Genomic DNA, 72089 nt, shown 5'->3' on the forward strand with positions numbered 1-72089 from the left:
AAAACCAACAATTCATTTGAAACCGTAGATAGCGCTCTTGTTTCGCTTACTATATCATGAAGAAAAAAAACAAAAATGGGAGAAATGGAGTTCCCCCGAGCTAAGCCCTGTATTGGACTATATAGCCCCACTAGGGTTACAGGAAGGAGCTACCCCTCCCGGCACGGCAGCCCGGGCGAGGCTCGAACTTGCAATCCCCCGATTACAAGTCCAGCGAGCTACCACTGTACTACCGCGCCCCCCTATATATCATGAAGAGAAAGAAAATATTTAATATCAATAATATACCTGATCCGGTCCTCGATTATTAGTTCGGTTAAAGAAAAGTATTATATTCTATCTCAGTCGTTACCTTTAAATCGATATTTAAAGTGAGTTTCCTTAATACAAAAATTTACTGAAACACTGGATACAGCCTAACCATTCCTCATTGATATGAATGTAGTGTCATTTCTTTTTCTAAATTTTCTGTTATACGTCAGTTGACACCTACAGTATTAGACTTCCTCTAAGCAAAATCATATCGGTTGGCTCTAACCTGAATAAAGAGTTTAAAAGCGTTTGTCAAGTTACTACCTCTGTCTAAGTTTTGTTTTTGGCTTGATTTGTTTGGTCGTGTGTCTTTCTGGCTGTTTAGTAGCTTGCAACAATAAGAAAAGAAACTAGATGAAAATACACCAAGGTTACAATAATAAATACGAACCGTAAGAGGAGCAGGTGATTGAATTTTTTGCTAAGAAGGTCAAAGGTCACAGTTGAAGTCATCAGAAATATGGCAAAGAGGGTGCTGACTAAGCGAAGGTGTGTGCTTTCCGAAGGGCACTGTATTTAATACAGTAGTTTAACTTCAAGGACTGATTTTTGATTAGCATAATCGTGTGTTGACAGTCTGCATATGATGACTACGTGTGTTCTTATCTGGTAAAGTCTAAAGGAAGCTCAGTTACACACATTTCCTTTAGTCATTCTTGATAATAAACTAGCATTCCTAATATTCGATGTGAACTTATTAGTCAATATGTTTATACTAAGAAAATGAATAGGCGTAAGCCAAAAAATATTGACTACAGTGAAAAATAAAAACAAAAACAGTCAAGGAACACGAGGAGAACTAATTTCAAGTCAGCACACTCTAGGCATACGGGATGCAGATTAATGTGGATTAAAACAGACAAGGCAGAGTGTGGAAACTACAAATTATTTTCAGATTCTTCCCATTTTCAGTTTCTTCCTCGTCTTCCATTCAGACCACAGTTGTTCATCATGAGTTTCCATAGTGTTTATGCTCCATGTAAATATATATTACATAGGTTCCTATATAATCACCTGAATGTATATACTTATTCTGGACTATTGAAAGTATCTGTAGATATTTTTTATTTCTTTAGGAAAAATTTAATTACAAAACCGAGGATCGATTTCACCGACCGACTCAGCCTTTGAACAAAAGCTTTACGATAGACCTGGTTCACTGAGCAGTAAGAAGATACCTGAATAAAAGATCGAACCTTACTGGTATACGTTAAAAAAAAAAAAAAAAAAAAAAGGGAGAGGGAGGGTGCTTTCGACCGTTGCATGTTATCTTCGTGTTGTCTTCTAATGTTCCACTGCATATCTGTATTTCTGTATCTGTATTTCATACTAGGCTACCTATGACCTCCAATCCTTCAGACGCCGCGTATCCAGGCAGCTCGAAATGAACGATATTTTTTATTTGGTTCTTTGTTATCTTGTACGTATTTCTTCTTGGAGAGAACAGTCTTGCTCGTTTCTAGCCCTTGATTCCTTCCTTCTTACATTAAAAAAGTATCTTAGTCAAGACTATCCACTTTTGTGGCAGTTCATTATTTTACCTTCTCAGTTTTATGTCCCTTTTCAACTGTGTTTTCTTTTTCTTTTTTTCATTACATTTTCAGTTTCGTTTTTGTTTTTCTCCCCGATATTGAGTGTGTCATCATGTCATGGTTTCTTCTTGTGCACAGCTTCGCCCATTCCATCTAGTCGTGCAAAATATAAAGATTTCCGTGTCGCATTTTCCCTTTTCCAGCTATCTTTTCTAATTTCACGTCTCCCTCCTACTTTCTTTGTCACGGTCTGTGGGATCTTGATTATTTTATTATACTACTTTTTATTAATCTTTCCCATTGATCATTCTCGGTTCTAATTTTAGCTATTTTTGTTGGTTGTATTTTTCTGTTTTCCTTACTGTGTTACACTCTTCCTGCATCTCTTCATTATTCCCTGTCTCTCCCCTCCCTCCATATTACCTTGGGCATCACCATTTCATAGAATACTTTCTCATTTGATACTTTCCCTCTGATTTCCCAAATGATAGACAGGAGAGATGTACTGTGATACAGGAGGGGTACATAGGAAAGCAGGAGGGAGAGACACGAAGGCAGGATCAATAGGCTGGGAAGCACAAGGAATAGAAAGGAAGTCAGGAGGGACAAACAAGGAAAGAGGGATAGACAGAGAGAAGGAAGGACAAGCAGGGCAGCAGGAGGGATACCAGACGGAGATTTAAAAAAAAAAAGAAAAAAAAAGAGACGAAGAGATATTTATAGTTTTTATTCTTTCACTACGACAGGTCTCCCAAAGCTGAATAATGTGATATGATGGTAGTATTGTCATAATGATTCAAATAGTAATCTTGCATCTGGAAAGCATTGCCAAAACTCAGTCAATACACTTCACAACCAGAGGTCTTCAATCCATAATGTGTAATTACATGTTCTGCATTGTATTATTGCTAGTACCAGGTGGTTTTGGTATTCTCAATAAACGTAAAGTATAATTTCCTGCCTGACAAAAAATAAACAATTTAACTTTTTATTCTACCGTTCGACGAACGAATTTATTCCATTTGTACGTACTTTCAGCAGCCAAGGAGTTAAGCTATAATATATGGCGACAGCAAGACAACGGAACAAACAAGATCGTACAGAAACACTAAGTATACCTTATGGCAAGAAAACAGTGCTATTTGTAATACATGAGTGTGTAATCATATGAATGTGTGTAAATAAAAGGAATAAAGGTGAAATAATCAAGTATCTTGGACATACTGTACACTTCCCACAAAACTGAAAAAGGGGTTATTAGCTATCAGTCTGTACGATACCGGACTATGGTCCTCATTAGCATGGGCAGTGTAACAACATTATTATGTTTTACAGTCCGAGAACATAACAGGCTTTAAAGTATTCTCCTGTTTTCTTGAATGTCATCGGTGGCTGCAAAATAACATCAATTCTGTCAAAATGGTGGTAAAACGTAAAGTTAAGTTGACTAACAATGTACAGCCATAATTACATGTAATCACATCACCATGATGATAACATTTTTATTTTTTTTACTTGGCACCACCGGAAAGTGATGATATTCACTGTCTTGGAGACATCTCGTAAGGACGGGGAACATAATAATATGCTACCATTAACCTCTTGACCGCCATCATTACTCTTTCATACTGTATATTTCCGTCACCTCCATGCGATTAAACTCAGATTTGGGAAGATACATTGTCGTGAAGATATTAAATGTTCTAGGGACTTTGTACTGCACATTTAGGCCATTGAATTCCAAGATATCATCAAAAATTTCCATAAAAAATGTACCAACCCTATGACTAATCAATAATCTAATTTACTTATTTTACTGGCAGTGGTTGTTTTAAGGCATATGTTGGGACAAGAACGATCAGTATAATTCCTGAGTGACTCTTCGGTAGAATTCTTCCGTTTGAATGGCAAACCAGCTTACAGCTTAGTCGATTAGGACTATAGTTTGATGCCAGCCAGCCAGAGAATCAGACCTCCAACAGGCTGAGGGACCATTTGAAAATTTTGTTCGTTTGCACTTCATCAGCAGATCTGATACACTTCACTTCACATAAGTTTAGACTAGACGCTCTCACACGCTAAACACCTCATACTACTGAAAACAGATATCTATATCATGTGTGCATTAAAACTAGGGAGTCGGTGAACGATGCTCACAGTGTGCTTGCTTTTTCATAGCAAAATAACCGAATTTTCATCAGGCCAGATTTTATTCATGGAAATGAAGTTGACACTGACTCGGCATCATCACTTTCCAATGTGTTTTCACTGTTACTGGTAAATGATTAAGGCAGTGACTAGCGCTGAAGAATACTGCTAATGTCTAAATGTCAGAGGGTCTGCTTCAACACGCCCGTCTACACACACGGCCAGAAAAACAATATTACATGCGTGTATCTGAAGCAAAGCATACTGTTCGTACTAATTCTGAAAGCACAGTATTTGGCGCAGCACATATATGTTTTCTATTCTCTCTCATGAAAGAAAGTAAGACAGATGGGTATATTGTTGAGATACTGGTGGAAAAATTCCAAGAAAATGTAGGCTACTTTATATTCAGTAGCTAATAATAAACTCATGTAAAAAGTTTTCCTCTTGGCGAGAGGTTTAGGTATGTAAATGAAACAAAAGCATTCGGCGGCCGAATGCCAATCTCCTCCAAAACATGTCGTTGTCTAAGGTACAAGCCACTTATAAAAATAAAGAACATTCTCAAAACTCTGTTGAGTTCAGTTACCGCGTTTCCCTAAAAGCCAATTCATATTAAAAGAAGTAAATGGAAGCTGGCATTCGGTCGTCTTTGATCAAATCCTCACCAAAATAATAGGCTTCTGCACATCCACATAGTTCCAATTTCTTGAAGGTTTGGTAAAAATTCGTCAACAACTTTTCGAGATATTTTGGCAACACACACACACATACACACACACACACACACACACACACACACACACACACACACACACACACACACACACACATGAAAAAAACACTATATCACCTCTCCTTCCTAAAAACGGGCGGTAATAAATGTGAATGATTGGTACTGAAATGTGACCAGTTGAATCAGTGGAAGTCGGTGAGTTGATGGAAATGACTCAGAATGATATCAGGATGATAAATCCTGATATAATACATATATTACCTCGACTGGAAAAGGAACACCAACGCAACACAACACCACCTGTACCAGGAAGGAAACGAAGGCACATGGGGATATTCTTTAATGCTTCTAAGTTCTAGGTGGTACCCATCCTGAACCTTATGAGTTTTTTAATACCACATCATACATAAGCAACTATGCTGAGATTTTTGCGTAACTACTACAAACACCCGATAGTATATGCAATTTATTATTCTTACTTTGCATCTGTTTCTGGCAGTGCAGGGAGTCATGGTGAAGGCCACTATAGTCTTTCCTAAATATCGAGATCGTTTGGGCTCTGTCCCTCACAGGAATTCCCCTACCCGCAACATTGCCAGACTTTCTACTGGGCAAATTATCGGATTAGAGACAAAGTTCAAGGGACAATCCTTACTTCCAGCTCACTACGTCTCTCTCTCTCTCTCTCTCTCTCTCTCTCTCTCTCTCTCTCTCTCTCTGCATGTAAAATCAACATTTCATGTAGATTTACTTCTATAAAAAGTCTATATGGTTTTATGAATGATTAGAATTTGAGGAAAGCCTCCTGTCTCTGTCTGTCTGTCTGTCTGTCTGTCTCTGTCTGTCTGTCTGTCTGTCTGTCTGTCTCTCTGTCTCTCTCTCTCTCTCTCTCTCTCTCTCTCTCTCTCTCTCTCTCTCTCTCTCTCTCTCTCCATACAAAATCAACATTTTATGTAGATGTATTTCTACAAAAAAGTCTAGACGGTTTTATGAATTATTAGAATTTGAGGAAAAGCCTCCTGACTCTGTCTGTCTGTCTGTCTCTCTCTCTCTCTTTGTTGGTGACGAGAATACAGGCAAGCTTGACTGAAGGAAGAGCAAATTCGTCTGACTGTTACTTCACACACGTTGGTGGCCTTTGTTGTTCGAGCAACAGCTTTTGAGGGATCTGTTTGCCTTCTCTTCTATAAAATACTTATTTACACTGTAGTTCTTTTTCTCGACTGTGGAGCAGACGAGGGCGAGTTGTATGGGTATGAGCTTCCATCTTTGATGGCGGTCAGAGAGGAAGTGACCTGCAGATTGACACCAGACCCACCCTCACTGACTCACCTACAAACGTGACAACGTTGGAGAGCAACGTTGCCAAGTGTTGAGGTATTTATAAAAAGTCATTGTTATTATTAAAAATAATAGGCATTTTCTTACACTATATAGCCTTATTAGAGAATTATATATATATATATATATATATATATATATATATATATATATATATATATATATATATATATATATATATATATATATATATATATATATATATATATATATAATGTAAATAAATTTCATTTACAAGTAGTAAATAGAAGACATGAGACAGAGAGGTGTGTGTGGCACAGATTCGGCAGCGTCGCGGGTAGGGGAATTCCCATGAGGGTCAACGCCCAAATGATCTCGGTATTTTAGAAAGACTATAGGTATGTTGGTGAAAGCGATGCATTTGACAGTCCATGGAAGGAGAGGAACCAGTATCCAGATTATACTTACATTCGTTATCCGGTGTGTGTGTGTGTGTGTGTGTGTGTGTGTGTGTGTGTGTGTGTGTGTGTGTGTGTGTGTGTGAAAAAATGCATTTCACAGACCATTTAAGAGTAGTGTCCAGTATGCTTATGATTATATTGTACAAAGCAAGTCAATGAGAGAGAGAGAGAGAGAGAGAGAGAGAGAGAGATGGAGGGTGCACTAATATGTTTGAATGGCAGTTCAGAGGTTACATATATTTTGAACTAAGTGAACAAGAAGGAAAAATAGGACAATAAATCAGTATGCGTACATCAGATGTATCTGCGAAAGGAAAAAATATCATCAGTGTGATATTCTTTAAAGTATCCATTGATTTCAGCAAAATAATAAATGCTTAGCATACTAGATTACAGGAAAATATGTACAAGAGCCTAAGATAGCCAGTGAATGGAGAATTTCCTGTGGAAAGAATGAGACTGAAATGGGGTGCGTTCATCATTAGATCAATATAGCTGAGACGGTAACTGAAAAATAATGATTGTGAAGCTATTAACCGTACAAAAAGAGTTCCTTCCAAACCCCTTCATGAGGCCCCCTCACCCTCACACAGCCACCCTCCCAGCCCTGTCTGCCAGCCCACAACCCTTACACAGCCACCCTCCCAGTCCTATCTGGGACCCCACCCAGCCCTCACACAGCCACCCTCCCAGCCTCGTCTATTGCACCCCGACTTCTCACACCTCCCCCCTTTCCCACATCTCCCCTTCAGAGCTTCGTCTGTAAATCTACTTTAGGTTCAAAGTTCCTTCTTTGAGATTACCCGTGTGTGAACCCCTGTAGTCCAGTAATAGCAGGTTGTGTAGTGAAAATGTTATTACCCTTTTATCAGATACTGGCATTTACGATGGCTTGTAACCGGGTGTTTGAGCATCAATTGTGTGCGTGGCCCTCCTTCATCTCGGGGCTGCTGATTAGGACGCATTGAGGAAATTAGTACACAATTATTTCTAAACTGTTTCATATATTTAGTTACCCTCCCCTGGCAAAATTAATTCTCTCTCACTCTCTCTCTCTTATACAGATATATATATATATATATATATATATATATATATATATATATATATATATATATATATATATATATATATCTATTGCCAGACGCCTCAATCCCGTTTGGGGTGGCCACAAACAAATCGCCTCCAAGTCGCCCTGTCCCCCGCCATTTCACTGCCCTGCTCCCAACTCACACCCCCTTCTCTCATATACCTCTCCACCCCATCCCTCCATCTCATCCTCGGCCTCCCCCTCCCTCTTCCCCCCTCCACCTCACTCACATACACTCTCTTCGTCAGTCTTTCACTCTCCATCCTCTCCACATGGCCAAACCACCTCAGTGTGTTCCTCATAACGCTTCCTATCACATCCACATCCACACCACAACTCTCCTTTATATCCTCATTCGTCAGCCTGTCTCTCCACGTGACTCCACAGGCTCCTCTTAAATAACTCATTTCCACTGCTCTCACTCTTGACTTGTGTCCTTCCAACAATGTCCAAGCTTCACTTCACGTTAGAGTTGGTATCACAATACTGTCATGTAGTAACTTTTTCACTTCCATGCTCACTTCCCTGTTTCTTATTACTGCTTTCAAGGAACCAGCAACCTTTCTTCCCTGCTGTACCCTTTCAAGCACTTCACCCTCCAAACCTCCATCCTTACTCATCACACTACCAAAATACTTAAACGTACTCACATTTTCCAATTCCTCACCATCCAACCTCGCTGTACATTCACTAACTTCACCTCTCTCAAAGACCATCACTTTACTCTTCCCTACATTCACCTTTAGGTTCCGTTTCTTACACACTCTCTCAAACTCATCCACCAAGCCTTGCAGCTCCCCTTCGTCTTCACTCAACAACACAGTATCATATATATATATAAATATATATATATATATATATATATATATATATATATATATATATATATATATATATATATATATATATATATATATATATATATATATATATATATATATATATTTACATACATAGACATAGATAGACAGATACACACATGTATATGACTGTTCATAGGAACATTACTTTCGTGCTGCATTGCCTCTCGTCGTGAATGCATTGACTCCTATCCTTCGCAGTTTCCAGCAATACAGGTGCTATTTGAGCGCTTAGGAAATACTGGACAATCTAATCAGTACACCAAAAATTATTCGTTTTATACATTTATCAATCATATTCTCACGGTATCTTCCATAGAAGCTATTAGAGGTTTTATTAGGTCTCACAAAACCGTGAAGTCAGTTGGTGTGAGTTTTATGATGATAATAAAATGGTGAATGAGGAATGGGGATGATCGATGGCCGAGGAAGCGTCATGGAGGTCGAATGGAAGGAGGATTTGACGAGAACATTAACACTGCACCAGACCGGCCACACACACACACACACACACACACACACACACACACACACACACACACACACACACACACACACACACACACACACACACACACACAGAAACCGCCAAACCCACATACTCTCACATACGCACTGACCTACTCGGTGTTATTTAAACGTTAAAAGGCAAACAGCAACAGACCTAATGGTCCTGTTTAAGCTTTTTGTTAAGGAAGACACTGTCTGTGATATATAATTCTATGAGGCGAAGATAAGGATAACAGAGCAGGGACTCTCCCACCCACCAAACACTCCAGCCGAAACCAGACAGAAAAAGTGAGGAGGACCACCATGCAACACAGAAAAACCGCCATGGAATTTTCATAGGAAAGATGGGAAAGAATGAAAAATATATACGTACTCTATTTAAATCTGCAAATTAAAAGTAATATTATAGTATCTGGGAACGATATTGCTCAACCGTACTCACCATTGTCGAAAGAGAGGGAAATCTCTTCGTTATTTTTTTTTTATTATTATTATTCAGTCACGAATACATTAAACCGAAAGGAAGAAACTTATCCAAGCTACTCTTTGATGTAATTACTCTATTGCAGTCTACAACATTCCTAGGCAATTTTTCCCATATGTTGACGATACTATTGTAAAAAGAGCTTTGCTTCAATTGACTGGACACGCTTGTCTCTAATTTATAACCAAATTCGATCGTCGTTGTGAAGTAATTATCATATCTGTGCAGCTGAGAATCCGACTAAACCACTACACAATCATGTACAATGTATGGTGTGTGGTCTCTTGCTTATGTGCACTTGCTCATGTACACAGCGTATAATAATACCTGATTAAAATCGTTTTGCCTTCCATTGTTTTGTTTGCATAATATGTTGTTGGGGTTCTTTAATATATTTTATAAAATCAAGATAATATTCAGTACTTAAAATACTATTTTTTTTCGATTTCATTAATACCTCATAAACCATGGTAAAAAAAAAATGAGAAAAGTAATTGCATCAGCTGGGAATTAATGAATTCTAAAACGAAGTATTTCTGTTTACAGTACTGTAGTTGCCGTCATCCTAGACTTGTATCCTTCCTAAATCTCTCTCGCATCAATAACTACAAAGCAAAAAAATATGATATTCTGTATATGAAAGTACCAGTTCAGCGACTTTCATACCATGCACTCCATCTATGTACCATTTTTCATTTCCCGAAGTTACGATATCAGACACAATATGGTGATACTGGTAAACGCCTGATGCCGCCAAAAGAGTGTGATTGAGGAAGTTGGCCGACATTCTGAAAGCAGACGAGAAGCCAGAATGACTACCCATCCCTGGACTGAATGAGTAAGAAAGTTAATTATTTTTAGATCTTTAAACTTATAGCTTTCATGTTTAGAAAGTAGAAGTGAGAAAGAGGAGGAATAGGAAAACAAATAGCTCAGAACAAACAGAGGGTATATGTATGGTTACAGGCTATTACAGTTTCAACAGACTTCCTAGGAAATCGGAGCCAAAATCAACAGGGATGGAGAAAGAACCGTCGCTGATGTGAGTAGCATCAGTAGCATCATCATTCTAACCCTATTCTTACGGTTTTGAGATGGTAGACTTCACAAGCATGAAGAAACATAACAAGGATGACAATCACTAGAATACACAGTGATAATAATTACTCATTACATCACGCATCACTTCCATATGCGAAATTCGACGTTCCACCTTTAAGGGGAAAACATCTGCAGAAACACGCTTCGTCCAAGTGTCTCTCACAACATTTCATCAGAAGAGCTTTCCCGTCGACGGCCGAAAAAAAAAAAAAAAAAAAAAAAACAGCCTTTATCATATGACACGCCTTACATAATTATATAATCCATCCACATCTGACTTTCTTCAGAAATTTTCCTTCCTAACATTAATTCCACGAACGTTCCAGTTCAAGGTGGTTTTCATTCTTCTTTACCAGTTTCTTTTATCTTAACTATAGTTGCATTATTATTATTGCACAAATGATGTTCTGTATATCCATCTAACTCTCTTCCTTCCTCTTGTTCATTAGTTATGGTTCCCCTGTATACTACCTATTAGCATTTTTATGGATTCTCTTTCCAGTTGCCTCATTTTATCATCATTCATTCTATTTTTCCTTTTTTTTTTTTTTTCCTGCAACCTTCCCCTAATTTCCTCTTTCATTTTTTGGCTCGATTCTTCAGTTTCACCTTTATTTTCATCCCTTTCATATCCATAGCTTTCCCATTCCTACCCTCTCCTTTCTCCTGGACGTGTATCACAGCATGAGTTGCAAAAGCAGCGCCTCAGCTACTGCTTTTGTTACTTTCCAAATTCTTTTCCTCCTCTCCCTACTCTCTTCTCGCTACTTTTCATACGACATTGTCGGCCATTTTCTTATCCTGTCCCTCGCCTCCACCTCACATCAAAGGCAACGCTTCCCTCACCAACATTCACTTCACTCCTTCATACCAAACTTAAATAATTGTTCAGCACAGCATGGGATGGCCTGACCCTTCTCTAAGCCAGTGTCTATGTATAGTTGTGCCTCTGACCTTTGTTCTTTGCTCATTTTCATCGTCTGTTGTCTGAATGGACTTCTCCCACTCACCCTCGGGTATCTTGCTGGAAATAATTGTGTGAACACTGCAAGATTCTTTTTTTTTTTTAGGGACTGATGAACTGAATTCCGTGGGGATGGAGCTGTGTGTGTGTGTGTGTGTGTGTGAGAGAGAGAGAGAGAGAGAGAGAGAGAGAGAGAGAGAGAGAGAGAGAGAGAGAGAGAGAGAGACTGTTGTGACAGGAATATAAGCTACTGTGAATACGTGTGCATGATACCATAATTGTCGGTATAAATGTGAACACAGCCAGTAACACCTACTTGCGTTAATGTTAACGAGATACTTCTTCATTTATAGCTTGTAGGACACACACACACACACACACACACACACACACACACACACACACACACACACACACACACACACACAAGTAATGGATGCAATACCCATTAATAACGACGTAAATCGAAAAGTCATTTAAATCCTATTGTCAGTTCATGCACGCATATATATGCAATGATCTTGTGTCCATTTGTTTGAAAGGAATAATTTAACACGTATAGTGTTCATAACTTGATGCCAGTTGAGTTAGATATGCGTGTTACCTCCACGCTGAGAAGGGCGATGCTGGGATGGAATCAACCAGATCCGTGGTGAACCACGAATCACTTCAGCATTTCCATCCACGGTTTTCACATGTTATACAACCATATTCGAGCAAAGGCCAATCGCTGCACCAGTAAGAGCATTACCTGCCTCTCGCAATATCCGAAAGTTGGTCTCGGTTCAAATTCTAAATAGCTTACAGGTCACAAATATATATATATATATATATATATATATATATATATATATATATATATATATATATATATATATATATATATATTTTCTGTAGGTGGTGATGGTGTGTGTTTGGAGGTAAGGTGTGTTGTGGTTGGCACAGCACATATTATTTTTTGAGTCGTGGCAGCGGGACATGGGTGAATCTGGTCAGGAATACCACGTGATGAGTTTTGATTGACATGTGCATTAGGAAGGACACTTAAACACCTAAATGAAATATTTCAAGCAATTTACTTCACATACATTCACAACATTATATTTCGAAGGTAACATGTAAAGGTGTATGGTACGTAGAAGGACTACTGGGCCTTGGGAAAAGGGTGTGAAGCCTATGCCCAGAGTCGGATACACAAAAAAACGATGGAATGTATACAACTTTTTTTTTTTTTTTAAACAAACGAACAAACGCAACTATCGATGATTTCCTTCTTCTCCCTTTCCCCTTACTGCAACTGTGGTTATTGTGCAATCATGATAATATTCGTTTTATTTAGGTATGAACCTGACGAGTGCTGAAACTTCACCCAAATTGTTTCAGCTTCACTCACATTAAATACAACTGTATTAATGGGTAGTAATTTATCCACCCTTAAATCAAGGATAGGTTATCATCTGTCAGGAGGTACCGGGTGACGTCTTCTCTCCTCTCACTTCCACTTTTACTCTTCATGTACAGACTATTTTCCCTTTTTATATATTTACGATGTTTAAGAAGCTCACTGGTCATTATGTTTTCGCCCTCTTTATGTTGTTTACCGGATATCTATCATCTAATATTATGTAGTTTGAGCACCGTGGGCAACACGGAAAGACAGTCAACACTTTCCTGGGCCAGCCTTGTGAAACTTCCTACCCCATTCCCGAGCCAGGGGTGAGTTTCCAACGAAATGAAGCTGTGTTGCCTGTGTTCACCAAATTGTTGTGCCACGAAATTGAGCCATGAAAATCACTCCAACAAATGATGCACCGCCACTTCATTGGTCCGAAATCGGTTGACCAACAAATGATGCATCAGTGCGTCATCGGGCCAAAACAGGATTAAAATAATCCCACAGTTCTCTGGATGAACAATCACGGCTACACCGTCAAACAGGAAAAAAGAATAAAAAGTCGTCAGCTAATATGACGTCCTGTGTCAGTTAATTTTTTTTTTTTTTTTAATGATGGATCAGATGACAAGGATGGCTGTTACATTAATTTACTTGTTGCGGCAATAATGGAAGCAATGTTATGGTATCCTGGTGTTGATTGTTTTCCAGCTGGTTGTAGCGCTAGAGAATTGTTGGTTAAACTGATAGTCCAGCAATTCTAAGGAAATCAAATAATATTTTAATTAATAACGAACCAAGGCTATACCAGTCCCCGTGCTTGTCTCGCGGCTGAGAAATTTCTTCGAGCAGTCTTGTAGTACAAGTAATATTTCGGTTTGGTGGAGATGATGGTGTACATCCAAAGACAGCGATGTTCTCCTAATGCACTGATGATTTACAGGTGCCAGTGGACGAGAGCTTATATACTGGTTTAATTGAGCTCTAGTAATGGATCCGAAAGCACCCTTTAAAAGAAGAAATCTGATACTGTGATATCCAGGTAACTGTGTTCGTGAACGTTTCTTTTTTTCATTTTTTTTCACTTTCACTTTACACTGTTTATGCAAAAATGGCTAAGAGAATATAATGTCCAGCAAAAGAAGACTGCTGTGCCCCAGATCTATCAATCTATCTACTGCCAGACGCCTTAATCCAGTAAAGGGTAACCACAAACAAATAGCCTCCATGTCGCCCTCTCCCCCGCCATTTCATTGCCCTGCTCCCAACTCACCCCCTCATCTCTCATATACCTCTCCACTCCATCCCTTCATCTCATCCTTGGCCTCCCCCTCCCTCTCCCCTCCTCCACCTCACTGACATACACTCTCCTCCTCAGTCTCTCACTCTCCATCCTTTCCACATGGCCATACCACCTCATTGTGTTTCACCTAACGCTTACTATCACATCCACATCCACATCACAACGCTCCTTCACTTCCTCATACGTCAGTCTGTCTCTCCATGTGACTCCACTGGCTACTCTCAAATAACTCGTTTCCACTACACTCACTCTTGACTTCTGTCCCTCCAACAGGGTCCAAGCTTCACTTCCATACGTTAGAGTAGGCATCACAAACGTGTGCTAAACCCTGGTCATGCACTCCTCAATACAAAATCCTTCCAACAACCTCTATCCCTTGTCAATTTTCTTGTCTCGTCAACCTGCATATCTTGTGTTCCCACACTTTCATCTATCAAATTTATCCACCTACTACTTAGCCTACTACGCCTCCTTCCACGCACAAATTCAGTCACATAATTTTTTTACTGCCTTATTTACACCCAGTCGTACTGAGACGAGTAAATTATCTAAAGAAATATGTGAGTTACCGAGATATGTATTTACGTATATTAACCTAAGGCATCAAGAGGATAGGAAGGGCGAGTGTCATTGTTAAGTTTCTCTCTCTCTCTCTCTCTCTCTCTCTCTCTCTCTCTCTCTCAGGATCAGTGATGAGCGAAAGTAATGGTGAAAGGAGAGACTAATGGCGGGTGAAAAGTTGGAAGAAAGATCATCGATGGGATTATGACAAAGTTTCAGCTAACAGAATGGTGCGGGATGATGTGGATTTTCTTTTTTTACTTGAGTGAAAGTAAAAAAAAATCATCAGTGTACACCTTAACAGCCTATGGTATTCTTCACACATACACACACACACACACACACACACACACACACACACAGTGTCCAAGGTTCCACACAACTCTTTTTAAGAATTGCATTATATGTAATGGTCCTCTTATATGGAATGCACTACCAGTAAATATTAAGATCTTGTTTCTTACTAATAACATATCTATGTTTAAGTAGATGGGACATCATTTAATTACTGTACAGAATTTATAGGTCTTTGCCATTCATTTCTACAGCTGATCCCAAGTAAATTAAATTTAATGGATCATTATTGAAATAAAGTGCTATTACTGTAAAGCAAGATACTAAGGTTACCTTTACTACATATTATATATATATATATATATATATATATAAATATATATATATATATATATATATATATATATATATATATATATATATATATATATATATATAGTAAAAGTCCATTTATCCGAACACTGATAATCCGAAAATCCCAATAATCCAACTTTCTGAAGAAGGGTGACAAAAACTTCAATAGTAAAAAAAATCTATCTATCTATCTATTGCCAGACGCCTCAATCCCGTTTGGGGTGGCCACAAACAAATCGCCTCCAAGTCGCCCTGGCCGCCGCCATTTCACTCCCTGCTCCCAACTCACACCCCTCTCTCATATACCTCTCCACCCCATCTCTCCATCTCATCCTCGGCCTCCCCCTCCCTCTTTCCCCCTCCACCTCACTCACATACACTCTCTTCGTCAGTCTTTGACCCTCCATCCTCTCCACATGGCCAAACCACCTCAGTGTGTTCCTCATAACGCTTCCTATCACATCCACATCAACACCACAACGCTCCTTTATATCCTCATTTGTCAGCCTGTCTCTCCATGTGACTCCACAGGCTCCTCTTAAATAACTCATTTCCTCGGCTCTCACTCTTGACTTGTGTCCTTCCAACAACGTCCAAGCTTCACTTCCGTACGTTAGAATTGGTATCACAATACTGTCATGTAGTAACTTTTTCACTTCCATGCTCACTTCCCTGTTTCTTATCACTGCTTTCAAAGAACCAGCAACCTTTCTTCCCTGCTGTACCGTTTCAAGCACTTCACCCTCCAAACCTCCATCCTTACTCATCACACTACCCAAGTACTTAAACGTACTCACATTTTCCAATTCCTCACCATCCAACCTCGCTGTACATTCACTGACTTCACCTCTCTCAAATTAAAAATTCAAACTGGGCGCCAAATGCGCCGAAGTGCCGAGCGGTGTGGTCATGGAAGTTTCATGGAAGGAAGCTTCTGCGTACTTTGATAAACTGGTGCATTTCGTTGAGCAAAATAATCATTACAATGGGGCTGAGGTGATCAATTTCCATGTCTTGTGAAACGAGTTCTACAAGAAACATGCGCAGGCTGTCAGGCAGGCTGATATCCGTGACTGGCTGAAGTGCATGAGCAACAGGCAGGTAAATCCACTGATCGTTTCGGGACAATTCGCCGTCAAGTCAATTCGCCGTCACAACAATAACAAGACAATTCGCCGTCAGGACAATTGGCACCGTGAACGATTCCCCGTTATTCTATAAATATACATATTATTGATTAATTGATACTTTAAAAACTAATTTTCAGGGGGACGTATCAAAGTCTATGATCATTCAATAGCGTAGGCTTTGGATTTCATTTATTAAGTTGCACTTTTAGACAATAATTAACGTTTCTACCTCGCTCTAGTTGACTTTGAGTCTAGCCTTACCCATAGCTGTCTTCATAATTTCCATTGGTACTACAACATCCTGGGTATATTTTAATACGATATTGAAGAGATACAAGTATTCAAAAACTAGTGTACTTGCTATATAGAATGATATGCAAATAAATGACGGGGAGTCGTCCTGATGGGAAATCCTCCATATTTTGACGGCGAATTGTCTGATGGCGAATTGTGCTTTTACAATACGAGCACATTATTATTACCCCTGGACTTACTCTCTCTAATTGGATTCACCTGCCTACAACTGCCGTTTTCAACACTACGCATTACTGGTGAGTTAAACAACCCATAACATCTCTTAATTTACCAATTACAGTTCGTGTCTTCAGTAATACATTGTTAAGTAAAACATTTATGTACTACGTAATGTAAATATGTGCCATATTGTATTATGAATGAATGAAAAGTGATCCATTCGGTAAAAATTTCACTTTAAACATGAAATTAAGTGTCATAGAGGGTCGCATCCAAAAATCCGAAAAATATGATAATCCGAATGATTTTCGGTCCACTGTCATTTGGATTAATGGACTTTAAGTGTATATATATATATATATATATATATATATATATATATATATATGTGTGTGTGTGTGTGTGTGTGTGTGTAAATTTGTCTGTCAGGGAGCTTTTGCTCGACAGACCGTGCCTGTACTTTATATTAACATTAACTTTGGTTTGCAGAATTCGGTAATGGCAGTAAACATACATTCCTTTACTTTACTTTTACTTTTCACACACACACACACACACACACGCACACACACACACACACACACACACACACACACACACACAGGTTACGTTCGCATAAGATCTTCATTTCTCTTGTATTTATTTGTAATAACATAATATATCCTGTTATATAAATAATTTTATGACTTTTGGTAGCGTTAATACACTACATATTCCAGTAACGAGTTGTCTAATTAGCCACTACTGGTATTATAGTAAACCAGCAATATGAAAAGTACCTGAACTCACTGAAAGATATGAATTTATAAACCTTCTAACGATGTAATCGCAGCTAATCTAGATCAGAATAATCATTGTATAAACGACTGGTTAATCTCGTCCTATAGGGTCAGAACTGGGCAACCTAGCAACGGGCCATTAAGCTCTTAGCTTGGCAATAAACGATGAAGGAATACCAGCAAACACCAGTTCCATACATACATTAACTGTTTCTGCCTACTGTGCCTACAGTAGGTCATGATGCAGTATTTACTGTAATATTATTAAACTCATTGATCTGGCTCCTTCAGGGTGCTAAGATTCGCTCAGCTGAGTATAATTGTCTGGCAGCAGCTGAAACAGAATACAATAGTGGTATCGACCAAAAGACTGCTAATGGTGCAATTACTAACATTCTCAGGCTCTTTTAACTCCCTCTCATCTGACGGAAATCGTTTGGCGTTAGCTGAAAGAATAATAATAAAAAGAACTATGGTTCTGATCACTGGATGGTTAAATCTAAAACATCCCTCATTAACCTCACGCCGTGTGACCAAACACTGAACTGCTGGGGAGGTTATGGGCCTCAGTACTCCCACACTGATGGGAAATTACACTAGATTGAGACATTTCTACGATTTTAGTGACAAGTCTGGGGAAAGGGAAAACTTTACGGAACTATACGGAAATCTTAAATACATATTATAGAAAAAGTCCAAATATCTGTAATCCATAACTTTGGAGTAATTAATATTAAAATAAACTATTGCAGCTCAGTCTAATAACATTTTCACAATAAAAATTATCTTAGACATTGAAAGTTTTTTTTTCCCCTGCCATTTTATCACTATAGGCCTGGAGCATTAGCTCAAATTCGAAGGAAACCTGTAAAAGTATTCGATAAAGCTGATTCTTTTTAGGAAAGCTACTTCGATGCATGCTAAGTCGAAATTCACAAACATTCTAAACATTCCACATGAGCTAGCAGTGTGGGACGAAAATTCAAAATGGCCACCAACAGCATGGAACGCTTACGTAGGTCTGGAACCAGAAGTAGCAGATTGTCATGCAATACCTCATTTTAAGAGTTTCTGGGTATGAAAAAAACCATTTCCAAAATTATTTCAATTATTTTAAGACGTATGCTCAAGATATACAGTAATTAGGGTAGTATACTATTTAAAACAAATGGTTAATTCAACATATTTATGTCAACTAGTACTAACATTTGCCAGCAGCAGTTATTGAACTATTACTAAATAAATCATTTTCTAGTATCATACCTACTTATGGTCACAGTTATAGCATGGGGACTCAGTATCTTCTCCATCAGGTGGGCATGAATTATTACAAGATTTGTCAATACACGAGGAACACATAGGTATACAGTAGAGTCCTGCTTTCCTACATTTGCATCTCATGCCACACATTTACACCCACATGAAGCAATGAGAAGAACATGCTGTTTTGCTACTGGTCTGCCAGTCAGAATGGAATTGAGCATTCCACCTTGAAGCTCCCATCCCATTCAGAACAATTTAGATCCTCAACATTGCCCAACCACTCCTGAAATGCGAATTAGGCTCGATATGATTGGTACTTTGCAGCTGAGAAGGTGGAAGGTAGGCTCTGAAATTTGAAGCTGCTGGATGCTTGCTCATCCTCTAATGTACTGCACAAATCTCAGCTTGTCAAGTGTTGTACATGTCGGATTGATATTGTATAACTTCAGTAAGAATATTTCCCCCATTCTGACTACTTTTTCATAGCTGGCATCGCTCTTCTTAAACACATCCAACGTCCTTCAGTCCTTGCTTTCCAAGACTGTCATGGCCTGCTTTTCAAAAAAGGGAGAGACTGTGTCACATCTGGTGATAGCGTGTGCCATCAATATGTGTTGTTGGGTGTGTAGATGCATTGCCTGCTGGAAGCTGTGTATGATATAAATAAAGTCTCTTGCATACTGCACGTAGATATTGTCTGTTATGGCCCTGTCAGCTAACATGACAAGCAGATTTGTATCCTTTGCCACAAGTACAACAGGTCGTGCGATATACCCAGCAAATGCCAATGCTGTGCTACATATTAAGTAGTCAGCATCAGCCTGACTCTGACAGCAAGCAACACCTTCAGATGTAAGCCGGTCCTTCAGCCTACTGATTAACCGTGACTTGTTGTTACGATTTGCTAAAATGGAGCGTTGACTGACCGTGACTGAGACCTGGAACTGATGGTTCTCTGTAAGTCTTTACTGGTACCTCAGAATATCGACCGGCAGTAGCAGCTGACTGTACTGTGACTGAACGAGGGGGATGTGGTTCAGCAAAGTTCTTTTCAAGGGTGATACCAGCAATGTCACCCATAGCATGCCATGTTCCATATCCAATTAATGTGCGAATGTTAATGTCTGCATTGTCAAATACAAAATTAACAAATGCCCCTTCCCAGTCATACTCTTTCTCCCCAGATGGTATCATTGCATCATACAGGCATTGTACCTCTCGACAGTCGTCTGCAAATCCCAAGCTACTAAGCAAATCAACTAGTTCTCGAGATTCTAACCTAGAATTGATGTATACAGATATCGCCAATAGAATTGGTGATATGAAAGATCTGGGACGTGCTGCACTTGTTGTACTGTGTGCTATTCCTATATGACAGTGCTTACTTTTGATTAGCCGAGAAAGTAAACGTACTACAAGTTCTGACACCATAAGTTGATTTGTCCATGTCAGATAATTTGGGATATTTGGATGTCATACAGGATGGCCCTCATTTGGTCATCAATAAGTGATGCAGCCATGTCTACAACATCCTTTGGTGTCACACCTGTTGCTTTGTAATTCCCCCTCAGTATCCTCATACCTTCATCCAGAAATTTGTATATGATATCATTCCAATTGTAACATGTCATTATCATGCTATCTCTGTGGTGCTCATGTAACTTGTCATTCAAGCACTTTGTACTGTAGCATTCACCATCGTCAGAGTACTTTCTTATCAATGACTAGTTCTGTGATAGACAACTGATGTTCATCACTTTTATCTATGTGCTCACAGAGTTTCATGAAAGCATGTTGTTTTCTGATGTCGATGACCCTGAAGGCCTCCTCCTTGGTTTCCTCTGAAGCCCTCGCCCATCATGAATACGGATTTGACAATCACGGTGGTACTTGGCCTCAGCTGCCAAAAGATCTATCTATCTATCTATAGCCCGACGCCCTAATCCCGCAAAGGGTGGCCGCAGACAAAACGCCTTCAAGTCGCTCTGTCACCCATCATTTGACTACCCTCCCCCCAACTCACCCCCCCCCTCCCTCATATACCTCTCAACTCCATCCCTCCACCTCATCCTCGGTCTACCTCTCCCTCTCCCTCCCTCCACCTCACCTACATACACCCTCTTAGTCAGTCTTTCATTCTCCATTCTCTTCACATGTCCAAACCACCTCAGTGTATTTCTCCTAATCTTCTCAACCACATCCACATCCACCCCCACAGCGTTCCTTCACTTCTTCATTCGTCAACCTGTCCCTCCACGTCACTCCACATGCTCCTCTCAAGTAACTCATTTCCACTGCTCTCACTCTTGACTTGTTCCCCTCTTGCAAGGTCCATGCCTCGCTTCCATACGTCAGGGTAGGGATCACAATACTATCATGCAGTGACTTCTTAACTTCCATACTCACCTCCCTATTTCTCATCACTGCTTTCAGTGTACCAACAACATTCCTTCCCTGCTGTACCCTTTCACGCACTTCATCCCCCAAAGTTCCATCCTTACTCATGATGATGATGATCATGATGATGATCATCATCATGATAAAAAACACAGTGTAGTTGCTGTTATTTTTGTTTTTGTCCTTCTGGATTCGCTGTATATATGTACGAGAATATTTGCCTTCATTGATGACAGAGAAGCTGACATATAGCTCAGGATGATTTCCTTCTGAACCTAAGTTGGCTAGAACTTATATTAATACTATTGGCTGGATCTGAGAAATTTGTAGGAGAAATAATTCTCATCTGAAAATCCTTATTGTTTAATTTTCAATCAATCAAAGCCTAAGAGTTTGATGTTTTAATGGTTACTGTCACATAAATATGTTCACCATCTGCTACCTGTGTTCTTACTGTTGGTATCAATGCAAGCTAGTATTTGTGTGTATGATATTTCCCATGACAAGGGTCTTTAAGGTTGATTATCCAGTTCGTAGCACATTTTAGCAATGGGCATACTTGGAAATTTATTCTGCCTCCAACAAGACGACTTTATTCGATCGAGGAGAATCCCTGGCACAAAAATTAAAGTTTCAATTGATATCACCCCAGGGAATGAATACCTCTAGTTAATTTACAGCTATCGCCAGGCAAATTATTCACCAGGGACAACTCTTGGCAGGTAGAATTAATTAATACTACCATCCCAACATGGCAACATAGTAAGCACAGCATCAGGAAGTTCATTGTGTAATTTTCGTGCGATGTTGTCGCGCCTTTACCAGATGCATCACATGAGTACACTAAACGCTTTCACATCCGCCCGACCGTGCCGAAAGAAGATTCCTTGCTATTGTAGAGTATATATGATTATTTAGGCGTAGACATAGCACGAGGCAAGAGCGAGCAAACACACACACACACACACACACACACACACACACACACACACACACACACACACCTAGCATGTACAGTCGACTGCTTTCCAACCATCGCTATCAGTCAAAGCAAGCCCTCAGTGAAAGCAAGGACGCACTCAAAACAAATGATTCTAATCTTGTGTAAGCGCCGCACAAGAGCTTCTTCGGCGAATGATAAAGCCACAGTCTTCCTGACGACAAACAGGATGCTTATGCAGAGCAAGCGATGATCAGTCTTGCGAGATGCCTTGGCAGTGGAATGACTGAGATCATTAGGAGGATGACAATGAAAGGAAGGCACGGAGACTGTAGGGAGGAGAGAGAGAGGGAGAGACTGATAATGAGAAGGAGGAGAGGTTGAGAGAGGAACAGAATGAAACAGGATATCTGGAATGGGACAGGAGACAATAAAAAGGGGAAAGGAACAATATGAGATGCAAATCAAAGACGGGTGGATGCTTTGGGTATATATATATATATATATATATATACGTATATATATATATATATATATATATATATATATATATATATATATATATATATATATATATATATATATATATATATATATATATATATATATATATATATATATATATATATATATATATATGCCGTTTCCTATTCTATCGTTAAATAAATCTGTGTAATTTTTTTCACACAGGCATTGAATATCTCGGAAAAATCTGTCTGAAATTTAACAAGTATCCTTTTCTTCAACTGATTCATTTATAAATATTCATTTGCATCTGTGTTAGAAAACACCAGTGAACAGAGATTACACACACACACACACACACACACACACACACACACACACAAAATCATTAATGCGAGCAAAGAGGCAGCAAAAATTGATACAACAGGACAGGGCGAGGTTAGTCTTGAGAGTACTGAGATACAATGACAAAAAAAAATTTAAGAAAAGAAACAAAAACAGAGTATTATATACAATAGGTATAATGTAACATGATTAAGGTTGAAAAAAAAAAAAACTTAATGTTACATGATTAAGGGTTTTTTTTCAAGAATACTCCCCCAGTATCCCTGCTTGTCGTAAAAGGCGACTAAAAGGGTTGGCGGAGGGTTAGTGCCCCTCCCCGGAAAACAACTAACTAAAAAAACAAACAATAAGCCTCGGACAAGGACTGACCAAACGATGACGACCAAGGACCGGACAAAGGACATTGTAATTGGAATGTGGAATGTCAGGGGAGCGAATGATGAGGTGAAAGAGAGAGACATTGTCCAGGTGCTTGAGGGTGCGAAAGTGGATGTATGTGGAATGACTGAAACAAACTGGAGAGGAGAAAATGTGAGAGAATGGGAGTATGGATGGGGTATATGTGCAGGAGGAGGTGAGAATGAGAGGGCAAAGGAAGGAGTATGTATAGTTGTGAGTAAAAGATGGAAGAGGAGCATAAGACAGTATGGATCAGTTGGATCAAGGATTGTGTGGGTAAAGTTGAAAGTTGGAATACAAATGTGGGTGATTGTGTGTGTGTATGCGCCAACGCAAGATCGTGCTAGAAGAGTGAGAGAAGAGTTCTGGACAAATGTAGAAGTGTGCATGGATAAGTTTGGAAGGAATGAGAGAGTGTTTTTGATTGGTGATATGAATGGTAAAGTTGGGAATGTGAAGGTGGTTGGAATAGTTGGTGAGTGGGGTGTGCCTGCTGAGATAGATGAGAATGGGAGTGCGTTAGTGGACATTTGTGCTGGGAGGGGGTTGGTGATAGCCAATACCCTCTTCAGGCATAAAATGATCCATAGGTATACATGGCGAGTGACGAGAATGGTGGGTGGTGAACTGAGTGAAAGGAAGGCAATGATTGATTATGTGTGTTTGGATGAAAGGATGCGAAGATGTGTAATGGATGCAAGAGTTTATAGAGGTTAGGGGAGTGGACTTTCTGACCACTACTTGGTGGTGGCTAGAATTAGAATCCAAGTAAGATGGAGAATAGAAGAAGGGAAAGACGAGAGGAAGGAGTAGTTGCAAGGAGAGTGTAAAGGTTACAAGAGGATGAGAAAATGGCAGAGTATAGGAGAGAAGTGGAGGAACGATTGGGCAAATATGAATTGGAGCAGATGGGAGACGTGGAAGGTGTGTGTAGGATATTTACAAAAGAAATATGTGCAGCATGTGATGTGGTGTGTGGAAGGAAGAGAAGACGGAGGGGGGTGCAAGGAACAGCGTGGTGGACTGAAGAGGTGAACAGGCTGTGGCACAAAAGAAGAAAGCATACAATGAATGGATGAGAAATAGGGGCGTGGAAGAAGTTGAGAGGCAGAAGAGAGAGTAGTAGAAAAAGAGAGAGAGGTGAAAAGATTAGTAAGAGAGAGTAAGAAGAGAGTGGATGAGGAATTTGGAAGGAATTTGAGTGTAAAGTGGAGGGACTGTAAAAAAATGTTCTGGAAAGAGGTGAAAAGAGTAAGACAGGGTGGAAGTGAAGTTAGCAGGGGAGTGAAAGATAAAAATGGTAGATTACTAGTGGAGAAGGGAGAAAAAGTGAGCAGATGGAGAGAACACTTTAAGGATTTGTTGAACGTAGAGGATGGAAGTAATGCGAGTATAAGTGGCTGGGGAATGGCTGGGAGAAGGAGGGAGGTGAGAAGACAGGAAGAAATCAGTAGGATAGAAGTTGTGGAAGCAATGAAGAAAGTTAAATCGGGGAAAGCCCCAGGAATTAATGGAGTGTGTGGTGAAATGCTGAAGCATGGGGGAGAGATAGTGGTAGAATGGATGTGGAAGATGTGCAAATTGGCCTGGGAGGAAGGTAGAGTCCCGGAGGATTGGAAGTCAGGTATAATTATTCCCTTGTACAAAGGAAAAGGGGAAAAAGAAGTGTGTGGTAATCATAGGGGCATTTGTCTTCTTAGTATAATAGGAAAAGTGTATGGTAGGATACTTATTGACAGAGTTAGAGAAAGAACAGAGAAATTAGTTGGAGAAGAACAGGGAGGCTTCAGGAAGGGAAGAGGTTGTGTAGATCAGATATTCATTCTTAGATCTTTAGTGGAAAAGTTTCTAGAGAAGGGAAAGAAGTTGTATGCAGCTTTCATGGATTTGGAGAAAGCATATGACAGGGTGGATATACAAGGATTGTGGAAAGTGTGAAGAATATATGGAGTAGATGGGAAGTTGTTGAATGCTGTGAAGAGTATGTACGATGGTGCGAAGGCTGTAGTGCATGTGGATGGTGAACTAAGTGAATTTTTCTCTTTGAAAGTTGGTTTGAAACAGGGATGTGTCAAGTCTCCATGGTTGTTCAATCTGTACATGGATGGGGTAATAAAAGAGGTACAAGGTAGGGTAGTGGATGTTGAAGTGGCCCTGGTGAGAGAGGATAGTGTTTGGAAACTGCCTGTACTGTTGTTTGCAGATGATACTGTGTTGTTGAGTGAAGACAAAGGGGAGCTGCAAGGCTTGGTGGATGAGTTTGGGAGAGTGTGTAAGAAACGGAATCTAAAGGTGAATGTAGGGAAGAGTAAAGTGATGGTCTTTGAGAGAGGTGAAGTCAGTGAATGTACAGCGAGGTTGGAGGGTGAGGAATTGGAAAATGTGAGTACGTTTAAGTACTTGGGTAGTGTGATGAGTAAGGATGGAGGTTTGGAGGGTGAAGTGCTTGAAAGGGTACAGCAGGGAAGAAAGGTTGCTGGTTCTTTGAAAGCAGTGATAAGAAACAGGGAGGTGAGCATGGAAGTGAAAAAGATACTACATGACAGTATTGTGATACCAACTCTAACGTACGGAAGCGAAGCTTGGACGTTGTTGGAAGGACACAAGTCAAGAGTGAGAGCAGTGGAAATGAGTTATTTAAGAGGAGCCTGTGGAGTCACATGGAGAGACAGGCTGACGAATGAGGATATAAAGGAGCGTTGTGGTGTTGATGTGGATGTGATAGGAAGCGTTATGAGGAACACACTGAGGTGGTTTGGCCATATGGAGAGGATGGAGGGTGAAAGACTGACGAAGAGAGTGTATGTGAGTGAGGTGGAGGGGGGAAGAAGGAGGGGGAGGCCGAGGATGAGATGGAGGGATGGGGTGGAGAGGTATATGGGAGTGGGGTGTGTGAGCTGGGAGCAGGGTAGTGAAATGGCGGGGGACAGGGCGACTTGGAGGCGATTTATTTGTGGCCACCCCAAACGGGATTGAGGCGTCTGGCAGTAGATAGATAGATTAAGGTTGAGATGATAGTTAAAAGTGTAAGAAGAGGAAACTGACAGAATTATTGTGAGGTTTGAGAGGCAAAAGTACCTGCTTATTAGAAGATTGCAGGGAAAAACTAAATATTCTGAATACAAAATAGCAGTATGGATGAAACTATAAAATTGGAGACAGAAGACTGTGAGCATGAACATAAGTAAAAAACCAAGACGGCAGTATTTTGATCAAACGGTAATGGAGGCAAGGAGTGCAACTGGCATGGGGAGAGAAATTTTTAATTGGAGAATATACAATAAGAAGACAAGGCAAGAGCATACAAGGAGATTATGGATGAAGAAGATAACTATACAATAACAGTGGTCAAGGAAAGAAGTGACAATGTATTCCGAAATTTAAGGAATATAAAAGCACAAAGAAAGTACAGTAGTGTATAGTGTCACTGGGCAGTAATGCTGTAGAAAGAAAGTTCCATGTTACTGCAGATAAATGATGGGGTACAGAGAAGCAGAAGGGGAGGGATAAGGATGCCAGGAAGGAGATCTCGCACATAAGAAGAGATTGGAAGGTAAGTGAGGCAATGGTAAAAGAAGAGGTGGTGTAGAAATTGTAGAAATCTGCCAAACTGTGGCTCGCTAGTGGCTCTGTTTTTGTCTAGCCTGAAATTAAAGCTTTTCGCCAGTTACCCGACTCAGGCAGTCATGTCCGTCTTCATAAATGCATGAGAGTGCAGCGCATACTATTTTTAAGAACGATTTTGTAAAGAACATATTACCATAATTTAGAGCAGTACTCCGCAACCATATTTACACCACGACACATTATTCTGTTTGTTGAAGTCTTGCAGTACACTTAATATTTTTGATAAGTGTCAAAAAGGGGGGTGCTCACCATCCACTCACTCGATGTAGTGCTGCTCTAGGATGTCTGCCCTGTCCAATCCTCCATCCATCTTTCCTCCCATCCTCTTCTGTTTTTCCTTCATTCTTTCCTCATCCTTCTGCCTACGAATGACTTTCCGCTCCCTCTTCTGTCTTTCCTTCGTTCTTTCCTCTCCTTCTGCTTGTGGGTGACCCTACACTGAGTGACAAACCAAATGGTTTCCTGTACACCATGAAACCATTTACTACGCAGGGTGGTAACCATATAGCCAAATTATGGCGCCTGGTGGTTTAGTGGGTAATTAAGGCGCTCTAATCGCATTGAGCCAGTGAAGGTTTATATCCAAGGGGTGGTTGAGGTTTATTCCTCACGTAATGCCACTCGAGGATGAGTGGGGCTAGTCACTCTCATCTTAAATGGCAGGACCAACTCGCCTAGCTTCGGGCTCCTACGCTCCTCAGGACAAAGTAGGATTGGATGATAAATAAATGAATGAATGTAAAAATTGCACAAAATTATTTTCATTTGCTAACAAATAATGAATGGAAACAACAACTGATAGGTGTACAGCACCAGGTATTTAAAATAAAGTATTGATTTTTTTTTTTTTCCTCAGAAGATAAACTCGGGCAATTTTGCCGAGACAGGTTACTAACTGAACATTTACAACAACATTTGTATTTCGAGTGTAAAATAAAATTTTTCGTTTACCTGTAGTAAATATATATCAAAATGTTTCCCCCAGAATATACATGTGATACTTTTACAGAAAATTAATGAGAAGTTTGGTCCCATTTTAAGGAACAGTTTCTTAATGTCTGCTGTAGTTATAGAAAAACTCACACGAAATTCTTCGTCTGGAGACTTTAAATATAATCTTTTTTTGTTATTCATACTGTTCCTGTTAATGATGATAGCTTAATTCGCGAGCGAGAGCACGAAATTTAGTCACAGGTTGGACTCCCAACATATGTAACCAAGGGAAAGATTTATCACATCAGCAAGAAATAGGGGCAGGAGTCGGGAGGAAAACTCTGCAGTACAGTAGCGAACTTTTTTGGGTATCTCAGCCAATTTTGAAGTTACAAGAAATACAGACACCAGTTTGGAAATCGCATAAAAATCCTCAATTATTTTCATTTCATAGACAACCCGTAATTCCCAACAGTATTTCCGTAAATCGACGGAACGATTTTTTATAAGGTAGATTAGCGTAACAGCCGGCTGCGCAAGAAGTAGTGGTCTAAGGTTGCGTGAGTAGCGTAGCAGTATTTTCCGACGATTGCTGAGAGCAACCAGGTTTTGCCTTTTCAGAACAAATAATACCTTCTGTTTGGATTTATTATTTTATTTTTTGGAAAATTTTGACTGAATCCGAATCAAACTAATACATTAACCTGATCGACGACAGAAACTCTGAATTTCTTATTTCTGATTCGAATTGGAGTGCACTGAGAGATTTGGTGAAAGTAATTTTTGTGAATGAACAAAAAGCAAAGTCAGAATTCGAATACTTTTACTACAGTGTACAGCTTAGCAAGTCACTGTCTTTCTGAAGAGAACTGCGGTAAAATGTCAGGTAAGCAAATTAAGCATTCGTTACATTTCATCATGTATTGAAATCAAATATCATTTGCTCGCTGGAACATTCGCCCCCTCAAGCATGTTCTACATTCTCAATGTGGACGCCTATGGCATTTTTATTAAAAATATATTGTAGTAAATGTCATTGCACGTCAAGAGCACACTTAAGGATAGCTCGGTTCTCTCATTTCAGCTCTACCCATATACAGCATGTTTTTGGTTACTTCACTGAATGTTAGAGGTTACGATCACTCTTGATATCCACAAGTTCCTCTCGTGCCTTCAAGGAAAGATAACAGACTGATGCTTGAGTAGATGAAGCAAAAGGATGACGAACCCAGTTACACTGTTCTGTATAACACTGGTGTTTTTCTACTACGATATTCTTTCTACATGAACAGCTCAGTGGCCAGATAAACTTTATAAAAACACTAACACACACCAGCAGTCAATGCTCCTACAAGTGTGAGAGTCTTAAGCCTATGACCCACTGTCAGAAACTTTCCCACGACAAGCCACGATCTTCATGTCTTCGTGTGTCGCCGCATGTCACAATGAGTAACGTGGCGTGACTTAGCGATGGCGTAGCGCTGACATGGAGAACTTAGTCATTCTTCGCGGTCCTTGATGTGCTACGACAATACTTGTAATGTTCAAAAATTGTCGGCGTGGGCACTGACAAGGAGGAGAACGTGGCATGCCGTGAAGGTAACGTCATTTCTCTTACCTGTGACTCAGCGTGTCTTAGCTTGTCGTAGGTTGTCGTAGCTTGTCGTTAGGTGCGACTTGACGTGTCGTAGCAATAACTTGGAGATCTGATCCTAAAGACTTGCTAAGACACACGAAATTATACCTACTACAGACAGTTATACCTAAGACACGCTACGACAACTTGCAACACACTACGTGGCGCTGTCATGGCATGATGTGGAGTCAAAGTGACGGTTATTTTTTAACTGAGCGATGGTCGTAGAGTGTTGTCAGGATAACGTGACGCTTCCGTAGGCTGTCATGGGATGCCGTAGCAATGTCTCTGTGTGTCTTAGCACTAACGTGACTGTGTCGTGAAATGGCCGTTTAGGCCTACCGTTTGAGGTATGATCGTGGAATTTCACCAAGATCATACCTTGAGGGTAAGCTCGTGGTGAAGGGGCCGTTCTCGAAGATGAACTTGAATATGGGACACGGGACTTAAGCTTATGTCCCACTGTCAGGAACTTAACTACAACACGCCACGATCTTCATGTCTTCATGTGTCGCCGCATGTCGTCATGAATAACATGGCGTGACTTAGTGATGACGTAGCGCTGACGTGGACAACTTAGTCATGTTTTGCAGTTCTTGGTGCGCAACGACAAGTTTTGGAATGTTCAAAAATTGTTGGCGTGGGCGCCGACACGGAGGAGAACGTGACATGTGACGGTAACGTCATTTGTCTTAAGTTTGACTTGACGTGTCATAGCAATAACTTGCACTTGGCAACTGACACCTGCATTTTCTTTTTAAATCAATGGCCTATCGACCATTGGGGTCGAAGCCCCTGGTCATTAAGGCCGTATATGTCTATCTATCTATAGCCCGACGCCCTAATCCCACAAAGGGTGGCCGCAGACAAAACGCCTCCAAGTCGCTCTGTCACCCACCATTTGACTACCCTCCCCCCAACTCACCCCCCCCTCCCTCATATACCTCTCAACTCCATCCCTCCACCTCATCCTCGGTCTACCTCTCCCTCTCCCTCCCTCCACCTCACCTACATACTCCCTCTTAGTCAGTCTTTCATTCTCCATTCTCTTCACATGTCCAAACCACCTCAGTGTATTTCTCCTAATCTTTTCAACCACATCCACATCTACCCCACAACGTTCCTTCACTTCTTCATTCGTCAATCTGTCCTTCCACGTCACTCCATATGCTCCTCTCAAGTAACTCATTTCCACTGCTCTCACTCTTGACTTGTTCCCCTCTTGCAAGGTCCATGCCTCGCTTCCATACGTCAGGGTAGGGATCACAATACTATCATGCAGTGACTTCTTAACTTCCATAGTCACCTCCCTATTTCTCATCACTGCTTTCAGTGTACCAACAACCTTCCTTCCCTGCTGTACCCTTTCACGCACTTCATCCCCCAAAGTTCCATCCTTATTCATCACACTACCCAAGTACTTGAATGCACTCACATTCTCCATATCCTCACCATCCAACCTCACTGCACACTCTCTGTGACTTCATTCCTCTCAAACACCATAACTTTACTTTTGTTTACATTAACTTTCAGATTCCTCCTCCTACACACTGTCCCAAATTCATTCACCAAACCTTGCAACTCCCATTCATCTTCACTCAACAGTACTGTATCATCAGCAAACAGCAACACCGGAAGCTTCCAAATCTCACCCTCATTCATTAGAGCCACCCCCACATCCACTGCCCTACCCTGCACCTCCTTTACAACCCCATCCATGTATATATTAAACAGCCATGGAGACATCACACAACCCTGTTTCAGTCCCACATTGAGATCAAAGAACTCACCCAGCTCACCATCCACTCGCACCGTAACCATAGCTCCCTCGTACATACTCTTCACAGCACTCAACAATTTTCCCTCCACTCCATATATTCTTAATACCTTCCACATACCTTGCCTATCTATTCTGTCATAAGCTTTCTCCAAGTCCATGAAGGCAGCATACACCTTCCTTTCCTTCTCTAGATACTTATCCACTAAACATCTTAGAACAAATATCTGATCTACACACCCTTTTCCCTTCCTAAATCCCCCTAGTTCTTCTCCAACTAGCTCCTCTGTCATATGCCTAACCCTGTCAATGAGTATGCTACCATATATTTTACCAGTCACACTAAGAAAGCAAATACCCCTATGGTTACCACATACTTCTCTCTCTCCTTTTCCTTTGTATAAAGGAACAATTATACCTGATTTCCAGTCCTCTGGAACCCTTCCCTGTTCCCAAGCCAATCTACACAACTTCCATATCCACTCCACAACAATCTCACCCCCATGCCTAAGCATTTCACCAAACACTTCATCAATTCCTGGGGCCTTTTCCAACTTAATATTCTTCATCACTTCCACTACTTCCGCCCTACTGATCTCTTCCTCCCTCCTCTCATCTCTTCTTCTCCCAGCCATTCCCCCAACCACTTATACTCGCACTGCTCTCACTCTCCACATTCAACAAATCCTCAAAGTGCTCCTTCCATCTCCTCAGTTTCTCTCTCTTCTCCACCAACACTCTATTATTCCTATCTTTCACTCCCCTACTATTTCCCCTTTCACACTGCCTTACTTTCTTTACCTCCTTCCAAAACAATTTCTTACTCTCCCTCCATTTCACACTCAGATTCCTCCCAAACTCCTCATCCACTTTCTTTTTACTCTCCTTCACCAGTCTCTTAACCTCCCTTCTCCTGCTCACATATACCTCTCTCTTCTCTCTCTCATCATCTCCCCTACCTCTACTCGCTAACCATTCACTATATGCCTTCTTCTTTTGTTCCACAGCTCGTTTCACCTCATCATTCCGCCATGCTGTCCCTTGCACACCCTTGCATCTCCTCCTCACTCCACAAACCGCCTCACATGCTGCGCCTATCTCTTCCGTGAATATCTTACATACGTCTTCCACCCCTTCCAGCTGCTCTAGCTCATACCTTCCCAGTCTTTCTTCCACTATGCTCTTATACTCTGTCATTTTCTCACTATCTTGCAATTTCTCCACTCTTCTCACAGGAGTTGCTTCCTCCTGTCTTCCCCTTCGTCTCCTCAACCACTTTCTTTGCAGCTCTACCTTGGCCATCACTAAGTGATGGTCCGAGACTCCATTCCCCCACCCTCTCCACACTCTTGCATCCAACACTTGTCTTCTCATTCGCTCATCCACACACACGTAGTCTATCATTGCCTTTCGTTCAACAAGTTCACCATCCATCCTCCTCATTACTCTCCATGTATACCGGTGGATCATCTTATGCCGAAAGTAGGTGTTGGCTATTGCCAACCCCTTACAAGCACAGATGTCCACCAAAGCACTTCCATTCCCATCTACGTCAGCTGGCACACCCCACTGACCAACCACTCCATCCACTCGTACATTCCCAACTTTGCCTTTCATGTCTCGAATCAACAGCACTCTCTCGCTCCTCTCAAACTTGTCCATACACGCCAAAAGATCACCAGTATTTTTAATGCGTGTATGTACAGACTCTCCCCAACTATCAGCTCGCTTTATCGTCTTGACTGCAACAGATGATAATAGTTCAGTTGTTGTTGCTCGATTAGTAGCCTCACGTTGTTCCTTTGGTTCTTTGGCGATCTTGCTCTAGTCCACATATTTCCCATAATATAGACAGTCATATTTTATATTAAAGATATTGGCCTGTGAACGGCAGGTGATTTTCTTATGCACTTTTCTTCCCGATTCCTCTGGCTCCCTTTTTCGGTTTTTTATGTATGATGGCACCATTTATGAGCCGGAACTGACAACAGTTTAGATAATAGCTTTTCATCAAGTCCATCCCTCAGACCAGCACTAATGTTCAATATGCTAGGTAGGCCTCTTTCTATGACAGTACTTCGGTCAGAGGTGATTGGCTTATCACAAAAATCACAAATACTGTACCACACTGTTCTTGTGCTGCCATCTCGTTCCATTCACACTGTCTTCTGTCCATCTATGCACTTCTGCCTCTACATTTCAATCTGTATCTAACCTGAAAAATATAAACACCTGATGAAGTTTACCCTAAGTTTGTACATTCATAGCAAAATTATCAACAGAAATTTCCGATTTTTGCGTTTGGCGCACGTTTTCTGTGTATATCAGTGACACAGAATTTTTAGAATAATTGCAAAAATTGATTTATCACTCCTTAAAACCCATGGAAGGTAGTATTACATGACAAAGTGTGAATTTCAGTCACTAAGCTACAGTATATAAGCGCCCCATGCCGATGGTATCCATCTCCAATTTTTTTGTCCATGCACACGGTCAACTTACGTGGAATGTTTCTAATTTTTTGGCTTAGTTGGCTTCTATGTAGCTTTCCTGAAAAAAAAAAAAAAAAAAAACAGCTTTCTCGATGTTTTTTCCAGGTGTATCTTTAATGCTCCTCGGCTACTAGTGCCACCATAAGGCAGCACTAGGATAATGTAAATAAACAACAGCTGATCAGCTAACTCCACACAACAGAACGCGACTGGGATACCTTCTCCCAGGACTGAATATAACCCTGTACCATTGTAACAATAACAACAGCACAGCAGGTAGTGATTAATAAGTGCATTGTTGGACTAACTTATACGAAAATTATATTTGTGTTATTCTGACTACAATTGTAGCTTGAAGATGAAATGGGGTTGGGCAGGTGATGATAGACCTTGAGTGGAACTGATGAATGATGAATGAATTAGTGACGGAATTACAACTCTGGATTCCAATTCATATTGATTTCTAACTGTCCATGCACAGGATCTGTCAGATGGTGGGGCTAAAATTTAGAAGGGTACCATCCCCTGAGGGAGCAAGGTCTTTTTGAGGTTGTATGTAATACTACAAGTGTTTTGAATTTCACATGAATATTAGCATATTTTATAGTTTTTATTTAATGGAAATGCAGATAATATGCAAAAAAAACACCACGCAGCCTGCTTCTTTATAAAATATGGGTTGTCAGTATGTACTTCAATTTGTTGTGTAGAAGAGTCATATGTTATACATTATTGGAGAATTTATTTACAGCTAAACTAAAGGAACAGAATCACTATACGTTACTTATAGCTGAACCATGGCTAAAACAAATTAAATCTTTCAATATTAGTCAAACTGACGAGCAGCAAAGTACATTTAATATATTTTTCTGTATGTACCTGAAGTGTGTGTGTGTGTGTGTGTGTGTGTGTGTGTGTGTGTGTGTGTGTGTGTGTGTGTGTGTGTACAGGAATAGCATTTAAAATTGCCAGCCGACATAAAGGCATTGTTGTAGGGTGTGAAAAAAATTGTGACGAATCTAGGAAAATTTTGACATTTGTCTGGAGAAATTCTGGGTTTGCAAAGTAGGAGTCCTGATGGTACCGTCCACCACGACCTCTATTATAATTACCAAGCCTGGACACGGCCTAGACACACTACATATTGTAACTGTACACTTTTCTTGTCAGTTTTGAAACACACATGCATAGTTTATTGAGTACTTAGATTTCCATAAATTTAAACTGGATATGATTAACGCTTTCTACTGTAAACAAAGGGGTCACGTTAGTGTCTACTGTTTATAATGCAATACGCACTTACTATAATACATTTACCAAATCTGTCAAGAAAGATCCTCATGAGTACCTCTTCCAATGAGATATATTTCTAAAGCTGAAACAAATATGAAAAACTATCATTTAGTGGTAATTGTTGCTATGGCTATACTGTAGGTACCAAAGGACGTGAACCCAGTTGACCGCAAAGAAACCAGCCATCTCAATCGGGTAATCCTAGAGATCTACTGATGAGGTTAAACTGGCTATTTCACCCGGGCACTCCTAGATATCTATTGCTTAGGTAAGGTTAAAGCACTGTCTTTGTTCTTACAGCGTGGTGGATGAGATAATTATGTTGTGGTATGTGGGGCTACACTACAGTGTGGGTACAGTGAGTCGTTTGTAATTAGCATCGTTGTATGCACTAGTATTATAGCAAGGAAGGATGATAGCATCATCAGTCTAGGTGGATGTACTTGTACTCTGGGTATGGTACTTTCTGAGGTGTGAATGTCTTTTTTCTTATTTTTATGCGAAGAAGAAGGAACCAAAGGCCGCGAGTCCGCAATTATTGTTCATTCCAAGAGAAACACAAAATACAAGAGACAGCCATATTCAAGATCCGATCATTTCGAGATGCCTCGGAACACTGCGTTTGAAAGACTGGAGATCATAGGAAGCAGGAAAAACAGACAGAGGGAGACAGTTCCAGAGTTGACCTGTTGCATAAATGAAGGACTGGGAGTAACGGTTAACTCTTGCATTAGAGAGTTGGACAGAAAAGGGATGAGTTTGCTGCTAGACGGGTGCTACGCTCCCGTCATAGAGGTGGAAGAATGCATGCAGACAGTTCAGAGGAGCAGTGACCATTGAAGTAGCACTAGAAAAGAGATAAAGATGCAACAGTGGAACGAAGAGACAGGTTGAAGGGAGACAGTAAGAGGAGGAGGGTTAATGTGACGAAAAGCCTTCGACTCCACCCTATTGAGAAGAGCTGTATCTGGAGAGCCTTCCCACACATGAAAGTTGTACTCCACACAGGGGCGGATAAAACCCCTGTATTGAGTCAACAAATGTGCAAGGATAAAGAAAGAACGGAGTCGACTTAGCACACTTAATCTCTTGGAAGCAGATTTTTCAAGAGATATAATATGATCTTTACAAGAAAAGTCCCTGATAAATGTAACCCCAAGCATGTTCAACGATAATGCAGGATTAAGCTGAATATTATTAAACATTAGTGGGTATACCTATGGAAGATTTTGTTGGATTGATAGGTGTAAAAACTGAGTCTTTGATGTACTAAAAACAACCAGATTATTTTTACCCCAGTCAGAGATATGAGCCAAGTCAGACATTAGGAGTACCATAGCCTCATCCCTTGTCTTTGAAGTAACTGCTGAGTTGGACGTTGCAGGAACCGAATGGAAAAGTGAAGAGTGGAGTCATCAGCATATGAGTGGACAGGGTTAGATGTACAGCTTAGAAGGTCATTGATGAATAAAAGGAAGAGAGTTTGTGATAGGATAGAGCCCTGAGGAACACCGCTGTTGATAGCTCTAGGAGAAGAACGATAGCCGTCTGCAACAGCGGCTATAGAACGACCAGAAAGGAAGCTAGAGATGAAGGCACAGATAGAAGGATAGAAACCGTAGGAGGGCAGTTTGGAAGTTAAAGATTTATGCCAGACTCGATCGAAAGCCTTTGAGATGTCAAGTGCAATGGGAAAGCTTTCGCCAAAGTCCCGAAAGGAGGATGACCAGGAGACTGGAAGGTAGGCGAGACGATCGCCAGTGGAGCATCCCTGACGGAACCCATACTGACGATCAGAAAGAAGGTTGTGATAGGAAAGTTGCTTTAAAATTTTTCTGTAAAGAATTGACTCGAAAACTTTTGAAACACAGAATGTTAAAGCAATTGGACGATAGTTAGAGGGTTGGGAATGGTCACCCTTCTTTGGGACTGGCTGAATGAGAGCAAATTTCCAACAAGAAGGAAAGGTACAAGTTGATAGACAAAGGTGAAAGAGTTTGCTTAGGCAGGGTGTAAGCACAGAAGCACAGTACTTGTGGACAACAGGAGGGACTCCATCAGCCCCATACGCCTTATTAGTATTGAGGCCTGTGATGGCAGAAAATACATCAGCTGAAGAAATTTTAATGTCAGCCATGAGGAAGTCCGAGGGGGGAAGTGATAGAGGAACAGCACCGGAATCGTCTAATGTGGAATTGGAGGAGAAAGTCTGAGTGAAGAGATCTGCTTTATCTGTAGAAGAAATAGCTACAGAGCCATCAGAGTAGAAAAGGGGAGGCAAAGATGATTAGGTAAAGTTGTTACAAAAGTTTTTGGCAAGGTACCACAAGGAGTGGGAAGAATTCGAGTTGGAAAGTTGAGAGCATTTAGTACGGAGTAAAATATTTTTAGCAGCGCGAAGAACAGTCTTAGGATGATTCCGGGCAGAAACGTAGAAAAGATGCGATTCAGGGGTGGGTTGGCTCCAGTACCTTTTATAAGCCCTCTCCTTGTTGCGGACGGCATTAGAACAAGCGTGATTAAACCAAGGCTTTCTTGCATTAGTCAAAGGATATGAGAAAGGAATGTATGTTTCCATGCCCAAGAGAATAACCTCCGTAATGCACAAGGCACACTCAGATGGTTCCCGGCCATGGAAGCAATAATCGTTCCAGGGAAAATCAAAGAAGTTCTGCCTGAGGGCCTCCCAATCCGCAGCTCCAAAGTGCCACAGATGACGTTTCTTTGGAGGGTCCACAGGCTGTACCGGAGTGATAGGTGTAAGGTGATAAGGTTGTGACTGGAGGAGCTCAACGGAGAGAAAAGATTAACAGTGTAAGCAGAAGGATTGGTTGTAAGGAAGAGGTCAAGTATGTTGGAGCTATCTCCAAGGCATTCAGGGATACAGGTAGAGTGCTGTACAAGCTGCTCTAGGTCATTAAGGGTAGAAAAGGTGTAGGCTTGTTCACCAGGTGGATCAGTGAAATGATAGGAGAGCCAAAGGTGGTGGTGAATATTGAAATCTCCTAGAATGGAGATTTCAGAGAAAGGATAGAATGTGTTTCATCGTAGAAATAAGATAGTCAAAGAATTTTTGATAGTCGGTACATTTAGGAGATAAGTTAGCAGCTCAGATATATTTAATCAGAGAATGACAGAAAAGCCGACGTCAGAGTGCAGAAAATTCAGAAGAATAAAGTTCAGGAACACAAGAGCAAGATAAGTCGTTATGTATATATACACAACAGCCACCTTTGGCTTTGAAATGAGTATAGAGAAAGTAGGAGGATACAGAAAAGGGTCTGCTGGCAGTTGCCTCAGACAGCTGAGTCTCAGTCAGAAAAAGAAGGTGAGGTTTAGAGAAGGAGAGGTGGTTTTCAACAGAGAGAAAGTTAGAGGAAAGGCCGCGAATGTTGCAGAAATGAAGAAGAAGAGAGTCAGACAGTGGTTCCAGGCAGCTCGAGTCATCACCGAGAGAGGGGCGGAAGGTGGGGGCATTTATGTTCCCCCCCCCCCCCCGAGACTCCGAGGCCACGTGTTGCGCTGTCATGATTTTTTTTTTTTTTTTTGGAAAAGGAAGTGTGGTGTGTACTGTGGATGTAGTTTGGTGATGATAGTTAGAGAAACATATATTGGAGAGCATGCTGGCCTACTCTCTGTGTTACTGAGACACTGAAAAAGTTCAGCAAAGGGAGAAGGTCGGGACCTATTCTCGAGGGCTGATGAAACAGGAGCTCCAGCTCTCCCTGTCATCAGTTTTCTATCCACTTTGGGAGTACTGCCCTGCTCGACTGGTGCTACAGTCTACTCCTGTCTGATGATGGTACATGAAGTATGAAGTATGCTGTTTGGCTTCATGTTTTGCATAACTGTGGTGGCTAAAAATCTTTTTTATGTGTTTGCGAACTGTGGTGTTGGATGGAGGGGATGGGGAATGTTATTAAGACTCTCTGTATGGTACTGAACATTTTTGAGGATTCTGATGCAACTTATTAACATGCGGATGAACTGAAGCAAAGAACCCGTGAGTTGTGGGCGTCTCAAATCTTTATGGGTAATTGCCTTTGGTAAGAGGAATATATATATATATATATATATATATATATATATATATATATATATATATATATATATATATCACGTCCATATCACTTAGAGAGGTATCAAAGATTTTCCAAACATTTCTTTAAAACGGGCCTATCTCAAATTAAATGAGGCCTTCTGGCAGCAAAAATTCCTGAAGTATAAATGAAATTATCGTTCCGACGTGATAAAAACTTTTTAGTATTATAATAATTTAATGCCGAAGTTGTGACATGCTATTTTTTTTTTCCATGCAGAAGAAAAGGAAGCATGAGATTCATAGGCGTCAAAGCTCTCCAAATGAAACTGTGCACGAAAGAATATCAAAATCAAGATACTTTACCGGTCAGAGCATAGTGGATATCACAGCGGCTCTCCGATTTGGTAAGTTGTTTGCAGAGTGAGGCCAGCATGCGGAACCCTGTTGAGTAAATAAGTGAGTGGTGCCGTGTATGTTTAGCTTCACCAGACCAACACAAAATGATGCAACGTCGGACAGTATGAAGATGTATTGATGAATATATTGCAGTGACTGAAATGCACTGAAGGGACGGCCGTGGATCAATTGCAGTATAGCTGCATGCAGCGTGTGTTACCTGTACTTTGCAACAGTTTGTGATTAGAATTTCAATCAAGCGACAAGGTTCCGTGGTGAACTAAATGATACGATGTTGATTTATATTCTTGATATATAACAAGGCTTGCATAGCCATTTTGCTACGTTTCGTTAATCTCAGATATCTGTGGCACGATACTCGAATTCATGATAATTGTTTATCAGAATCAGTGCTCCGCAGCCAGTGTGCCGTCAAAAGCTTCCTGGTCTGCCATTGGATATTACCCGCCCCCCAATTGAGATAATAGTACAGCATTTACGGGAAATAAATATTAAATTAATAAACATGGTACTAGTATATATGTTCATCTATCTATTTATTACCAGACGCCATAATTCTGTAAGGGGTAACCACAAACAAATCGACTCCTTGTCGCCCTGTCCCCCACCATTTCACTGCCCTGTTCCCAGCTCAAACACCCTTTTTACATATACCTTTCCACTCCATCCCTCCATCTCATCCTTTGCCTCCCTCTCACTCTGCACCCCTACACCTCACTCACATACACTCTTTTCATTAGTCTCTCGCTCTCCATCCTCTCCACATGGCCAAACCACCTCAGTGTATTTCTCCTAGCACTTTGTATAATATCCATGTCCACACCACAACAATCCTTCACTTCCTCATTTGTCAGTCTGTTTCTCCATGCAAATCGACATGTTCCTCTCAAATAACTCATTTCCACAGCCCTCTCTCTTGACTTGTGTCCTTCTAACAAGGTCCAAGTTTCACATCCATAAGTTGGAGTTGGTATCACAATACTGTCATGCAGCGACTTTTTTACTTCCATGCTCACTTCCTTGTTTCTTATCACTACTTTCAAGTAACCAGGAACCTTTCTTCCTTGTTGTACTCTTTCATGCACTTCACCCTCCAAACTTCCATCCTCACTCATCACACTACCCAGGTACTTTAATGCACTCACATTTTTCACGTAAATATTGAAAGTAAATAAATAAACGGATGTAATATAATTTTTCAATCATTTTATAGACTCATGTAATACAAGTAAGTTAATTAAGAAATCGTCGCCAGGATGTGTCTTATATTCGGACATGGATAAAACGTTTTGGAGTGTATGGTTAAGTCATTCAGTGTGATGTGCTGTGGACCCTGAAGCCCGTGTCCCATGCTCAAGTTCATCTTTGAGAACGGCCCCGATCACCACGATCTTACCCTCGAAATATGATCTTGGTGAAATGCCACGATCATACCTCAAACGGTAGGCTTAAACGGCCATTTCACGATACAGTCCCGTTAATGCTAAGACACACAATGACATTGCTATAACATCCCACGACACCCTACGGAAGCATCACGTTATCCTGATGACACACTACGATCATCCCTCAGTTAAAAAATAGCCGTCACTTTGACTCCACGTCATGCCAAGACATTGCCAAGACATGCTACGACAAGGTACGACACGCTACAACCGCTACGGAAGCGCTAAGTTACCGCTAAGTCACTGCCAAGAATATCAGGACACATGACGATCCACGACGATGGCCAGGATCTTCGGTGCGAGACTATACTGTATATTGGAGGGTGGAGTATTGAGTGATGTGACTTTTTTACTGTATGGTTATGGTTTTTATCGACTGCTAATATGTATATACTGTATTATTAATTAAGGTTAACAGTTGACGTATTTGAAATAGTTCCTGCTTCCAACTGATCTATTTTTAATATTGACGTCCCCTACATTAAACCCTGTTCCTCGCCTGACAGTCACCAGCTGATTAGTGTAAGTGTGCAATTTAGAAAGGTATTGGGCATTTGCAGTCGATGGTGTTCTGCTGGGTGAGGTCCTTCACTTTTTTGTATATATGTAAATTATTTATTGCCTCTTGTAACAGTTATCGTAATTAGGATCGACAATTGACTTATATGGAATAGTTCCTGACTCCTCTGGTTTTCCTTCATATAGTGATGTATCCTACATTATTGTCTGCCTCGACTGACAGTCAGCAGCTGATAAGTGCAGGTGTGTAATGTAGAAAGGCAGTCGATGGTGTTCTCTTGGTCTAGGTATTTTTACCACTAGTGTAGTACTAGCTATCTGTATCTTTAGGATTTAGTATAGGTTAATGATTTGTCTGTTGGGTTATTAGTTTTAAGGTCTTTATTTTAGGTGTTTTTCCCCTATTAAATAATGTAAAATAATGATCATATAAAAGAGAAAATAAAACCAGAAATTTATAAATAAAAAATAATTATATATATATATATATATATATATATATATATATATATATATATATATATATATATATATATATATATATATATATATATATATCTATATATATTGCCAGACTCCTCAATCCCGTTTGGGGTGGCCACAAACAAATCGCCTCCAAGTCGCCCTGTCCCCCGCCATTTCACTCCCCTGCTCCCAACTCACACCTCCCTCTCTCATATACCTCTCCACCCCATCCCTCCATCTCATCCTCGGCCTCCCCCTCCCTCTTTCCCCCTCCACCTCACTCACATACACTCTCTTCGTCAGTCTTTCACCCTCCATCCTCTCCACATGGCCAAACCACCTCAGTGTGTTCCTCATAACGCTTCCTATCACATCCACATCAACACCACAACGCTCCTTCATATCCTCATACGTCAGCCTGTCTCTCCACTTGACTCCACAGGCTCCTCTTAAATAACTCATTTCCACTGCTCTCACTCTTGACTTGTGCCCTTCCAACAACGTCCAAGCTTCACTTCCGTACGTTAGAGTTGGTATCACAATACCATCATGTAGTAACTTTTTCACTTCCATTCTCACTTCCCTGTTTCTTATCACTGCTTTCAAAGAACCAGCAACCTTTCTTCCCTGCTGTACCCTTTCAAGCACTTCACCCTCCAAACCTCCATCCTTACTCATCACACTACCCAAGTACTTAAACGTACTCACATTTTCCAATTCCTCACCATCCAACCTCGCTGTACATTCACTGACTTCACCTCTCTCAAAGACCATCACTTTACTCTTCCCTACATTCAACTTTAGATTCCGTTTCATCCACACTCTCTGAAACTCATCCACCAAGCCTTGCAGCTCCCCTTCGTCTTCACTCAACAACACAGTATCATATGCAAACAACAATTCAGGGAGTTTCCAAACACTATCCTCTCTCACCAGGGCTACTCCAACATCCACTACCCTACCTTATACCTCTTTTATTACCCCATCCATGAACAGATTGAACAACCATGGAGACATGACACATCCCTGTTTCAACCCAACTTTCAAAGAGAAAAATTCACATAGTTCACCATCCACACTGCAGCCTTCGCACCATCCTACATACTCTTCACAGCATTCAACAACTTCCCATCTACTCCATATATTCTTAACACTTTCCACAATCCTACTCTATCCACCCTGTCATACGCTTTCTCCAAATCCATGAAAGCCGCATACAACTTCTTTCCCTTCTCTAGAAACTTTTCCACTAAAGATCTGAGAATGAATATCTGATCTACACAACCTCTTCCTTTCCTAAAGCCTCCCTGTTCTTCTCCAACTAATTTCTCTGTTCTTTCTCTAACTCTGTCAATAAGTATCCTACCATACACTTTTCCTATTATAGTAAGAAGACAAATGCCCCTACGATTACCACACACTTCTTTTTCCCCTTTTCCTTTGTACAAGGGAATAATTATACCTGACTTCCAATCCTCCGGGACTCTACCTTCCTCCCAGGCCAATCTGCACATCTTCCACATCCATTCTACTACTATCTCTCCCCCATGCTTCAGCATTTCACCACACACTCCATCAATTCCTGGGGGTTTCCCTGATTTAACTTTCTTCATTGCTTCCACAACTTTTATCCTACTGATTTCTTCCAGTCTTCTCACCTCCCTCCTTCTCCCAGCCATTCCCCAGCCACTTATACTCACAATACTTCCATCCTCCACGTTCAACAATTCCTTAAAGTGTTCTCTCCATCTGCTCACTTTTTCTCCCTTCTCAACTAGTAATCTACCATTTTTATCTTTCACTCCCCTGCTATGTTCACTTCCACCCTGTCTTACTCTTTTCACCTCTCTCCAGAACATTTTCTTACAGTCCCTCCAATTTACACTCAAATTCCTTCCAAATTCCTCATCCACTCTCTTCTTACTCTCTCTTACTAATCTTTTCACCTCTCTCTTTCTTTCTACATATAACTCTCTCTTCCGCCTCTCAACCTTTTCCACGCCCCTATTTTTCATCCATTCATTGCATGCTTTCTTCTTTTGTGCCACAGCCCGTTTCACCTCTTCAGTCCACCAAGCTGTTCCTTATACCCCCCTCCGTCTTCTCTTCCTTCCACACACCACATCACATGCTGCACATATTTCTTCTGTAAATATTCTACATACACCTTCCACGTCCCCCATCTGCTCCAATTCATATTTGCCCAATCGTTCCTCCACTTCTCTCTTATACTCTGCCTTTTTTCATCCTCTTGTAACCTTTCCACTCTCCTTGCAACTACTCCTTCCTCTCGTCTTTGCCTTCTTCTATTCCTCCATCTTGCATCCTAATTCTGGCCACCACCAAGTAGTGGTCAAAAAGTTCCACTCCCCCAGCCTCTATAAACTCTTGCATCCAATATACATCTTCGCATCCTTTCATCCACACACACATAATCAATCATTGCCTTCCTTTCATTCACTTCACCACCCACCCTTCTCATCACTCGCCATGTATACCTGTGGATCAATTTATGCCTGAAGACGGTACTGGCTATCACCAAACCCCTCCCAGCACAAATGTCCACTAACGCACTGCCATTTTCATCTATCTCAGCAGGCACACCCCACTCACCAACTATTCCATCCACCTTCACATTCCCAACTTTACCATTCATATCACCAATCAAAAACACTCTCTCATTCCTTCCAAACTTTTCCATGCACACTTCTACATTTGTCCAGAACTCTTCTCTCACTCTTCTAGCACGATCTTGCGTTGGCGCATACACACACACAATCGCCCACATTTGTATTCCAACTTTCAACTTTACTCACACAATCCTTGATCCAACTGATCCATACTGTCCTATGCTCCTCTTCCATCTTTTACTCACAACTATACATACTCCTTCCTTTGCCCTCTCATTCTTACCTACTCCTGCACATATACCCCATCCATACTCCCATTCTCTCACATTTTCTCCTCTCCATTTTGTTTCAGTTATTCCACATACATCCACTTTCGCATCCTCAAGCACCTGGACAATCTCTCTCTCTTTCAGCTCATCATTCGCTATGTCCTTTGTCCGGTCCTTGGTCGTCAACGTTTGGTCAGTCCTTGTCCGAGGCTTATTGTTTGTTTTTTTAGTTAGTTGTTTTCCGGGGAGGGGCACTAACCCTCCGCCAACCCTTTTAGTCGCCTTTTACGACAAGCAGGGATACTGGGGAAGTATTCTTGAAAAAAAAACCTACCCCCAGGGTGTGTGTGTGTATATATATATATATATATATATATATATATATATATATATATATATATATATATATATACATACACCCAATCCTACATTGTCCCATGAGGAGCATAGGAGCCCAGGGCTAAGCAGTTGGTCCCGACATTTAAGATGAGAGTGACCAGCCTCACTCAACCCTGAGTGGCATTACATGAGCAATCAACCCCAACCATCCCTTAGATATAAACCTTCACTGGCTCAATCCGATTGCAGCGCAATAATTATTCACTAAACCACCAGGCGCCAAAATTTGGTTATATGGTTACCACCCAGCGTAGTAAATGGTTTCCTGGTGTACAGGAAACCATTTGGTTTGTCACTCAATGTAGAGTCACCCACAGGCAGAAGGAAGAGGAAAGAATGAAGGAAAGAAAGACAGAAGAGGGAGTGTAAAGTTACCCGTAGGCAGAAGGACAAGGAAAGAATGAAGTAAAGGAAGATAGAAGAGGAAAGAAGGATGAAGGAGAGGAAAGGGCAAACACCCGACAGCAGCACTACATCGAGTAAGTGGATGGTCAGCGCCCCCACCTACCACATATATAATATATATATCCATCCATCCATCCATCATCCAATCCTACATTGCCCCATCAGGAGCGGAGAAGCCCGGGGCTAGGCAGTTGGTCCTGACATTTAAGATGAGAGTGAATATATATATATATATATATATATATATATATATATAAGGGTGTATGTATGTGTATGAAAGTGTGTTTGTATATACGCATGGATGTGTGTGTGTGTCTGTATTTATGTATATATATGTTTGTATATATACTGTATGTATATATGAGTATATGTACAGTACTGTATATACATATTTACATATATGGTCTTAATGAGCAAGGGCTTCGGCCCCAATGATCGATAGGCCATTGATTAAAAAAAAATGCAGATATCAGTTGCCAAGTGCAAGTTATTGCTACGACACGTCAAGTCAAACTTTAGACAAATGACGTTACCGTCACTACATGTCACGTTCTTCTCTGTGTCGGCACCCACGCCAACAATTTTTGAACATTCCAAAACTTGTCGTAGCGCGCCAAGAACACGCCAGCACTACATCACCAAGTCACGCCATGTTATTCAAGACGACATGCGGCGACACATGAAGACATGAAGATCGTGGCGTGTTGTAGTTAAGTTCCTGACAGTGGGACATAAGCTTAACCCGCGGCGTCCCGGGGACGTACTTCCACGTCCTCACGTTTTGTCACAGCTAATCCCAGGGACGTACTTCAACATCCTGCAATTGCAAGGTTCATAATTTCCACAATTTTCAATTTTCGCGAGTCATTTTTGGTACGTATACACGTGAAACCTTCCTCAACAAGATGCCAGGCAGAGACAATGCCTTACCCAGCATGACCTCCTCCCCCCCCTGCATGCCATTGTCTCAGCAATTCACCTGTTATCAGTGACCTGGCCAGTATAGCCATGTCATGCCACGGTACGAAATTCAGGGCCAGAGTGATTCCCCAATCAATGACAATGTGGAGGACAAACTTTACATAGCATTAGAGGAAGAAACAGTTAGAAATGATGAAACAGGTAATGTGGCAAAAAAAGTTCAGGTATTAGTGAGTGAAACAATGCTTATAATGCCTATATTACTGCTTGAAAACCAATATACTCTTGTACTACATATAAATTCGTAACAGTAAATAAATAAATACCGTTTATGAGTGGTGTGAAATAGTTATCCTCCCATAGAACTCGTTTTCTTTGGTGCCAGCCTGATAGAAAACCCAGTAAGGTAAGGAGGCTCCTCTACCTGTAATGAGTATTTTAAACCTCAGGTGAGCGATATCTCTATGAATTTTCGATGTTTCTCACCAAAAGCGAAAGTTTTAGCAAAAAAAAAAAAAAAGGGTCGAAAAATGGTCGGGATTGGGGGGTACCAGTGGTCAAAAAGTGGTCAGGACGGGGCGGGTTAAGGCCCGTGTCCCATATTCAAGTTCATCTTCGAGAACGGCCCCGATCACCACGAGCGTACCCTTAAGCTATGATCTTGGTGAAATTCCACGATCATACCTCAAACTGTAGGCCTAAACGGCCATTTCACGACACAGTCACGTTAATGCTAAGACACACAAATACATTGCTACGGCATCCCACGACAGCCTACGGAAGCATCACGTTATCCTGACAACACTCTACGACCATCCCTCAGTTAAAAAATAACCGTCACTTTGACTCCACATCACCCCAGGACAGCGCCACGTAGCGTGTTGCAAGTTGTCGTAGCGTGTCTTAGGTATAACTGCCTGTAGTAGGTATAACTTCGTGTGTCATAGCGAGTCTTTGGGAGATCTCCAAGTTATTGCTATGACACGTCAAGTCGCACCTAACGACAAGCTACGACAACCTACGACAAGCTAAGACATGCTGAGTCACAGGTAAGACAAATGACGTTACCGTCACGGCATGTCACGTTCTCCTCTTTGTCAGTGCCCACGCCGACAATTTTTAAACATCACAAGTATTGTCGTAGCACATCAAGAACAGCGAAGAATGACTAAGTTCTCCAAGTCAGCGCTACGCCATTGCTAAGTCACGCCACGTTACTCATGTTGACATGCGGCGACACATGAAGACATGAAGATCGTGGTGTGTCGTGCGAAAGTTCCTGGCAGTGGGTCATAGGCTTAAGACTCTCACACTTGTAGGAGCATTGACTGCTGGTGTGTGTTAGTGTTTTTATAAAGTTTATCCGGCCACTGAGCTGTTCATGTAGAATGAATATCGTAGTAGAAAACACCAGTGTTATACAGAACAGTGTAACTGGGTTCGTCATCCTTTTGCTTCATCTACTCAAGCATCAGTCTGTTATCTTTCCTTGAAGGCACGAGAGGAACTTGTGGATATCAAGAGTGATTGTAACCTCTAACATTCAGTGAAGTAACCAAAGACATGCTGTATATGGGTAGAGCTGAAATGAGAGAACTGAGCTATCCCTAAGTGTGCTCTTAACGTGCAATGTCATTTACTACAATATATTTTTAATAAAAATGCCATAGGCGTCCACACTGAGAATACAGAACGTGCTTGAGGGGGCGAACGTGTTCGAGCGAGCAATTGATATTTGATTTCAGTACATGATGAAATGTAACGAATGCTTAATTTGCTTAGCTGACATTTTACCGCAGTTCTCTTCAGAAAGACAGTGGCTTGCTAAGCTGTACACTGTGGTAAAAGTATTCGAATTCTGACTTTGCTTTTTGCTCATTCACAAAAATTACTCTCACCAAATCTCTCGGTGCACTCCAATTCGAATCAGAAATAAGAAATTCAGAGTTTCTGTCGTCGATCAGGGTAATGATTCGGATTCAGTCAAAAATTTCCAAAAAAATAAAAAAAAATAAAGCCAAACAGAAGGTATTATTTGTTCTGAAAAGGCAAAACCTGGTTGCTCTCAGCAATCGTCGGAAAATACTGCTACGCCACTCACGCAACCTTAGACCACTACTTCTTGCGCAGTCGGCTGTTATGCTAATATGCCTTATAAAAAATCGTTCCGTCGATTTACGGAAATACTGTTGGGAATTACGGGTTGTCTATGAAGTGAAAATAATTGAGGATTTTTATGCGATTTCCAAATTGGTGTCTATAATTCTTGTAACTTCAAAATTGGCTGAGATATCCAAAAAAGTTCGCCACTGTACTACAGAGTTTTCCTCCCGATTCCTCCCTCTAATTCTTGCTGATATGATAAAGCTTTCGCTCGGTTACATATGTCGGGGGTCTAAACTGTGACTAAATTTGGTGTTCTCACTCACAAATTAAGCTATCATCATTAACAGAAACAGTATGAATAACAAAAATATATATATTTAAAGTCGCCAGACGAAGAACTTCGTGTGAGTCTTTCTATAACTACAGTAGACATTAAGAAACTGTTCCTTAAAATGGGACCAAACTTCTCATTAATTTTCTGTAAAAGTGTGTGAAAAGTATTTAGCGAAAGGCAAGGATGTGTTTTGGGCATTTATGGATTTAGAGAAAGCGTATGATAGAACTGATAGGGAGGCTTTGTGGACTGTTTTAAGACTGTATGGACTTGATGGTAGGTTACTAAAAGGGGTGAAAAGTTTTTATGTAAATAGTAGAGCGTGTGTAAGAGTGGGAAATGCTGTGAGTGATTGGTTTCCTGTGAGGGTGGGGCTGCGACAGGGATGTGTGATGTCGCCTTGGTTGTTTAATATTTATATGGATGGTGTTGTAAGGGAGGTGAATGCAAGAGTTTTAGGTGGAGGTCTGAGTCTGGTGAATGTTGATGATGGAGAGTGGAATCTGAAGCAGCTGCTGTTTGCAGATGATACTGCACCGGTGGCTGATTCAGAGGAGAGATTGAGACAGTTGGTAGAGGAGTTTGGAAGGGTGTGTGAAAGGAGGAAATTGAAAGTAAATGAGAATAAGAGTAAAGTGATGAAGTGTACGAGGTTGGTAGATGGTAGGGGGATGAATATAGTTTTGAATGGCGAGTTGCTTGAGGAGGTAGAGTGTTTTAAATATCTAGGGTCACATGTTGCTGTGGATGGAAGAATAGATGCGGAAGTGAAGTTTAGAATAAATGAAGTAGGAAAGGTGCTGGGAGGAATGAAAAAAGTGTTTAGATGTCGTTCGCTTAGAATAGATGTAAAGAGAAGGCTGTATGAGGGTGTTGTGGTACCGACTGCATTATATGGGGCTGAAACATGGAATATGGGTGTAGCAGAGAGGAAAAGTTTGAATGTAATGGAGATGAGGTGTCTGAGGAGTATGTGTGGAGTGACGCGTATGGATCGAGTGCGGAATGATGAAGTGTGAAGGAGAACTGGAGTTGTTCGGGAGATGGCTGGTAGAGTTGAGCAGAGAGTGTTGCGATGGTTTGGACATATGGAGAGAATGGATAATGAGCGATTGGTGAAAAAGATAACTAGATCTGATGTGAGAGGTGTAAAGCTGAGAGGAAGACCACGAATAGGATGGATGGACAGTGTGAAGAGAGCGCTGGATGCGAGAGGGATGTCTGTTGAGCAAGGAAGAGTGGCTGTGCGTGACAGAAATAAATGGAGAGAAATTGTGAATGAATAAGTTATGACGCAGCCCTGAGGGGATATTCTCCCGCATTTGGTCTGATCACCTATTTCAGGTCAGGTGCAGGTAAGGGGATGAGTCTGTTATGATGTGGCAGGGGTAAACCAGCTCTGCTGTCAGGCCCTGCTGCGGATGTCACTGTTTGCATTGGGGAGTTGACCCTTGTGCGGTGTGGTGCGGTGAGGATCTGTCCGTTCTCCCCTTTGGGGCTAAGATGCTAATGAATGTTTTTGAATGGATGAGTAAATGGGAAGTGTGTCGTCCTGTCTCGGCTACCTCCCTTTCCTTGAGGGAAGCAGCCTAGGTATATAGATAGAAAAGTATCACATGTATTTTCTGGGGGAAAGATTTTGATATATATTTACTACAGGTAAACGAAAAGTTTTATTTTACACTCGAAATACAAATGTTGTTGTAAATGATCAGTTAGTAGCCTGCCTCGGCAAAATTGCCAGAGTTTATCTTCTGAGGAAAAAAAAAAATCAATACTTTATTTTAAATGCCCGGTGCTGTACACCTATCAGTTGTTGTTTCCATTCATTATTTGTTAGCAAATGAAAATAATTTCATGCAATTTTTACATTCATTCATTTACTCATCATCCAATCCTACTTTGCCCTGAGGAGCGTAGGAGCCCCGAAGATAGGCGAGTTGGTCCTGCCATTTAAGATGAGAGTGACCAGCCCCACTCATCCTCGAGTGGCATTAAGTGAGCAATAAACCTCAACCACCCTTTGGATATAAACCTTTACCGGCTCAATCCGATTAGAGCGCCGTAATTACCCACTAAACCACCAGGCGCCATAATTTGGCTATATGGTTACCACCCTGCTTAGTAAGTGGTTTCATGGTGTACAGGAAACTATTTGGCTTGTCACACAGTGTAGAGTCACCCACAAGCAGAAGGAGAGGAAAGAATGAAGGAAAGACAGAAGAGGGAGCGTAAAGTCATTCGTAGGCAAAAGGTTGAGGAAAGATTGAAGGAAAGACAGAAGAGGATGGGAGGAAATATGGATGAAGGATTGGACAGGGCAGACATCCTAGAGCAGCACTACATCGAGTGAGTGGATGGTGAGCACCCCTTTTTTTGACGCTTATTAAAAATATTAAGTGTGCTGCAAGGCTTCAACAAACAGAATAATGTGTCGTGTAGTAAATATGGTTGCGGAGTATTGCTCTAAATTATGGTAATATGTTCTTTACAAAATCATTCTTAAAAATAGTATGCGCTGCACTCTCATGCATTTATGAAGAGGGACATGACTGCCTGAGTCGGGTAACTGGCGAAAAGCTTTCATTTTAGGCTAGACAAAAACGAGCCACTAGCGAGCCACAGTTTGGCAAATTTCTACAATTTCTACACCACCTCTTCTTTTACAATTGCCTCACTTACCTTCCAATCTCTTCTAATGTGCGAGATCTTCCTGGCATCCTTATCCCTCCCCTTCTGCTTCTCTGTACCCTATCATTTATCTACAGTAACATGGAACTCTCTTTCTACAGCATTACTGCCCAGTGACACTATACACTACTGTACTTTCTCTGTGCTTTTATATTCGTTAAAATTCGGAATACATTGTCACTTCTTTCCTTGACCACTGTTATTGTATAGTTATCTTCTTCATCCATAATCTCCTTGTATGCTCTCGCCTTGTCTTCTTATTGTATATTCGTCAATAAAAAATTTCTCTCCCCATGCCAGTTGCACTCCTTGCCTCCATTAAGCGTTTGATCAAAATACTGCCGTCTTGGTTTTTTACTTATGTTCATGTTCACTGTCTTCGGTCTCCAATTTTATAGTTTCATCCATACTGCTATTTTGTATTCAGAATATTTAGTTTTTCCCTGCAATCTAATATGCAGGTATTTTTGCCTCTCAAACCTCACAATAATTCTGTCAGTTTCCTCTTCTTACACTTTTGACTATCATCTCATCCTTAATCATGTAACATTATACCTATTGTATATAATACTCTGTTTTTGTTTCTTTTCTTTCTTCCTTTTTAAGCACTTCTCTTATACTTATTTCTTTTCTGTCATTCTAACTCAGGACTCTCAAGATTAACCTCGCCCTGTCCTGTTGTATCAATTTTTGCTGCCTCTTTGCTCGCATTAATGATTGTGTGTGTGTGTGTGTGTGTGTGTGTGTGTGTGTGTGTGTGTGTGTGTGTGTGTAAAATCTCTGTTCACCGGTGTTTTCTAACACAGATGCAAATGAATATTTATAAATGAATCAGTTGAAGAAAAGGATACTTGTTATTTTTCAGACAGATTTTTCCGAGGTATTCAATGCCTGTGTGCAAAAAATTACACAGATTTATTTAACGATAGAAAAGGAAACGGCATATATATATATATATATATATATATATATATATATATATATATATATATACCCAAAGCATCCACCCGTCTTTGATTTGCACCTCATATTGTTCCTTTCCCCTTTTTATTGTCTTCTGTCCCATTCCAGATATCCTGTTTCATTCTGTTCCTCTCTCAACCACTCCTCCTCATTATCAGTCTCTCCCTCTCTCTCTCTCCTCCCTACAGTCTCCGTGCCTTCCTTTCATTGTCCTCCTCCTAATGATCTGTCATTCCACTGCCAAAGCATCTCGCAAGACTGATCATCGCTTGCTCTGCATAAGCATCCTGTTTGTCGTCAGGAAGACTGTGGCTTTATCATCCGCCGAAGAAGCTCTTGTGCGGCGCTTACACAAGATTAGAATCATTTGTTTTGAGTGCGTCCTTGCTTTCACTGAGGGCTTTCTTTGACTGATAGCGATGGTTGGAAAGCAGTCGACTGTACATGCTAGGTGTGTGTGTGTGTGTGTGTGTGTGTGTGTGTGTGTGTGTGTGTGTGTGTGTGTGTTTGCTCGCTCTTGCCTCGTGCTATGTCTACGTCTAAATAATCATATATACTCTACAATAGCAAGGAATCTTCTTTCGGCACGGTCGGGCGGGTGTGAAAGCGTTTAGTGTACTCGTGTGATGCATCTGGTAAAGGCGCGACAACATCGCACGAAGATTACACAATGAACTTCCTGATGCTGTGCTTACTATGTTGCCATGTTGGGATGGTAGTATTAATTAATTCTAGCTGCCAAGAGTTGTCCCTGGTGAATAATTTGCCTGGCGATAGCTGTAAATTAACTAGAGGTATTCATTCCCTGGGGTAATATCAATTGAAACTTTAATTTTTGTGCCAGGGATTCTCCTCGACCGAATAAAGTCGTCTTGTTGGAGGCAGAATAAATTTCCAAGTATGCCCATTGCTAAAATGTGCTACGAACTGGATAATCAACCTTAAAGACCCTTGTCATGGGAAATATCATACACACAAATACTAGCTTGCATTGATACCAACAGTAAGAACACAGGTAGCAGATGGTGAACATATTTATGTGACAGTAACCATTAAAACATCAAGCTCTTAGACATTGATTGATTGAAAATTAAACAATAAGAATTTTCAGATGAGAGTTATTTCTCCTACAAATTTCTCAGATCCAGCCAAGAGTATTAATATAAGTTCTAGCCAACTTAGGTTCAGAAGGAAATCATCCTGAGCTATATGTCAGCTTCTCTGTCATCAATGAAAGCAAATGTTCTTGTACATATATACAGCGAACCCGGAAGGACAAAAACAAAAATAACAGCAACTAGACTGTGTTTTTTATCATAATGATGATGATCATCATCATTACCAGCAGCAGCCGCAGCCGCAGCCGCAATACAGTAGCAACATGTAGAGGTGCATGGTATGTAGGAGGACTACTGGGCCTTGAGTGCAGGCTGTGAAGCCTATGCCCAGAGTCGGACACACACACACACACACAAAAAAAAAAAAAAAAAAAGGCACCCAGTTTTCCATGACAAGTGTGGAAGACATGATCCACCAAAAAGACAAAAACACACATGCTGCGAAACTGTCAACAGTCTTCATAAGAATGTGGAACATACTTCTTTCTGCTCATTATTCGAAGCTGTTCATTGCCATGCAAAGGACCCAGAATGATCCTTGCCATGTGCAGCGGACTCTGTTGTGTGCTGTTCTCATACTTTCTGCAACCACTCTGTTTGATTAGTTATATATAATTTTTTTGGGAGGTAGGTACTAGGATGCAAGTTAATCCATTAACATACGGTATAAAGGATTAACCGGCACTTAATGTTTTCCACATTACCTTATATGGTAGCAATTCAGATGATTTTATTTTTTATTTGATATCAAAATTGCAACAGGGACTAAAATTACTGCGTGTAGATGTAATTTTCATTACAAATTTTATGCCTGTGCTGTAAATAAAGAGGCGTAATTTTTGGACTGACATTATTTAGTCACCGTTTCTTTGGGGTTAACCTTACTGTAATATTGATTCAGTATCTAAGACAAAGGTATACCGTCACCTCGGACGCATTCATTTGACACCTCAATCATCAAACCTGTTTCATAGCCGCTATCTATAAACTGCAAGCGAACGAACCAACGGGCTAACTGGGAGATGGAAAACTTATTTTGGCTCAGCCACCCAAGGCTCGAATTCCGTCGTCAGGAAAACTAGTATAAATATCAATGTACAACAGGGGAGTCCATAGACTTACTACCCTATATCCATGGGTAAGCCTGAGATATAATGTGTTGATTGATTACACTTAAGTTATACCTCTAAAATGACTTTGCAGACCAGTCAGTTGACTTGGCCAGTAATCGCGATGACGCAGACCCAAAACTCGTTCTGGTGACGGTCAGAATGCTCGGAGCCATAGCTGGCAAGCCTGCATATTGTTGGCGTAAAATGAAGACCCACTTTAACCTAATTACTCATCTCTCTCACTCTCTGTCTGTCTGTCTGTCTGTCTCTTTCTCATACACTGAATCTAAGCACGCACACCAACACACTTCTGAGTAAGCATAAAAGAAGACATTTTCCATTCCCTAACGCCTGCCTCACTTATCTTCTGATTACTTATGACATGCTATAGTCAGAATGTGACCAAACAGATGTCGACACAACGCAGCCCTAGAACGCCTCAGTCGTTTTTTATATATTAATTTATCAGCGGCTTGAGGACCACTTCCCTGACGGGCTTCACATACCCGTTTCCGCTCTGACCCACAGGTGGATAAAACTACAACAACAACAACAACAACTGTTTGAGGATCGGCAGAGCACGCCCGGCCTTATATACTTCTCGTAATGACCTAAAGAACTGCACGGCACTCCCAGCGTGATGTAAAGGCGCTAAGGCACCGTCACCTCAAGCTGACAGCTATGGTGAAAAAAAAAAAATAATAATAATTCCGTTCGTAAACATGAACTAATTAAACAAAGGGAACAAGTGACACAAAGGGAAATTATTATTATAATATCAGTGGTATTCTTTCAGAAACTAGAAGAGGGATTTAACATCGCAATACTTAGGAAATCGGTATCAGGCTCTAGTTTCACGCTAGGCTATCAGTGATTTCCCCCCCTATCTTATCTAAAATGTGGCGGTGTTGTTTACCGGTAGGCAGTGACGGACTGGGTGCTACGTGTGCCAGGCAATCACTTCCGCTTTTTATTTCCTGCTTCTGAACATTGCTGAGTGAACGAACTGGTGAACAGTAGTCTTGAAATTGGGAGTGATGAAATACAACGGCAAGATAATGTACAGTACACTGCCTGGTAATGACAGAGAAAGGGACTAGATTAGACTGTAATGATGACAAATAAATTAAAACAGATAATACTGCGGAACATTATGGACACACACACACACACACACACACACACACACCAAAAAACAGACGACAGGATAAAAATTAATGGCTGAGAAGAGACGATACGTTGGACATGGTAAGAAATGCAGGTGGGAAGACAAGACAGACAGACAGAGAATACGATGAATTGACAAGGTAGGGAATGTGATTACAATACACTGAAACACCACAATGACAGCAAGAGAATGGAGGTAAGCAACTGTCAAAGGGCGAGAATAATATATATATATATATATATATATATATATATATATATATATATATATATATATATATATATATATATATATATATATATATATATATATATATATATATATATATATATATATATAATGAAATAAAGGCATGGAGTAGCCTATGCAAAGAATGAATATTGAAAGAGTAATGGATGTTACATGAACTGTTCTCAGGAATTGGAGATTTATACTTTACTATTTTGGCTGCTGTGGCCTCAGACTCGTCTGGATAAGTACGCCGTGGACTGCAGGAATCCGGCCACTTCAGCCGGGCAAGTCCAGAAATCTGTTATTGCAATTATTTTGAAAAGAATATTTAGCTTTGAGAGTTAAGGAAGAAAGTGTGTTGGTAGGCGGGCAGACTTAATAGTGAGGACATAGTGGACTGTTCGTGCTTGATGAAAAAGGTAATTGGGAGACGGAACAATGGACAGAGACAGAGGCAAAAAACTAATTAAGGAATGAGGAGAATGTGGGGACATGTACAGTACAGTACAGTACCTGGCATTAGTTTCTTTACAATATGATGTTTCGAATTTACGAAACTAGATTTCAGTTCTCTTATATTAGCAGTACTTATTTCACCAAGATCTTTTATTTTGATACTGTTTCGAGACAAACTCCAGGACCTACTGCACTCCAACTGTACTAAGGTGGGGTACTAACAAAGACTTATTGTGTTGGATCGGGAGGGAGCAAGTTGGGAAATGATCACAGAAAATTATATACAAGGTATAGTAAGAGCACGTATTGAGAGGCGAAGCACAACAAATTTCAGACTCAGTAAACAGTTGAGATATATATAGAAATACTTTTATTATTTGCGCATATCGTCCAAAGCAAATGACGTACAAATCGACGAAGCTGCACAGCACAAAAAACGGATGAGAAATGCAGAGGCGGACATGTCCAACTCAGTGAAGCTGTAAACTTGAACATTCAGTTACTGGCTGGGAAATTGGCGTCAAACGATAAACGACGCTTTAGATCAGCTTAAATCCTCGCGACCTTTTCCCGGTCCTACTGATTCTGGCAAGATATGTTAACTGCAAAATTACTGGAATCTGAAAAAAAAATAATAAAATATGCAATACTCCTTTCAGTGAGATAAGGTCCTTCATATGTAAATATTAGCCTAAATCACTTTTCATGACAATTATCCCTGTCTCATCTTACTGTTAAAGTGAACATCCAGGCTAGCAACAAGCGAGGTAGGTTATCTGTACTGTGCTTACCTTCCTCTTCTCTGAGTTGCCATCACTGACATACATCTTTTTAACCCCTACACATGAATATTAGTGGTTTGATTATTTCAGGCATGAGTGGTTGTAATTATGAGGCGGAATTATTGCAGGTTAATCTCGTGATCTAGAGAGTTATTCAGCCATTTAACTGAACATTGTGAGCGCGGGAACAGGAGGGAAAGACTTCACTGGCTTAGCGAACCTTGAGATGAAACAGACTGGGTCTACCAACTCAAAGAAAATGGTGGGAAACTTAGCGACACTGTGTGTAAAGTAGCAGAAATTGATGAAAAAAAAAAAAAAAAAAAAAAAAACTTTGTGGAAGTTAGTAACTCGTATCGCATCGTATCGTTTATAAAGGCTCGAGCTTGCTTGCAGGCGTCGGCATTGGTCACACTAACTCACACACACACTGCTGGATCTGTGGCAGCCTCCCTGTTCACTTCCTTATTCCTGAGGTCACACACTATGACTTCGTCCCATGTCAGTCCCAGTACTAGAACTTGACTCTCCCGAAACTGTTCCACTTACAATACAGACAAGATACGTAAAATCCATCCTAGACAACTTACCTACCAACAAAGCTCCAGGCCCAGATGCAATTACGCCAATGGCTTTGAAAAAGTGTTCCCCTGAACTTGCCTCAGCTCTAGCTAAATTATTCAGACTATGCATACGTACTTCTTTATTCCCAAATTCATGGAAAGAAACCAATATCCACCCAATTCCTAAGAAAGGAAATTCCTCTGACCCCAGTGATTACAGACAGTAGCTGTCACGTCTTCACTTGGTAAAGTATTAATAAGCTCACTGTTAAACATCTTGAATCCAGCAGCTTAATTAGTGACAGACAATATGGTTTTCGCCACGAAAGATCCACCATGACATACTCAATCCCCTAACTCATACCATCCATCAATCAATTGACCTACATGGAGAAACTCACGCAGTAGCCCATGATATTTCCAGAGCTTTCAACAGAGTATGGCACCGTTCCTTGCTGTCCAAACCCCCTTGCTATGGACTAACGTCTTTTGTTCCTTTGATTTCCTCATATCACAGTGACAGGAAAATAAGAGTAAAAGTAATGATTTTTTTTTTTTTTTTTATGCGAGGAAGAAGGAACCAAAGGCCATGAGCCCGCAGTAACAGTTCCCTCCAAGAGAAAAACAAAATACAATATAGAGCCAAATTCAAGATCCGATCATTTTGAGATGCCTGGACACACTGCGTTTGAAAGACTGGAGGTCATAGGCAGCAGGAAATACAGACAGAGGGAGACAGTTCCAGAGCTGACCTGTTGCATAAATGAAAGACTGGGAGTAACGGTTAACTCTTGCATTAGAGAGTTGGACAGAAAAAGGATGAGAGTTTGCTGCCAGACGGGTGGTACGCGCCTGTCGTAGAGGTGGAGGAATGCAAGCAGACAGTTCAGAGGAGCAGTGACCATTAAAGTAGCGATAGAAAAGAGATAAAGATGCAACAGTGCGGCGAAGAGACAGAGGTTGAAGGGAGTAAGTAAGAGGAGGAGAGTTAATGAGACGAAAAGCCTTTGACTCCACCCTATTGAGAAGAGCTGTATGTGGGGAGCCTCCCCACACATGAGAGTTGTACTCCACACAGGGGCGGATAAAACCCCTGTATAGAGTCAACAATTGCACAGGGGTAAAGAAAGAGCGGAGTCGGCTTAGCACACCCAATCTCTTGGAAGCAGATTTTACAAGAGATGTAATATGATCTTTCCAAGATAAGTCCTGAGTAAATGAAACCCCAAGCATGTTCAAGGATGATGCAGGATTAAGCTGAATATTATTAAACATTAGTGGGTATACCTGTGGAAGATTTTGTCGGGTTGATAGGTGTAAGAACTGAGTCTTAGATGCATTAAAGACAACCATATTATTTTTACCCCAGTCAGAGATATGAGCCAAGTCAGACATTAGGTGTGCCATAGCCTCATCCCTTGTTTGTTGAAGTAACTGCTAAGATGGACGTTGTGGGAAACGACTGGAAAGATGGAGGGTGGAGTCATCAGCGTATGAGTGGATAGGGTTAGATGTACAGCTTAGAAGATCATTGATGAATAAAAGGAAGAGAGTTGGTGATAGGACAGAGCCCTGAGGAACACCACTGTTGATAGATCTAGGAGAAGAACGATGGCCGTCTACAACAGCGGCTATAGAACGACCAGAAAGGAAGCTAGCGATGAAGGTACATATAGAAGGATAGAAACTGTAGGAGGGCAGTTTGGAAATTAAAGATTTATGCCAGACTCGATTGAAAGCCTTTGAGATGTCAAGTGCAGTGGCAAAGCTTTCGCCAAAGTCCCGAAAGGAGGATGACCAGGAGTCTGAAAGGTAGGTGAGAAGATCGCCAGTGGAGCGTCCCTGACGGAACCCATACTGACGATCGGAAAGAAGGTTGTGATAGGAAAGATGCCTTAAAATTTTTCTATTATGAATTGACTCGAAAACTTTTGAAATACAGGACGTTAAAGCAATTGGACGATAGTTGGAGGGTTGGGAGTGGTCACCCTTCTTTGGGACTGGCTGAATGAGAGCAAACTTCCAGCAAGAAGGAAAGGTACAAGTTGACAGACAAAGACGAAAGAGTTTGCCTAGGCAGGGTGTAAGCACAGAAGCACAGTTCTTGAGAACAACAGGAGGGACCCCATCAGGCCCATATGCCTTGTTAGTACTGAGGCCAGTGATGGCAGAAAATACATCAACTGAAGAAATTTTAATGTCAGCCATGAGGAAGTCAGAGGGGGGAAGTGATGTAGGAACAGCACCAGAATCGTCTAAGGTAGAATTGGAGGAGAAAGTCTGTGCGAAGAGATCTGCTTTATCAGTAGAAGAAATAGCTACAGAACCATCAGAGTAGAAAAGAGGAGGGAAGGATGATGAGGTAAAGTTGTTAGAAAGATTTTTGGCAAGATGCCAGAAGGAGCGGGAAGAATTCGAGTTGGAGAGTTGAGAGCATTTAGTATGGATGAAATTATTTTTAGTAGAGCGAAGAACAGACTTAGCACGATTCCGGGCAGAAATGTAAAGATGATGTGATTCAGGGGTGGGTTGGCTCCGGTACCTTTTGTAGGCCCTCTCCTTGTTGCGGACACTATTAGAACAAGCGTGATTAAACCAAGGCTTTCTTGCATTAGTCAAAGGATATGAGAAAGGAATGTATGCTTCCATGCCCGAGAGAATAACCTCCGTAATGCGCAAGGCACACTCAGATGGCTCACGGCCATGAAAGCAATAATCATTCCAGGGAAAATCAAAGAAGTACTGCCTGAGGGCCTCCCAGTCTGCGGCTCCAAAATGCAACAGACGACGTTTCCCTGGAGGGTCCACAGGCCGTACCGGAGTGATAGGACAGGTTAAGGTAATAAGATTGTGATCGGAGGAGCCCAACGGAGAGAAAAGATTAACAGAGTAAGCAGAAGGATTAGTTGTGAGGAAGAGGTCAAGTATGTTGGAGCTCTCACCAAGGCGGTCAGGGATACGGGTTGGGTGCTGTACAAGCTGCTCTAGGTCATTAAGGATAGAAAAGATGTAGGCTTGTTCACGAGGTGGATCCGTGAAAGGAGAGGAGAGCCAAAGGTGGTGGTGAACATTGAAATCTCCAAGAATGGAGATTTCAGAGAAAGGAGAAATGGATAGAATGTGTTCCATCGTAGAAGTAAGATAGTCGAAGAATTTTTGATAGTCAGTAGAATTAGGGGATAAGTAAACAGTGCAGATATATTTAGTCAGAGAATGACAGGAATGCCGAAGCCAGAGTGTGGAGAATTCAGAAGAATCAAGTTCAGGAACACGAGAGCAAGATAAGTCGTTGCGTATGTATACACAACAGCCACCTTTGGCTTTGAAATGAGTATAGAGAAAGTAGGAGGATACAGAAAAGGGTTTGCTGTCAGTTGCCTCAGACAGCTGAGTCTCCGTTAGAAAAAGAAGGTGAGGTTTAGAGGAGGAGAGGTGGTGCTCAACAGAGTGAAAGTTAGAGGAAAGGCCGCGAATGTTGCAGAAATGAAGAAGAGAGTCAGACAGTGATTCCAGGCACCTTGAGTCGTCACCGGGAGAGGGGCAGATGGTGGGGGCATTTATGGTCCCCCCCCCCCTGGGGACTCCGAGGCTTGATAAAACGACGCCATTTTTGGTAAATTTTGAATAGGAAGTGTAGTGTGTACTGTGCATGTAGTTTGGTGAAGATAGTTAGAGAAATTTGTACTGGAGAGTATGCTGGCATACTCTCTGTGTAACTGAGACACTGAAAAAGTTCAGCAAAGGGGGATGGTCAGGAACTAGTCCTGAGGGCTGATGAAACGGGAGCTCCAGCACTCCCTGTCATCAGCTTTCCATCCACCTCGGGAGTACTGCCCTGCTCGACTGGTGCTACAGTCTACTCCTCACAGTCCAATTTCCACTCAATTAACGCCGGCGTGCCGCAGGGATCAGTTCTGGCGCCAACCCTATTCCTGGTTCTTATTAATGATCTCTTATCTGTCACCCACAATCCCATCCACTCATATGCAGATGACTCAACACTACATAGTTCATGTACACTCGCACACCCATTTACAAAATACAATATCTGTACCTCTCAACTCAGTACAGCCATCTCCACAAATCAAGACCTATCTACAATCAGTGAATGCGGGCTAAAATAACTTTGTCTCATTTAATGCTAGTAAAACTAAATATATACAATTTACTAATAGACAGATATTGCAAGATTCATATAGTACCTTCAGTGTTACTAATATTCCAGTTTCCAAAAGTATTGAAATTATCGGCGTCTCGATTAACAAAGCCCTCAGCTGGACCTGTCATTTCAGATCACTTGCTAAAACCGCCTCAAAAAACTTGGATTATTGTACAGAGTCCGTAAATTCTTCACTGACGAGCAGTTAGCTATAATTTATAAGAGTCATGTGTGCTCTCAGCTTGAATATTGCTTACCCTTGTGGAATGGATGTGGAGAGGTTGCGTTAAAATAACTAGACAAAATTCAGAACAAAGCTGTTAGAATTATTAACAATCCTGCCATTACAAATAAACTACCTCCCGTACAAGTAAGAAGGAATGTTGCCTCCCTTGCATTATTTTAGAGATATTTTTATGGAAAATGCTCAGACGAAGTTGCGCCCATGGTGCCACCTCTCCATGCCTCCCCTCGTGCTACACGGGCATCTGGTAGCGCTCATGACTGGAATGTCACTCAGCCATACCGCAGAACTTCTGCCTATCAGCATTCTTTCAATCCCCGAACTGCATAGCTTTGAAACTCGCTTCCCCAGAGTTGTTTCCCTCCAAACTTCAACCTACAGCTGATCAAGTCTGTTACAGATACTTTATGAACAGAGGACACCAGTAATCTGATGTATGGATTATTTTTTTTTATTCATTTGTTTTTCCTTCCTCTGTTCTGTTATAAAAAAAAAAAAAATGCCGCTCGCTGCCCTATCCCCGACGTTAACACCTCTTGCTTTCTACACTCTAACTGTCATCCTCCATTCTCTCCTCATGCCTAGACCATCCCAGTCTCCCGCTCCTCATCACAGCACCAGAGAAAATAATGAGAGAAGCTTGACACACACACACACACACACACACACACACACACACACACACACACACACACACAGGAGAGGAACTACTACCACAGTTTCACGATCTACCTACTGTAATTCATTATAACAGAAGTTCGTTTGTAATTCCGTCTCTCCCATAGCGCAGTTGGACAAAGTAAAAAATTGTATACCATCATTTAGTACGTAAAGTCTCTGATAAAGGGGCGACAGAAAATATTTGGAGTTCGCGGAGTAAAGCCAATGAGAAAAGTACGTTCATTTTAGCGCTGGGCTGGACTGGCAGAAAGGTCAATATATACCAATGGTGTCACGACGCCATTACAACTGAGGGAGGGGGAACTGAACTGTGCCGCGGACAAAAGAGTTCTAGCAGAACATCATAATTACTGAGAAATGAAAATCAATATATTATGATGAGAAGTCCAAGAACCGAATGAACGTCGGATACTCTGTACTGTCTCCTGTTTAAACAGTCACGCATATGCACAAGTAAAACAGGTTTTACGATCCTTTTTCGATCGTACGGTGTTAATATAAGTGAAAATGCAATAAACGTAACTTTTCCAGCAAAACCTTGATTAAAAAATTTATACTTCATCAGTCTGCGGAAGGGGCTCTATCATACTAAATTTTTATACCAGTAATAATCACTTGTTCACCCCAGAAGTTATATCATTCATCTGATTAGAACTTTGTCACCCTCTTAGTTTTATATCAATTCATTTATATCGTTGCCACAACCAGCAGGTATAAATTATATTAGGTGATACCTTTTATAGTGAAGAGCTTAGAAATCGGACTGATTACTCCTTAAATTCAATGGCGGCCATTGGAAATTGCTGTTGCACCCGCCAGACGATTATATTCAGTTTTGATGAGACCTCCCGTAACACAGGATTAACCAGTCTCCTGCAGTGAGGTAGGCTGTCCATGAATAACCTTTCCATGTCCTAAGAATTTTATTTAGTTCAGACGAGCTTTCTCGAACTAAATGCATAATACATAGGTTTCATTCACCCCTTCAAGAGCAGAGAACGCTACTAAGTTGAATAAAATCATCTGATTGCGACAAAAAAAAAAAAATGTTCTTTGATGGATGTAGTTTTCAAGAGTCCTCGTATCCTATAAACTCTAAATATCAGCTACTGAAAACATCACCTCAAGTGGGGCACTCACCTACAAAAAACATCAGTACATTCCTACTGGCATTCAAATACAGTGAACAGAGATCCCAAATCTTAATATTAAAACAAAGAGAAAATGGGCATTTCCCTCAGTATGAGCAGGAACTGCTTATCAGAAAGACGTCTTGTGACTACAAGTTATACAGAACTATCATTTGCCAGCTTGCACAGGGACTGGCACAAGCATGTTATTCCATTGACAACCTACATAAATTTAGATTTATCTAATTACAATTAAAATATACGTTCTGAAAAAATTAATCTTAACGCTTTATTAGGTCCTGGGTAAGTGCACTTTAAATCACTGGTTCCCAGCGTGGGGAGGGCGGCTTCCTATGGCTGCATAGGCATTTTCCAGGGAAGTGCGATAATTTAAAATAAAAATGGAGAATGGCCGTAACAAGCTTTTATGTGTGTGTGTGTGTGTGTGTGTGTGTGTGTGTGTGTGTGTGTGTGTGTGTGTGTGTGTGTGTGTGTGTAAGTGTGTGAGATGAACCTTACATGTAACTCTTTCTATATTTTTTCCTTTGCTCCAGCGCTGGAACGACTTTTTTTTTCTTTTTTGTGTGATGCGTTGGATTCCTTCCCGTTCTGTCGCTCGGCCATCTCCCTGCTCCCCCTTTGTTTGGCCTAGCCTTGTGGGAAGAAGCACCTGGATCCCGGGTTTTATACAGAAGGATAGACCACACTTTTGTTACTAAAGTTTTAAACATAACAAAGTTGTTTCTGTTCTTAATTAGAACACAGGTTTATTCTTCCATACCAGTCGCCCATCATGCCATTATGTGACAAGTTCCTGCCCCAAGTACTTTCATATATTTTCATTTACTTACCGCGTGTCTGATTACATGAACCAAACAATAACGAGAAAAAGTTTGTGTAAATTGCAAAGAATGCTTTTTGCCTCAATTTTTATTCATTGCAGGAAAAAATCTGAATTACGTACATGAATGTGTTATTCTTTATTAATATTTATGACAAGTATAATTTATGATCATGTGGTAATATGATTATTATCATCACGACATGGCTGTGTATATAGCTATGGCAACGTGTTGGTGGTATGGCCATGTGGTTATGTTTATGACCATATCCCAGTGTTTACAAGAATGTGATAATGTTTTTGACCAACAACATGTTAATGATTATGATCAGGGCCATGTGATGGCTCTGATGACCATGTGCCGGTGTTTAAAGTCATGTTGTAATGTTATTGACCATATGGTGGTGTTTATGTCAATTGAAACGTGATGATGTTGATGACCATGTGGCAGTGTTTATGACCATTACCAAATGGTTGTGTTAGTGACCATATGAGTGTTTTTATGACCACGACCATGTGGTGATGTTTATGATTGTGGTGTCGTGTCCATGACCATGTGGTGATCTTTATAACTACCGGTACCGTATTTTGCTGATGACCATGTGGTAAGGTTTATAACCATGTGATAGTGATTATCATCGTAATGTTGTACTTAAGGCAATGTGGTGGTGTTGATGATCATACTGCAGTAATTTTGACCTGTGGATGGAGTTTAACACAAAGCAAAGGTGTTAATGGACATGACCATGTGGTGATGTTTAAGACCACGCATATGTGATGGTATTTATGAACTTGTGGCCGTGTCTGTGACCATGTGATGGTGCTTATGACCATTCTGCGGTGATTATGATCAGTGGGTAGAGTTTAAATCCAAGTGATAGACCATTCCCATGTGGTGATATTAATGAGCATGTACTGTATATATGATGACATATATTACCATGTGGTGTTATCTATGAACAAGACACCACATTCTGGTGTTTATGTCCACGTTGTGGTGTTTAAGACAATGGAAATGATAAAATATACGATCATGACTCATTTCCATTGTGATGTATGGTGATGTGTATATATCGTGCGGTGGTATTTATTGCCATGTGGTGTTTATTTTTCATGCAAGGAAGAAGGAACCAAAGGCCAGCATCCTGCAAATTATTCCAAGAAAAACAAAAACAAGATAACGGAAACCAAATTCAAGATCCACACATTTGAGATGTCTGGACCCTGCGTTTGAAAGGCTGGAGATCATTGGCAGTAGGAAATAAAGACAGAGGAAGACAGTTCCAGAGGTGACCTGTTGCGTATATGAAGTACTGGGAGTAACGGTTAACTTTTCCATTAGAGAGTTCGACAGAAATGGAATAAGAGTTTATTGCTAGACGGGTGATAAGCACCCGTCGATTTTTTTTTTTTTTTTACGTGTTCGACTCTGGGCAAAGGCTCAGGGCCTATTTCTTGGGGGCAGTGACCTATCCCAAGGCCCAGTAGTCCTCCTACACCTCCAAATGTCACCACTTCGGCGCTAACACCCACCGTCCATATTGAATACATGCTAGGGCTGTCTCATACAGGACTCGTGTACTGGTATTAGCGGGGGTATTTTTACGACATGTCGGCGGGTCATCTGGTAGATCAGGAAAGTCTGCTTTTTAGGAAATTCAAATAGTGTTGAGGGGATGCAAGCAGACAGTTCAGAGGAGCAGTGACCATGGAAGTAGCGAAAGAAAAGAGATAAAGATGAAACAGTGCGGCGAAGAGACAGAGGTTGAAGTTAGCCAGTAACGGGAATAGAGTTAATTAGACAAAAAGCCTTTGACTCCACGTTTTTGATAAGAGCTGTGTTTGATGAGCCTCCCCACACATTGGAGTTGTATTCTACGCAGGGGCGAATAAAACCCGTGTGTAAAGTCAGTAACTGTGCATGGGTAAATAAGGCACCGAGTTGGCTTAGCACACCTAATCTGTTGGAAGCAGAATTTACAAAAGAGGTAATATGTTCTATCCAAGGTAAATCTCAAGAGAATGAATCCCCAAGTACATTTTAAAATGATGCAGGATTAAGTTGGATATTATTAAAAATCACAGGGTTCTCCTGTGGAAGATGTTATCGGGTTGATAGATGTAGGATCTGAGATTTTGATGCATGAAAAACAACAAGATTGCTTTTACCCCAATCAGAGATATGAATCAAGTCAGACATTTGGTGTGCCATACCCTCATCCCTCGTTTGTTGAAGTAATTACTTAGATGGCGCTGCGCGAAACGAATGGAAAAGTGAAGGGTGGAGTCATCAGCATATGATGGATAGGGTTAGATGTACAGCTTAGAAAGTCATTGATGAATAAAAGGAAGAGAGTTGGTGATAGGACAGAGCCCTGAGGAACACTACTATTGATAGCTCTAGGAGAAGAACGGTGGCCGTCTACAACGGCAGCTATGGAGCGGCCAGAAAGGAAGCTATAGATGAAGGCACAGATAGAAGGATAGAAACCATATGAGGGAAGTTTGGAAATTAAAGATTTATTCCAGACTCGATCAAAAACCTTTGAGATGTTATGTGCAATGGCAAAGCTTTCGCCAGAGTCCCGAAAGGAGGATGACCAGGAGTCTTAAAGTTAAGTGAGAAGATCTTTATTGGAGCGTCCTTGCGGGAACCTATCCTGTCGATCAGAAAGAGGGTTGTGATAGGAAAGAAGTTCTTTTTTTTTTTTCTGTTGAGTAGACTCGAAAACTTTTGGAGTATAAGATTTCAAAGCAATTGAGCGATAATTAGTGGTTTGGGAATGGTCACCCTTCTTTGGGACAGGCTCAATGAGAGCAAACTTCCAGCAAGAAGGAAAGGTATAAGTTGACGGACAAAGGCGAAAAGGTTTACCTAGGCAGGGTATAAGCACAGAAGCACAGTTCTTGAGAACAACAGGAGGGACCCCATCAGCCCCATATACCTTGTTAGTATTGAGGTTAGTGATGGCACAAAATACATTAATTGAAGAAATCTTAATGTCAGCCATGAGAAAGTCATGAATGTGATGGAGGAACAGCAAAGGAATTGTCTAGGATGAGGAAAAGTTGCTGGAAATATTTTTGATAAGGTAGCAGATGGAGCAGGAATAATTCGAGTTGAAGAGTTCAGAGTATTTAGTACGCATGAAATTAATTTTAGCAGAGCGAAGAGCAGACTCATCACGATTCCGTGCAGAAACATAAAAGTGATGGGATTCAGGAGTAGGTTGGCTCCGGTACCGTTTGTTGGCCTCCTTCTTGTTGTGGACAGCATTAGAACAAGAGTGAATAACTAAGTTTTTTTGTTTGTTTGTTTTTCATTATTCAAGGATATGTGAAAGGAATGTATGCTTCCAAGCTCGAGAGAATAACCTCTGTAATTCGTAAAGCACACTCAGATGGCACCTGGCCATGAAAGCAATAATCATTTCAGTGAATATCAAGGTACTGCTGCCTGAGGGCCTCGCGATCGCCAGCCCCAAAATGCCACAACCAACGCTTGTTGGGAAAGTCCAAAGGCCTTACTGGAGCGATAGGACAGGTTAAAATGATAAGGTTGTGATCGGAGGAGCCCAATGGAGAGGAAAGTTTAACAGTGTAAGCAAAACGATTAGTTGTAAGGTGTCACGAATCAATTCGCGACATTTCCTTTTTGTGAGAAACCACGAACTATTAGTGGAAAACTCACTGTGTATCGCTCAGCTAACCGTTTCTCCCTCCATTATCGGAGTATACTTTTCAAATAATTCGTCACCGTTTTCAAAGAGTGACCGATTTAATGCACGTCACTAAGTGCTGTACTGAGCGATACTATTGTTTTTTTATTGTTCGCCTCTGCTTCCTCATTCGACCGTTAAAAAAATGCGGCCGAGTGCTCCGCTTTCCCACGACTTAGGCAGTCTTGTGATTGATGTGACGGAGGAAGGACCTGTGCCGCAGTGTGAGAGGTCAGCTAGTACCCAAACTCCACTTCACAGTTAGTCCAGTCTTCCCACCCATCTGGTGATACGCAGCATTCATCGACTATAGTATTTCTTTTGTGTATTTTCTAGTTATAAGAGTTTAATTAAGGTGTTTTTCCCTAGGCGTAAGTATTTAGCTATTGCGTGAGTGAGTGAGCGAGTGCGTCTCATTGATTTGATTTGAAATGTAATGTTAAATTTATATTTTTGTAATTAATAAATTTAACAGTTCCTTTCTCGAGCTTAATGTAAAGTAAAAATCTTGTTTCATTTTTCCATAATTAAGCATATTTTCCATATAGCTCCTAGCTTGCATAAACGTTTGCTTTCATAACTGGTACTTAGACCAGTCTTGTATTAACTTAAAATCCGTTGTGCCAGGAGTTAATGCATCAGCAAGAACCTGATGTTATTATTATTAGTACTAGTTATTTATTGTCAGGGGTGATGTAACTTTCTCCAGAGGCTAACAGTACAGTAATTCAGCAATTGTGAGTAATTAGTCTCTGCTGTGTACTGTTGAGAAAGTTTATAAATTCTCGTTCTTGAGAATCTTAGCAAGTCAGCGTAAAGTAATCGTGGCTTGATGTAGCAAGACAATCATTGTCTTTGCTCTTCAATATTATTGAATATTATTATCAAATTAAATAATATTTAAAGCATATATTTTAAAATTACCGTGATATTATAAAAACCCCGTGACAATTGGCGACCTCGCCAGGATATTAACTCCTAGCTCTAAAGCTATTCACGAGATAGTGCTCACTCATTCGTATTTAGGTATTTATCATTAAAGTTTACAGACACAAGCTTACTGGTGTTTACCGTTAATTTAGCAAGTGAATTTTGCTTTATCAATCCATAGAGTACTTAACTCTAGTTTATTTTGGTAACGCCAGACGATTTTATTCGCTTCTGGGAAGTCGCCGTACCCATTGTGTTTATTATTGAGTCTTCCCAGTCATTTACACTTTTGATTTATTCTTTGCCAGTTAACTGGATAAGACTGGTCACCACTAGCTTGTGTCTGTACTCTTTACTTGTGGTTATTAGCATTCGTTTGCGAAGCAGCAATCAGTACTGAGTCGCTAGTTATTTAGATTGAGTTAGCGACATGGCTACCACCGTATTTTTACAGGAAGCCAAAGATATGGGCCTTACGGACCCAACCGAAATTAAAGAGTATATACTCTCACGGCATAATCAGGAACAGCAGCGCGAGAATGATGCCCGTGAAGAGCGTAAGATTCAGCGCGAATACGAGCGAGAACAACGCGAACAACGTGAAAGAGAGCGTGCATATGAACAAGAGCAGCGTGAGAAAGAGCGCGAGTACGAGCGAGAACAGCGCGAGTACGAGCGAGAACAGCGTGAGGAACGCGAAAAACAGCGTGAACACGAACAAAAACAACGCGAGCTCGACTTAGAAAAAGAGCGAGAACAGCGCGAATACGAGCGTGAACAACGAGACAAAGAACGAGAACATGAACTTGAAGTGCTGAAGCTCAAGCGAGATTCCTTGGCTTCAGACACGTCTGGTGCAGTTGGTCTAAGCTCCACGAGCGTTCTCCCTGCACATGTCCTAGCGACCCCACGCATCAAGCTTCCTTCATACAAGGAAAGCGAGCGAATCGAGCCGTACATAGCTCGTTTTGAGGACATGGCAGACTTATATCAACTGGATGAGGCAGCTAAGCGGCTTCAGTTTCTTAGCCTATTTGAGGGCCCTGCCCTCGATATTCTCCACAGAATTCGTGGAGACAATCTCTCATATGAGATGATGAAAGCTGCACTCATTAAGGCGTATGGTCTCACAGTAGACGACGCCAAAGTTCAGTTCATGCGAGCTCGTCTCCAAGACAAGGAGACAGCTGTTCAGTTCCTTGATCGTCTCACAGCTTACTTAAATGAGTGGATGGAGAAAGATGAAACTCCTTCCACGCGTGAGGGGATAATTGACCTTATGCTGCGTACACAGCTAGAGAGGTCGTGGCCTGCTGAGCTCATAGCACAGCTTAAGATCTGCCAGGTGAAAGATGCCAGCCAAATGGCAGAGAAGGCTGACGCATTCTTTACTGCATACGGGTATCAAGCTCGTAAGCAAAACACCTGGAGCAGAAAAGATACTGCCAAGTCTGGGAAGCCGTCTCAGACTGAATCCCAGCACCAAGGCCGTTCTCAGAGTAATGGTCAAGGTCCAAAACCACCGTGGAAGGACCAGGGGCAAAACACTCAGAAACCTGAGTGGAAGAGGTACAACAAGTACCCTAACCAGCAGCAGTATCAGCCACGCAACCGACCGACGGGACAAAGTTTTTCACCACCAGCTCAAAAGAGGCAGGAAGCGAATGCAGCCTTCATTCCTCAGCAGCAGCCTGGTGGTCACGTCCCTACCAGTGTGGGTACTTCCCCACAGTTCACTAGTCCCACAGTGACAGTGAACTCCCCTCCACAGATGGCCAATGTTCCATCTTCCCAATATAACCCTCAAGGCACAATGTTTGCCACATCAATTCAGCAGCCTCATGAGTGGTTAGCTGCTTCCTCCACAGGCCCTCCCACAGGTGACAGTACCTTCCTTGTTCAGCAAGGGTTTGTGGGAGACATTCCTGTGAAGGTCCTGAGAGACAATGGTTCCTCAGGTTGCTCTGTCAAGCAGAGTTTAGTTCGGCCTGAGC

This window comes from Coenobita brevimanus, chromosome 28 (assembly GCF_032717465.1).
Source record: "Coenobita brevimanus isolate Jiangsu-jjx chromosome 28, ASM3271746v2, whole genome shotgun sequence".
Lineage (NCBI taxonomy): Eukaryota > Metazoa > Arthropoda > Malacostraca > Decapoda > Coenobitidae > Coenobita > Coenobita brevimanus.